The sequence below is a fragment of the Rhopalosiphum padi genome, chromosome 3, assembly GCF_020882245.1.
Source record: "Rhopalosiphum padi isolate XX-2018 chromosome 3, ASM2088224v1, whole genome shotgun sequence".
Classification (NCBI taxonomy): Eukaryota; Metazoa; Arthropoda; class Insecta; order Hemiptera; family Aphididae; genus Rhopalosiphum; species Rhopalosiphum padi.
In genome coordinates, this window is record NC_083599.1 from 72,427,169 (window position 1) to 72,497,925 (window position 70,757).

General features: G+C 27.7%; 2 protein-coding genes across 2 annotated transcripts; both read right to left on the reverse strand.

Moving 5' to 3' along the window:
* Positions 1-10,364: 10,364 nt before the first annotated feature.
* LOC132924597 (uncharacterized) lies at positions 10,365-21,118 on the reverse strand. Its single transcript, XM_060989000.1, has 8 exons — positions 20,907-21,118; positions 20,589-20,816; positions 13,662-13,831; positions 13,398-13,573; positions 12,197-12,397; positions 11,939-12,135; positions 11,718-11,854; positions 10,365-11,630 (listed from the first exon to the last, which is right to left on the reverse strand). Exons 1-8 carry the CDS (start codon positions 20,960-20,962, stop codon positions 10,876-10,878), a joined length of 1,920 nt encoding a protein of 639 aa, XP_060844983.1. The 5' UTR covers positions 20,963-21,118; the 3' UTR covers positions 10,365-10,875.
* An 18,322-nt stretch (positions 21,119-39,440) lies between these two features.
* On the reverse strand, positions 39,441-40,811 carry LOC132925611 (uncharacterized). Its single transcript, XM_060989990.1, has one exon. It carries the CDS (start codon positions 40,809-40,811, stop codon positions 39,441-39,443), a length of 1,371 nt encoding a protein of 456 aa, XP_060845973.1.
* Positions 40,812-70,757: the final 29,946 nt, after the last annotated feature.

Sequence of the window (70,757 nt, forward strand, 5' to 3'; positions counted from 1 at the left end):
CGATAATCACACCATGTTTTTTAGCGGGAATGTCCTACCCGAAAATCTTTATTCCGCCATATTATACACATAAATATTTTTATCATGTGCACATTATCACATTTATCATACATGTATATATATATATATATATATATTATTTTAATTACACAAAAACTATTTATGTGTTAAATTTTAATTTTTTTTAAAGCTTATCAAACGATAAGCCTACATCAGCTTAAAAAAATTTTGGAAATTATTAAATAACAGAATTAGTTAAAATAATAAATTGTTATTATTATATTAAGTATTGTTTATTCCTATTGATAATAAATGTAAATAAATAATTGCATTATAGATAATGCATCTTTTGCAATAAAAGTAAAAAAACTTGTGAAATAATAATATTTCAGAAATAATTTATAATGTTAAATATGTAACATGCCTACTATCAAATAGAAAAATTAAGATACCAATAAACATGTTTTATTTTATTTTATTTGTTTCTTAAATAACTTGAAATAATTATTGGTTCAACGATACATATTTTAGTTAAGAAATACAATATAGGTATAATAGTATAATATTTTTACCAATATGAGATTTTATAAGACTTGTTGGTTCTATGAGCTCTAATTGATTAGATATTCAAGAATATACTTTATAATGTAGCGTGTTTATGTGTACTCATAACTTCATATAGTAAATAATTTATTTTTGGATGGTCTTCCTCTTTTTGTTGATTTTTCATAAAGGTATTTAATTTCTACAAAATTTGCTTTGATGTAGATTGTAACTGTAAATATTCGGTAGAAAAAATATGTAACTGATTTTTAACTAAGTTGATTTACTTCTTTAAAGTTTTAATGTTTAAACTTAACTCATATTTACTTATTTTATTTAACTTAATAAGTAAAAAAAAAAGCTAGCCCAGCTATATATTAAATTATAACAGACAAGAAACTAAAAACCACTCGACAAAAATATGAATCAACAATTGATCTCAAAACAAAAAAAAAACTTGTAAAAATGCTAATGAAAATCTAATTTTAACCAACGAAATATTTTACTTTACAATGACCAAAAAAAACATTCTTCAATAAGCAACAAGAATCATGACCAATTAAACTTCGCAAAACTTTTTTTTGTTTGGCACACATAAATTAATATAAAGCTATATTCTTTTAAAAACAGTTGTAATGTTTATTATAATTTTTGAAGATTTCATAAATATGAATTTCTATTCAACAACAAACATTTGTGTGAATTCAATTTTTCATGAACTAAAATTGCACGTAGTTCTAAGAATACTTTTAATACAAAAAACAAGACGATATTATTATTGGTTTGGTGGCGTATGATATTCGAATAAAAGTCAAAGAAGAAATTTCTGTTAAATATATCAAATATAAGTAAATATACCTTATATAATGACATAATATTTTATATTAAGAACACGCATTGCATTTCCGCTTTCAACATATTTTAATTCATGAAATAATATATCTACATCCGAGAAGTTATCTTATATTACATACTTTGACGTAACATGAATATAAAAGTTTGTTATACACAGATTTCCGATTTGTTTAGGGTACGTTTTAACGAGATTTTACTTTTCCCGACAACTGAGTAAATAATATATAGAAAGTGTACCAACAGATAATTGAAAAAAAAATATGATAGCAATAAATAAGGCTTTACTTTGTACCTATCATACAAAAATACATCACTCGGCTATAAACCGTCTTATATTAGTATTATCTTACTGTGTATAGTTTAGTCCACTTGTCCATTGGATTTATAATATAATTTATCATATCACTGCAGAGTTATAATAATCCTAAAATAGTTTTATCGTCTGTATTAAATACCTATCTGCACTGTAAATTATAAATATATTCAAACTTCAATTTCAACAAATACAATAATACGTATTATTATTATACGAGTATTATTGTATTAATAATACAATAGTATAATAGTATTATATGATATTAATAATAATACATAACACATGTGATATACATTGAATTTGACAAATAGGTATATTTAATTTTATCATTTTTCTTGATGTTTAGTAGTTGGTAAAATGGTAAATAATTGTTATTTAATTGAGTTTATTTTTTTGAATTTTCTTGCCCATATCTGATTGGCAACCTAAATTGATTGAAAAAATTAATGCTGATTTAGGGTTCAAAATTAATCGAAGTGTAGTTTATTAATTAACTATATATTATTGTAAAGTTATGACTTGATAGATAAACATTTTTAAAAAACTGTAGCAGTTTCTATAAAACTGTGATTTAAAAAAAAAGATTTTATGACTGAAATTGTATAACATTATTGAAAGTCAACATAATTTTCAAAGAATTTTCATAGTAAGTCAATATTATATAGACAATAATAAAATATATTATTATATTATTATATTATTATTATTCAACTATTTATCCGTAAAAATTAATTTGAAAATAAAAATTATATCATTTTACTAGGTCATAACATTTAAGTTTATAACGAATAGTGACTATAGTGAGTAGTAGGCAATCCTATTTCATTTACTACGATCTGCAATCCCATGAAAATGAAAACGTGTGTTTTATTCATTGAATATTATTATTTATAACAAAACTTTATTAAAAATTAAAATAAAACAAGATGTATAATACATGTAGATACTACATTGATGTCCCAAACCAGGTTTTTGAGGTAAAATTGAAATTTAAAAAATTCAAGAGGACAAATAAATTTCAAAATATAATTAAAAATCTTCGTATAAAATAATAATGAATAAACACAAATATTAAATTATAAATTATTATAGGTAGTAATTTGTAGGTATCTATTTTATCTGGCGGCTTACATTATTATTTGTATATTTTATTAGAACATAAGAATAAATTTACCTACCAACGTTAAAAAGTGTACATTTTAAATTAATTATTATTAAGTTATTTCTTGTTATTTCTTGTTCTTGGACATTTTTGTGAGTAAAACTGAAAGTTAATTATCTGATATTATGATAAGAATTCTACTTAGAATATATTTTATAAATTCCATTAATTATTTACCTTCAGTATAAATTTTATTTAGGCACGTAGAAACGTTAAATTATTTTATGTCGACTAACTGCATTCGAGACTTTAAAAGAATATTTTTCATGATATTTCAGTCTTTGAAAATGTTTGTTTCTGACTAGTGATAATTATTATCGTTTTTTAAGACATTTTATTCAAATTATTTTACTTTCTTGTCGTGGAAATATTTTTTTTTAATTAATAATTTTAATTATTATTGCAGCTGATGAATACAACACAATAAAGACTGTATTATCTCTAAGAGGTTATTTGAACGCAACTATAAGCAGTGTAGTGGCGCGTGAAGAAGAGTTACTGAGACTTTCGGGAAATTAGTAAGTTTTCGCGGTGGTTGAGTTTGGCGTGTAGTCATTTGCAATGTCATGAAATTACTTTTTCCAAAGATTAAACTTAGATAGCTATTGTATTTGAAGAGCGTTGTGTTAAACTGTTAACAGAGTGTATAGTATTGTTCTTACTCCTGTAAGTGAGAACAGTTATTACGTATTATATCTTTGGATAGACCGGATGAAATATACCCACACAATAATTGAATACATATTACGAAAGTATTCAAATAATATCAGCATGTAAAAATATTTTTGTTTCAATACTTTTAAGTTCTTGCTTTAATTTGACAAATTGTCAAATTAATCTTATGGTTATTCACATTATGGAACATTAATTTTGAATCCATTGTATGTGACGTATTAAAAATATTTATTTTTGAATATGTTCTATTTTTTTTATATACAGGGACTTCCTAACTAAGAGTTTTGTATTATATTTGGCTATTAAATACATGAATTTGAAATAATAGATGATGGATCACCCGTTAAGTGTTATTAAAAAAGTAATATTTTTGTATTAGTTTTTAAACTTTTTAAAAATATTAAATAATACTGACAAATATTAAAAGATTAAATATTAAACACAGTACACTTGTTTTATGAATTACGAATACCAATATTTGACTAATGGCTATAATATTAAACATATTTATTTATTTATTATTATTTTAACAGACAAGGCAAATTTTAACATTAGTATATTACTCTAAGCTGAATATGTTATATTATGTAGTTAAATTAACATTGACACATATTTTTAAATACAATATTATTTTGGTATTAGCACGTAATTTGATATAAACAATACTTATACTTTTAAATTTTAATCAATAATTATTCTTTATTCATATTATCTATAGTTTTTTAAAAAAAATTAAGTGAATTAAAAATAAAAAAATATGATGTTTTAAACACCAATTCAAATGTTTAAAGGGTTAAACTTAAGCAATTTGCACACTTAAGTATTTCATATAAAATATTATGCTTTATATATATATATATATATATATATATAATATATAACATTAAGACTGAAAAGCGTAAATATTGTATGCTTTTAGAAGTGCTAAAGATAATTACAATTACGTTTTATGTCGAGCTGAAATAATTTATTGTGATTCTTTAATGTTTCTCGCATTAATGGGTTTGAAAACAGCTATGTAAAGGCAAGTTTGGGGATTGAATAAATTATATAATTGTGATATAATGATAATTTTTAAATTATAATACTTTACATACTCATTTCTTGTATATAAATTGAAATATCATAAAAAATCCATCACACAAAATCGGTTCTGTTGATAGTAAATTTTGTATGTTGCTGTTAGTCAATCGTGTATATTTTCAATGAAAAATATAAAGTAGTCAAAAGATAACCACAGCATTTTTAATTTAAAAAATCTGTGTTATCAATTAGTTAGGTTTTAGTGATATCGATGAAAAAAAAATTTTATAGTTTATAAATCAAAGTATTATGTGCTAAAATAACGATTAGATTTATTTATTAAAAATATAATGGACGTTTTTAGGAGGACCTTACCCTAATTCCCTCACCAAAAAAAAAAAATAAATAAATAAATAATTAAACCTATTTATGCAAAGTACAAATATATATGTACTTAATATTTTATATGAAAATGATTCTAAGTAAAGTCTTTTTAAGTATTTATGAAAATGAACAAGAAAACACTAAAGTTAAATTGTATGGATATAATAAAACTTAGTTTCTGACGATTCTGTAAAAGTTGAAATTGAATGTAAATATTGAATTACTATATTTCTTATTCCAAGTACTTTCTATAATCTCAACTCTATTTTAATTAGATTATCGTAAAAATAATATCAATAATATGAATTTCGTGGTAATTTAACATTCAAGTATAAATAAAACTGCTTAGAGATATAAGATTTTTAAATTTTATTTTTTATTGACTGTTTTGCCAATAGAAAGTAAATATTTTATAAATATTTTGATTTGATTTTTTAATTTGTATTAATAATAATTGACTCGTATTTAGAAATATATTTTTTTTCATAATTGGTAATTTTACTTTTACCCCCACCCCCCTCCTTCACAAAAATATATTCTGCAACAGTGACTATAATTTATCCTAAAATCGATTTAAAAAATACACGACAATTCGAAAAAAAATCGATGATGTGACTTTTCAAATTCCACGTACTTACAGGCTATATAATATTAGTTAATATAGTACTACCTGCAGTACAGTATTTTACGTATTGATCCTTGGCTCAGTGTACCTACCTAACGGTGACTGGTGTGGACGGTTTTTACAGTCAGGTGATTTTATAGCAATATGAACATAGTCATTCAATAACTTTGCACGAGGATTCCTAATAATACTGTAGTGTGTTAGTGTAATTTACACGGAGCTCCGAAGTCGTAAACATTTCCGGAAAGACGTTTTGGTTTAAATGAACGAGGAAAATAAATTCGGTCAGGTGAAATAACATAAATTTTGATTCAATCGAAGTACGATGTTATACTGTAATACTATCGCACTACATTGAAACTGTGGTGTTTTTTTATTACCTTTCTTATGGTGTTCTATAATGTTTGCAGTTCTACGCTGTGCCCATTTCTACAATATAAAATACTATCACAGAGCTGACTATGCTGGGTGCGTGTTACTTGCGTCAAAAAAAAAAAAAAAAAATATATAATTTCCAGTAAATACGACTGGTAAAAAACGTCCAAATAACTCGAATTAAGTAGCAAACAACTACAATATTATTAAGTTTTTAAAATGTATAAGTAGATTACTTACATGCTGTACCGTCCCAGGCAAAAATTATTTCCGCCATCAATTAATGTTCCGTCGAGAGACGAACCAAAATAATATGGATAAAACTGACGAAGGAGCAATTATAATAAGCAGTGGGAATTTTCGTGATGCAATATCTAAGATTAACTTTTCCAACTTGTTGCCTTTTCCCCTTAAATTGTTCGCGTATAATCTACGCGTGGCTGCCAAATAAAAATGCACTGTTCGACATTGATATATAGGTATTTATTATTTACGAGGAATTTATTAATTTATTCTACTATCTTCGAAAATCAAAAAAAAATGTGATCAACTTGGCTTTCGCGTATTACTTTAATCTCGCCTGCCTTGGTTTTCGGTATTTTGTTTTTATTCATCAATTATAAGAGACGAGGAACAAATATTTCTGCAATATTATATTATTATGCTCATACCTAAATCATTGATTAATATAATATTGCTCGATTAAAAAACTTCTCTAATATAACCAATCAGTGGTTATTTTGAAATAATTACACGAACGAATACGATCCACAGTTTGATTTTTGTGGCCTGATGTCTTTTAGATCGTTCGTTGTCTTTCAATACTGTTCTCATAGATCATTAAAGCCACTTAAAATACGATGACTTGGTCAAAGCGACATCTTCAAAAACTTGCTGCTACAAGTACAAAAGTTGCACTGGACATTTTTCATAGTTTAAAACAAAATTACATGCACACACGCTGCTCTACTATAGTGTCATTAATGAAATTCACTAAACAATTAAAAAAAAATTACGTAAAAATTCTAAGAAATAAAAATAATATTATAAATTGCAAACAAACGCTATAATACTCTCATTAAAAATTACTTTATTAAAAACAATTAATTGTGTTTCACTATATTTATCAATATAAATCTTATTTACGTAGTCCAAGCATTTATTGAGCACACCATGGACATACCTACACGCATGTCCTTGTGAACAGTTTTACAATAATTTCGTTTACATTTTTAAACCAGTATTTTGTTAAATTTTAATATCTAATTTCAATGCGTTATTTTATTATGGATAGAGCACAGGACTTGTAGACATTAAAAATCACCAAATATCAGTTTGAATACCAAAAAAATTGTATTTGTATGCGAGATAAAAAATATAGGTACATAAAGGCTATAGCCTTTATAAAATATGCATTTTAAAATTAAAAACAAGAATATTTTTATTAATTTTTTGTATTTTATTTAACAGAATTTATTATTTTTAATTTTTTTTATTCGTTCTACGTATTACAAATTTACAATTAAATATTAAATTACCGGAAATATGACATTACACATCACTATGTAACCTACACTATTTATTAATAAAATAAATACAAATTAATCATATTGTCTTTTCGGCAATCTTCAAGCACTTCTATGAAAAACTTGCATCCACGAAAAGTTAGAAACTATATTATAAGATAAAAATTAAAAATACATTTATGTTTTGGTTGTAATATTTAAAATAAAGACGTCAGTTAAAATATATCTCCGAAAGTATAAAAAAAAAACTCGAAATATACATTTATTTTTTATATGCAAAATAAAATTTCAAAACAAGCTTTGTGAATGCTTTAAATGTATTAGTTTTGTATTCTGCTATTAATTTTTATAACTGTGAAAAATAAATATGCAATTGCTACAAGTTCACTGCCCTAATTATGAAGAAAATTAAATTTAAAAATCAGCGCGTTTCGTTATTCTCACTAATGTCTTATGATATCGCTGTATATAATACAATTCATAATATAAAAATTAAATAAATTAATACAAATATAACTGATTCATAGTCAAGTTCAGTGTTATAGTGTCTGTTCACTTTGAGCAATTAATGTGGGTCTTACATACATTTGTGACACAGACTTCTATATACTACACTAGATAAGGAACTCCTATATTATTTACATTGTTATCAGTGAAACTCGCGTAGTATTGGCTGCCATTTTGTCAGCCGGCAAAATATTACATTTGTTGTACAAAATGTATTAGGAACAACATCGTTTTTAATGGTAAAATAAATATAATAATAAGTGTAAAATTATTTATTTAAAATATTTTTTTTTTAAGCAATATGTTTAAAAATAATAAAATACAATTCAACACAATTGATGTTTACCAAGTAAAATACCATATAAATATATAATACCAACCAAAAACCAGGCTTCGACTGATATCGGGCATTCGTTATCTATAGTAGTATGATAGTACTATTTATAATTATGTGATGGCTATATGTATATAATTGTATAAGATTAGGTTTAGGTAATGTATTAACAATTTAATAAAGAATTTAATATTTATCTGGAAATTTATAGATTGTCTGAAAAAAGAAGAGTTTGAATAAAATATTATCAGAACAATTACCTACTTGTCGCTGGATATGTCCCCCCAAAATAGTATAAGGATTTATCAAATAAACTATTGGAAGTATGTTCAAATGTTGATAATCATCTAATAAATTAAATTTTACTAGGTATTGCCCATAATTTTAATTTTTGTAAATAATAAGTTTTATTTTTACTAAATATAATTTTAATTTTACTTTACATTTTATAAATAATTAATATTTTAGTTGTAACATATAATGGACTCAAGTATATTCATTATTCAATTATAATAATTATTAAATATTGAATTTTATATGAAATTGTTAATACATTAACTAACCTTAAACAACTATATATAGTAGTGATGGGTCGAACCGAACTATCAAACATCTTTTACTGTTCGAAAACACCGATAAGTGACGAATTGACGTGCGACCAAATGTAGTATGCGTCAAAATGACGTGCGTCCAAATTACCTCGACCAAATGACGGTACACCGTACATAAGATATTTTTTCTCCAGATTTTTTAAAATTAAACATTTAAATAATAGTTTGATGTAGTAAATTATATACTATATTACTTGATGTATTATTTTTGTTTTATTGAAAATGAACAATCTATAAAGTTATTTTTAAAATATTGTATTTATGTATTTTTTTTTTTTAAATTTGATAAAATTATTTTAAAGATAAAGATAAAGATATATTTGATATAAACTTGATAATGATGTGGATTCATTCATTAATATAAAGTCTTTTTTAATACAATGCCAAATTTAAATTTGCATCTAAGTAATTATAACTATGATGACACCGTCAATTTAATTCGTTAACAGCGGTTAACAATTATGAATTAATACATATTAAATATTAAGAATACTCGAATCCTAAAAGGTATAAATCTCATTTTTTATGAACTAGCTGGTGTATTGTAATTTATAATATATTACAATTAATAAATAAATTATTTAATTATTTATGTTTAATAATTTAAGCTGATAAAAATATATAAGTAAGTACATTAATATTAGTATATTATGTATTTTTTTAAAAATTAAATTTGTTTTTTAATTATATTATTAGAATGTATAATTGTATAAAAATAATAAAATAGAAATAAATAAGAAACACAAATTGAAAATTATTAATATAGAATATGCATATTATAAGAAAATATTATGAGAAATTCAAATTAAAAAACTGAACTTTTAAATGAAAAATATTGAAATAATTTACAATATGGAATTATTATACATCATATAGTATAATAGTTGTATTATATTTTGTATTTTTCTGTCCCATCGATTGCTGGCTATAAACATACACTGTATCAATACAACAAAAACATTTTAAACTCAATATTACATTTTATTTGATTATTTTAATCACCAGATCAATACAAAATAATTTATTTACTAACTGATGATAATTGTTATTATGAAAATAAATACATATCTTGTACTTGTCGAGTGCCTAAAAATGTCCTCTGGTATCACAAAACAAGTACTTTTTCCAAATATTAATTAATATAGACAATCTTAATTATCTACTTTGGCCTTAATGGCTGAACACAAAAAGTAATACAGTAAGCAAATAATACACAAAAATAAATTTATATGAATCATTTATTATTAATATTAAAATATAAGCTTTATCTTACCCGTCATAAACTTTAATTACTTACTTAACATAAACATTTTTTTTTGTTTTTTTTTTTTTTTTTTTATAGCTTAATTTACAATAACTATTGAGACAATTTTATCAGTCAATTATTATAAGCAAAAAATTATAAAATCATTTTTTTTTTTTGTTCATTATTCATTATAGTATTTTATGGCTTTACATAAAATCTGCCATAATTATTGAGTTACTTTAATCAGTCAATTATTATAAGCGTAATTAGTGTTTTTAAACATATTGTTGTCTCAGACTTAAAGTGAAATATAAAAAGAAAAAAATGTATTTAAATCTAAAAAATAGTTAAGTATTCTAAAACAAAAAAAAAAACGTAAAAATTAATTGATAACTTTATCAATTACAATAATATTTAAAATGAAATAGTTAAGTCATTTTCCAATAAGCATTATAATATTAAAATACCCATTTACAAGGAATAGATACAATCTCCGACAAAAAAGGTCGACGCTGCGTTTTTGAGACAAAATTGTATAATAAATTGTAGGTACAATTATTACGACAACTGAAATTTAGATGTAAATATTATAAAATAATATTACTGAGAAAAAATTAAAAGTATCGACGAGTAGTAAATATTTTGCATGGAGATTGTACCTGAATAAAATTGACTTTGGCCAATGTATAATTTCTAAATGCTTGTTTCCAAAACGCGTACAAAAAGTTGTATTTCATCTCTGCAGTATGGACAGGTTTTTAAATCTTGATCACGACACTTTTGACATACCCAAGTATGCCCACAAGGTACAATTAAGTACTTGCGTTCGTGATCCTTTGAAAGACAGACCATACAAAACCCATGTGTTTCTGAAGACTGATCATCGGTTTCTGGTGAAGCTGGTGAGTGTACTTTATTGTCAACTGTGCTTTCGAATTCATTTTGTTGTTGTGGTGGTGGTGATGGTGACACTAATTCATTTTGTTGTTGTGGTGGTGGTGATGGTGACACTAATTCATTTTGTTCTTGTGGTGGTGGTGATGGTGACATTAATTCATTTTGTGGATATAGTGGTGGTGATGGTGCCACTAATTCTCGGTCAAATTCTGCTATATATTCACGGATAGCGGCACCGGACATTTCAGATATTCGTTCCACCGGCTCAACATCATCAATTCTTATAATGTACATACTTTGATTAAATGGCCAATTCAATAAAATTTTATCAGTCCAACATTTTAAATGTTCTTCATAACTGTTCAGAGATTCCGAGCACAAAAGTATAAAATCTTTGATCATAAGGTTGCCTTCCACCAGTCTATGAGTGTGGGTTCTAATCTTGAAATTGTTGTACATAAGCTCACTTCTAAGACTTTTAGTCGGGATACCTCCCTGAATAAGCCGATCTGCTTCTGCGAAGTATGTACTATTAAGATTATAAATGGTACCTGTTCGAAATTAATATGACAATAAATGTTGTTCTTACAGAGGTTATAATATTATATTATAAATAAATATTTTGTATGAATGCTTACTCAGAAACGTCCAAATAGTCGGCTTAGTTCGAAACACGCGATTCAACCTTTTATGGAACATCTCGAGATTGTTGATTGTTCTTGTTGGCTTTAAGTATAAAGATAAATTATTCGTACCGACTTCATGCAACCAATTCCTAAGGAAATATTTTTAAACGATTATTATCACAGTCCATAAAAATCAATTATTAATAATAATTTTAAATTGAATATATTATTACACAAGATAATAGTCAAATAGTCTGGGTATGTGAACTTGCATCCTGTACGCATACGCTTTTACTTCTTCAAACCCGGCAACTATTTTATTTGGCGGTAGTAGCGGCAGCGCCATTAACATTTTTAAACATTTGAATGCGATTCCACTGTCCATGATTAGACTCGAGTAGCCAAATCTGATCATTTGTTCATATACCATCTTTAAAAATTGTTTGTTGTTAACGTAAATATTACACATCAAGGCAATTTTTGATACATACCTGATTATGCTGAAACCAAGTAAAATCAATAGATGCAGTAGGGAAATAATACCCTAATGGAGTCATTATACGCGAATTAATATCCGAAAAAATGTTACGGGGACAGTAATCAAATAACACACATTCTTTAATGAATTTGATAGCCTTAAAGTACGACGAAGCACTGTCATCTTCCATCAAACAGTATATAACGGGAAAACTCTGAAATAAATATTAAACAATTTCGTTACAACACAATTATGTTCCGATAATATTAAATTTATGTACCTACTCGTATATACTATATATATATAAGTATGATCAAAACGTATCAGTAATTTAAAAATAGGCAACAGGATTCTATAGGTGGCTATACATTTTTTTTAATACCAACCTAATTTCTTTATTATTAATATTACTGTCACGGACTACATACATTATATTAGGTATATCCGTATTTAAGTACCTAATACAATTTGAAGCCCACACTGTCTGATTTTTCAGTATATTAATTGTATATTTACAATATTATATTTAAACAAGATAAATATGTTATCATAATATGTGAATACACAAAGTTAGGTTTAAGTCAAATACCGACATAACATAGAACGGTGTGAATAGGATTATAAAAAAAATTTAAATATTTAAAATTTAATATTTTGAAAATTTAATATATAATATGTAGTGACGAAAAGTTTAAGTCCCTACAAATAATATTATTTTTTGAATAACGACAAAATAACTATATTTTTAGGTTCTTAGATGTTTATAACAATAAATCACAAGGAAAGTTGTATTAAATTTCTAAACCTTATTTTTTTAAATTTAAAAGTGTATACATTTTTAGCTATTAAATAATTTACATTTTTGTGATTTTGACATATTTTAATAGAAAAAAAGTACACTAGTGTATTTCCTAAATTTTTAAAAATATACGAGAATTATTTATTTGAAATTTTTAGCCTTTTTGGTTGCGTCTAAAAATCATTAATGCTGTAAAAAATAGAAAAATTGTCTTCAATTAATTATTTTTAAATGAAAAAAAAAACTAATTTTTCGAAAGATTTTACATAAAAATGATCGTATTTTATTTGTAATCACTAATCCCTGATTATTTTGACATGAAATCGTAATTTACAAGCTACGTCGATAAAATAAATCACTCAGTAAGTACTCGTACGTACTATAGGTATCATTATAATAAACGTATTTAACTCACGCAGTTATCAACTTCGAAGTGCATAGTCATTAATTGTACTGCTTTCGGTTTCGATGGAATGAATCTAAATGTTACGTCGACGTACATATTAGTAGGATTTTGTCTCAAAACTAGATCGAGTAAATCACGACACGCAAAAATAGCAGTTATATTTTCATTTTGGTCTGACGCAAAACCTAATCGTACAAAACAACAATATAATGTCAATATGTCATTAAACATTAAAATACAAATGTTTTATGTATAACATTGTGTATTGGTTACCTCTGTACATGGTTCGGTTGTTGACACTAAACCGATCTAGTACACGCATAACGAATAAGTTATGAAGTTCTCTGAGCGAGTCCGGTGGGACTGGTAAACCAGTTTTCCTTATTCGAGACATTAGCGAACATGCCGAGGTCCATGGATAATTGGCAGCACCGATTGGATAGCTGAAAACAAATGTGAGTACGTACAAGAGTTTAATACCATAAAATTATTACTACGTGTACTTATAATTATGTATGTTTAATTAATAATATATATATGTATGTATATAAAAGCAAAAAGTTTGAAAGCTCTACTTTCATTGAAGCTTTATTACTGCTCCATAAGGTAATACTTTTCAAGATAATCGGTAAAACCAAAAAAAAAAAAGTGGGCCAACACTACTAGTTGATATGTCGAGTGTAACACGACATATTTTAGTCAACCTCTGTAATGGTTGTGTTGATTTTAAATTTAATTATATGATCGCATACATGCAAAAAGCGATTCTGAACGGAAAACAACTGTTGTCTGTCAGCTTATAATATTACTGAGTATATTAAAAATTTTATATTACTACTATAGTAATTTATTTTACTATTAGTAATATGGTAAGTTCGATTAATTATTTTCGAAAACATCACATTCGTTATATTGTTTATTATATAATAACTGCATATACATACATATATTATATAATAGGTATATACGATATCAGGGCTGGAAATCAAAGTTACATTTTTTGATTTTAATTTCAATTTTACTCATCAAAATATTAATTTTTTTCTGATTTTAATTTAAAATAATCCAAGATTGTTTTTATAATTTTATGTTTTTATATTGTTACACAAAATTTTTTCTAATCTGTAATTAGATTTTAAACATAGTTCTTAATTTTTTCAATTTAAAATATACCTTTTACACGTTTACGATTTAATTTCAATTTTACCTACTAGCCTTACACACAAAATCATCGTTTGCGACTTCCATATATATACCTACACATATATACGGCGCGTAGCTGTATAAAATGGTATTAAGAAAACCAAGTTGCTAACTGTTGAACAATATAACTGCAGTTATGACCTATTGGTTATAATTGTTGAATTTTAGATTAAAATTTATTTATTTATTTTGTTTTTATATAAAAATTATAGGATCATTATTATTTTGATATATAGGTATATTATTAATTGCTATAAATTAATTTAGTTTCATTGACGATTTTTAAAATCGTTTAAAAATATTTTAAATAGATTTCAATCCATGATATTTTATAATATAATACCATTAACAATATAATTTAGGAAAAAACACAAATGATGACTAACATATACCATTGAAGCTTAATATTAGTAGACGATATTGTGAATGCTCAGTCATTAATAAATAATTTGGAAAATGTTGTAAAAATCTAATATTTTGTTATAATATTTATATTTATATGACTAGAAAAATACTTTAATATATTATATTACTAGTAGACAATTTTGATCATTCGTTTAACAAAATATTTTAATTTATTTAGAAATGTAATAAGTCACTGCAGAGGGCACAGACAAATCGGTCGAATATTAAGTATAAATACTATAATATAGTATACAATAATATGTTATGTAATGTGTGCGTGCGTGTGTGTGTAAAAATATTTAAGCAATTAAGTCGTTTATTATCGCAATTTATATTATATTCCTATACTCTACATAGATTTATCCAAAAAACGGTTATCTTTTATTTAATATTTATCGATCATCAAATCCGAAAGTATAATATTATTATTGTTAGTGTTGATAAGATAAATTGATTTTACAACACAAGCTCGCTTATAATAATTCAACAAGCAAATTCAATAATTATTTTTTATCGATAGTGGATACAAAATAACCAAATTAATATAATTGCTTAGGATGATATTAGTATAATATTCATGACTATTGCCTCAAAATAATAAGTATTTTTTTTTATTCTATTTAATGTCGTATACTCGTATACGACAATCTAATTTGATTGGAAATATCATTATTATTGTTATTAAACTTTGAGTCAATACCAACTTAATTATACAGAGCGATGTGAATAAAATTGAGACATAAATAGAAATCAGCTTAAATTAATTAAATATTTTAATAATATCATTATATACCTAGTAAAATGTAATAATAGATATATGGTATATCTATATCTGTGTAAAAAATTCAAGTCACCAAAAACAATATTTTGCATACAACAAAATTAACCAAAATTATAGTTTTTCGTTTTAAATTGTGATTTAGACAACAATTTTATTTTTTTTAACTATAAAAAGTATATTGTCAAAGTGTTTTTATAGGTATTTAAAAATTAAAAATTAATTGACCTAAAATTTGATATTTAAACAAATAATAACGTACTTAGTGATTTTGTTTTAATTAATATATTCGTAGATACTTGAAATTTGTTCGTATATTATTACTTTTTACTATAAGAAATAACATTTTAAAAATATTTTATATTATATTAAGTATATTAATTTTAAATCATTGCTAATTTATTCGATACCCCTAATACTTATTAGAGACTATTAGTAATACCATATTACTAATAGTCTAATAGTAAAATAAATAACTATATAAACCCCGCAATGATTTACCCATTACGATACCTCCTAAAAGAAATGGAGACATCATAATTTTGTGTTTTATGGGCCTCACAGGGACAAGGACTACAAGTATTTCATATTTTAATTTAATTTAATATTTTTGTAAAAAAGTTTAAAAAAAAATGTTATTTGATTATTTTCATAAAAATTGAAGATAGCTATTTTATAGTTTTCTTTTTTAAAATTATTGACATTTCAAAGTGTTATTTTCACTAATCTCATGATATTTAATATTTTTTCTTGTTTCGAGAAAAATTGTGAATTATTGAATACCCATAGAAGTGCCAGTGTTATCGAACATATGGCTCGCTGCCTCACGCCCGTATAATAATAAAAAGATATAGATATAGATATATAGGAAATATCGCAATGAGTAAATCTTTGAGAGACACCATGTATAATAATAGGTTGTAGGACACTTTGACAGTCACCCAGAAAAAATGAAAACCGCGGACAGTTTGTATACTATTTTAGGTAAAAAAAAATGTTGAGTCATGAAATATTAGACATAATTTGTTATTACAAAACATAGGTAGTTAACAATGTTAACATTCTTAAATAATAATAATCAGGGCTCGGATTTGTATTGCAATAAAAAATTGTAAAATATGCATTTAAATTGTTATAAGATAAACACAAAAATATAGTTACAAAAAAAAAATTTATTTATTGAAAATCATCAGTGATTGGCTGTTTGTCTTAATATAATATATGTAATTGAGAAATAAAATTTATAATTCACATTCAATAGTGGAAATATTTTTAATTTTATATTTGAAAAATTGGAAAATTTATGTTTGACAAAAATACCAAGTTTTATACTTTAATCAGCAGTGCTAGAATTAAATACGAAATTTTAATATTAAATTATAAATATTAATTACGAAATATACTATGAAACATGCATTTTTTGCAATAATATTAACTTTATTCAATATATGCAATATTATGCATTTTATCCAAAATATGCAAAAACATACAAAATTAAAACACCACCATTTACATACAATAAAAAACGTCCGCGATCGAATTTTACCAATTTATTATCACCGAACAAAATGTCCGCGATATGCAACTCAAACAATAGATAGTACAAACTGTCCGTTTACCATAATAATAATGTAAGATTGACAAATCGACTCGATTCAGAATCGTTTTAGAATCGATTAATCATTAATAACATTAAAATTGACACATCCATTATAGTAACATTCTCAAAAATCCTAGTTAAATGATTTTTTAATGTTTTACATATTTCATTTTAATTATTGCCGTAAAAAGAACATTTTACGAAAAACCGTATACCACATTTTGGATTTGAATGATTTCAAATCCAAATTATCATCAACATAAAAAATAATTCAATAATTTAAAATATATTTTATCCAAAAAAATCGAATGTTTATCATTATTTCTTTTTAATATTCATGAAAATAAATAAATAAATAATTTTGTCAACATTCCAAATTACGTAACAATTCATTAACTTCATTTTTAGTTTATTATTTAGACATTTATTACAATTTTTTTACCTTTTACCACCACATAAAGTTTCAACTAGATAGAATGTTTTATGACATACCACGACTTTTATAAAAAGGTTTAAACAATTTTTACTCTTTCAAAAAGTCATCAACCAAAAAAAAAATCACATTATCACACACATTAATTAATCATTACGGTGTAATAAACAAAACATACAACATTAAAACAAACATAGGTATTTTAGGTCAAGTACATCCACTACTCAGCACAGAAAATGAATCGTTAAAGAGGACGCCATACCCGCATGTGTTGTCTCTGCCTTACTAACGTACATCATAACAAATTTTCGTTCAGTAGAATGCATTTTGTGACGTTAGCTTTAATATTAGAGTAAATTTACCTACAATAAAATTTAAAGGTAAGAATATTATCTAGACAATGACATATGATTTTATTTATATTATCATTTTACAGTGAGTTATGAACATTTTAAAGTTGTTATATTTTACATAGCTATAACTCACTTTAAAATGATAATATCATTAAAAGCATATGTCATTGTCTAGATAATATCCTTACCTTTAAATTTGATAATAGGTAAATTTACTCTAATATTAAAGCTAACGTCACAAAATGTATTCTGCTGAACGAAAATTTGTTATGATGTACGTTAGTAAGACAGAGACAAAACATGCGGGTATGGCGTCTTCTTAAGAGGACGTAGTACCCGCATATGTTGTCTCCGTCATACACACGTGCGACATACCAAATTTTCGTTCACCATTTTCAATATTGTGCTGTTAATTTTGATATTGGAATGAACTGACCTATTATAAAATTGAAAGGTAAGATAATTATCCAGGGCCTTATGTAGCCTTTTATTTATATAATTATTTCTAAGTAAGTTATGATCATTTTAAAATGTACAGATTCAAAAAGATCATAACTTACTTAAAAATAATAATACCAATAAAAGGCTACGTGGGGCCCTGGAAAATTATCTTACCTTTAAATTTTCTAATAAGTCAATTCACTCTAATATAAAAACTAACAGCACAATATTGAAAATGGTGAACAAAAATTTACTATGTCGCACGTGTGTATGACGAAGACAACACATGTATAGGTTTTCCGTTCTCTTAAATATATTATTATATTTAAAATACTGAACGGGTAAAACAAAAATTATGTTCCACTCGAGTATTTTGGAGTGTATTTACATAAATTTGAGCAAATAATCGCAAACATATAAAAAATGACAGCATAAATTTATCATTATTAGGGTTGTGAATAATTTATAACACAGTAAGTTCTCTTATGTAATGCATTTAAAATCTCAAAAAATTCAAGAAATTATTATAGGAAAGGTAAGAAAGATTCGTATTTTAATGTTCACAGTTTATAGAAACCTAATAAGATATTAATCTACTTATTCTATAAATTCACACCTAATATACCAAAATAGATAATGAACCTTTAATAGCGTAATCTAATCAAACCATGATAAATCAAACGCTGTACTTAAACATTTATACAGCTTGTATAAAATATTTAAAAAACGAGGATATTATTTGTAAAATATAAATAGGATGTGTATACAGCCGGTGTAAAATAAAACAAATATATGTATAAAGTTGTTAATTGATTAAATTTGATAAGAAAAATACACCTTAAAATAAACTAAGAAAAGAAAAATTACTTAAAAAGTCATAAACTAAAAAATTAAAAATTACAAAGCAAAAAAAATTTTGAAATTTAATTTGTTGTTAGGTACATTATTTGAATAAATACTGTATTAAATTTTATAATTATCTAAAAAAAATCACAGCCGTAATACGTATATATCATATTATTTTAATATGCTATGGTATATTGTATACTTAATATTAATCTTATCCATTATACCCCCCCCCATTACAGTGGGCAGTGGATAGTTTTAAATTACATGACGTGGGAAATATAGTCAGAAAAAATATTTTCCAATATGATTAAACAAAACAAATTATATCGTGTAGGAAAATAAATATTGAGCTACATGACATACAATTTGATGGCTTAGGATTAAATGATTCTAAATCCAACTTTTTTCAAAATCGAATTTGTTAATACGATGGAACCATTTTATTCTAAGCAAACGCAATACTATTTTAAAGAGAAAAAAACCTGTCGCTAAACAATTTTTGAAAGTCAATAGACACAAATTATTAATATTATTATTAATTATTATTAATTGATAAAAACATTATATTAAATAGAAAATATAATTTTTAATTTAACTCTATTTTAATAACTTAGCGTAATATTTAACTTAATATTTAATATATTATCATATTATAAATAAGCCACTTATGTCATTGTTTGGTTTTTTTTTGTTACCAAAATTCTAAATCTCAGAAAAACATGTATCATTCAGTCTCAATAACACAGTAAAATCAATAAAAGAAAAATAAATTCTATTCACTTGGATTTCCGATAATGTATCCCCGCTGTGCGCCGACCGTCGCCCGATTAAATACTATACATGTATTTGTACACATATGGCGGCCATATAGCTTAACCTATGACTTGCTCCAGTCTTATCTTATCGAATAATCGTCAACAAAATAAAACTTAATTCCGTGGCACATCCCACCGTTTTCTTAGTACTTTTTACAAAATAATTATCTGCTTGTGCAACAGATATAAAATATTACAAGTCTACCGAAAACCACGTACTTATAGGTGTACCAATATAATAATATACATTATATATTAAGTCATTTACACACACACATATATATATATACTATAATAAATCAATAATTTTATTTTTTCCTTACTTTACAGCCTCCGATCTATAAATGTCGATCAACCTCCCATGGCCGGCGTTCACCTTTGCTTTCAGTGCAGCTTTAAAAGCTAGCGTTTCGATCAGATTCGTGTTTGTATTGTCACCCGCCAAGCTCTGGTTAGATGTCGGATGAGTGTGCGGACGCGTCATAGTCACGCGGCCGCGGATGGTCTTTTTCGCCGTAGCAAAACACCCGACTACGTCGCATACATATAGCCTATGTGTTATATACAAAAAAAAAACAGAATAAAAAAAAAGGGGTTATTTGAAAAAAATTAATAGCCGAGTAGGTAGTATGAAAAATTACCTGAGTCCGTTCGGTCTGGTCTCTGTGTTCCTGTACACGTATCCCAGATGTTCCATGATGGAGTAGTTGTTGTTGAAAATAAAATAAAATAAAATAAATCCGAAATGTGAAAACGTTGAAAACGCTAAGAAAATATCAGAAAGAAAAATAAAAATGCGGATGGAACAGCGCGTCCGGAGCTCGAAACATGTGTAGTGACCGTATTCGCGTCAGAAGACTGAATGCAGACTGACCGCTGCGAGGACATGGCTATCGAGAACCTTCTTATCTCTCTCTAACTATACATTAGCCATCGCTATTCGGTCTATATATTGTGTTGGTATATTATGTGCCGTATGTGTTCGGTGTGTGTGTGTGTGTGTGTGTGTGTGTATAGATGCCCACACCACACACGAATTGAACAAAAAAAAGGGTAGTTCGATAAATAATAATAATAATAAGTAGGATACAAGGAACGCCATAGGGAGTCAATTCGGTGTGTTTTCACTTTTTCAATAACTATATAATATAATATAGTTTAATCTGTAACGGTCATGGAATCCAATGGCGGGTAGGACAGCACACAATAATAATAATATAATGTCGCCGGACCTTCGGACGTCGTTAACAAGTGTATATATATATATATATATATATATATATGTATATATATGTATATATATATATATATATATGTATGTATATATATATATATGTATATATATGTATATATATATATATATATATATATATATGTATAGCGACTGCAGAAGAAACATTTGTGCGTTTTTCAAACGGTTTCGTTTTAAAATCGCATTTCTAATGGTTTCGTTTATCTGTGCCATCCGGTAGAACGATATTAAAATTTATCAACAATATAATAATTGCTTCGCGATAATTACACATTAATATAATATAATTATCGTGTACTAACATTAAAGTATATTCCGACTGACTCTGTACAATGTGTAAACATATGATTAAAAAAATATATCGTATGTGTGTGTGCGATTGATTCTCGTATTTTGACAGTCATATTATATTATTGTGGTGCGACTATATTATTATTATAATAATGCCCATTACAGTCACCATCGCATTACACGCACGCGCTCGCTTATCTATCTACACAATATTATTGGCAAATATCAAAGTGACAAAACGATTCGTGTGTGTATAATAATGTATAGCCGTTCCGTTCGATCGCCAAAAGCCCAATACCGAATAATTACACATCGTTTGATAGAGTTTTTACGATGTTATAATATTATATTGTATCGTGTTGAATCGAACGTCTCCCCGAATACACAGTACACACCTATACGACAATGATATGATTTAGACGGAATCGTGTGTGTTATATGCGTTTAAACGTTTTATATTATATATTTTATATACGTTATATAGCCTATATAAAATAAGAACGCGTTAAAATATTACACCGAACGGACTGGGTCCACTGAAGCAAGTGCTACTGTGTGTGTGTGTGTGTGTGTGTGTGTGTGTGTGTGTGTGTGTGTGTGTGTGTTTGTGTGTGATCTCGCAGTGTGGTACCGTAGTATAATGGTCGTACCCGAACCGATGCGAGGAATAATCCGCCTTTTGTGAAATATTATTGTCGGGAAAAAAAAAATATATGTCTTACAAACAGACCTGCAGTTCGACGTTTTCTTATAACATTGTTGTGCGGTAAAGAGACGCTGTTTGGCTGTTTAACGCGCGCGCGTTATCGGTTATTACTATTATTGCTGTGTCAAAAGGTCGAGAACCGTCGTCGAGTATTCGGTGTACTCGGTATATTATGTTGTGCACAGAAAATCGTGTCTGTACATTATTATGGCATTAACAATAGTGTGCGTATATTTTTGATGATGAAATATATAAACTAGCTGTTTGATTCTTTGCAGGCCATCTTGTAAAATAATAAAATATAACGCACTGCGTCCCAACGAAATCATTCATTACCGATTTTAAAATAAACAATCGTGTCGAGTATGTTTTGTTTTGTTTGTGTGTATAGCCGTATAGGTGTATTTATTCTTTTATTTTGTTTGTTTGGATAACACATATACGAGCATTATCATTCTATAATTTTGTCATATATATATATATATATATGTAAATGTCAAATATAAACTTTAAATATTACTTTTCGATTAAATAACTAAATATTTAATTGCACATAATTATATCGTATATCTCGACTGTAAACAAATAAGCATTTGTTAGTTGTTAAACATTTATTCGGACTTTAAATTCTAAGCAGATCGACGAATGTAGCAAATTAGATTTAGTTTTGGTATTTTGGAAGGTCAACAGCAAAAATAATTAAATAAAACGCATATTTAATATTATGATATATTAAATATATATATATATATATTGTTGTAATCTATTGAATAGGTATGATGAGGTCTCTGAACTACACGGCTGTGTAGGCTATAGATTGCATCCGGCCTGGGTGGCCCGCAAACAAGTGTTATCCGGCCCTCCGAATGACGATGTATAATTTAAAAATATGTATCGATATTCGGTGATATCGCAAATTCGCATACACTCTTCGTCGTGTGTCATAATTTAATATAGATTTTAAAATTAAAAATAATATGGCTTAACAATTGGCCAAACTAAGAACTTTGATTATTTTTTTTTTTAAACAGGCTTTGAATAAATACATTTGGAGACCACTGGACGCTATTCGGTTGAATCCGAGTAATACCGACATTTTACGACCCACGAATCATAAAACTAATTGTATATATTTTATTTTACATAAAAACGCATATTTTGAAATCAATCTTAAACATTGACAAAAATCGTCGAAATCTCCAATGAAATCAGAAGTAATTCCTATCAAAATGTATAATTTTTTGAATGATATTCAAATTTAATATTGAAATAACAATAATTTTCCAATAATTCATATCAAAATAATATTCATTTTATTATTTTTATACGCACATCGATTTAATATTGAAAACACAAATTAACTAAAATGTATAAATTATAAATATTAAATAATTAACAGTTCTATAATAGTATTCATTGCTACCGACGTATACATGAATAACGAATATTTCATTAAAGTCATTCTCACCCCTATCGCCCCACTTCAAATACGCCCTGCGGTAGAGCAAAGTACATGTAGTAGTTTGCTTAATTAATATTGTTAGATGTCTACATATCTATATGATACATTAATCTTTAAAATCCATCTTGGAATATCATTATTTTTCAATTTTCAATACCTACAAAATGTTTAAAATGTCAATAATTGGTCGTTTTATACAGTTTTTTTTATTTAATATTTAAAATTAATTTCAAATTGATTGCAGACATCATCAATACAAGACAAAAATATTTTTATAATCTAATAAAATGAACTAATAACTATAATTTTCAATAATTAATAGTGTCAATCCAATGATACAATTTTAATAATTATAAATACTTATATTTTTTGTTTATCAAGTATTTATTATTTTATTTATTTATTTTTTTTTGGTTTAATAAGTGCCATTACTGCATGCATATTTATTAAAGTATTTCAATCGTTATTCATTATATCGGCAGATATGAGCAGTTCTAAGATTCTATTGTGCCTGAAACCAAATAAAATAAAATCACACTTTATTACTTATTAGCGTAATTCTACCAGATTGTGATTTAATTTACCAATTTATTATAAATATAATATAATTATTATACTATATTTTCACTACCATGATATTACGCCAAGTCGGTGTATTATAATGTTACTTACACAAAACTGTGTTGCTATATGATGTTGACCAATTCACTTATAAGTAAATAAATTGAAAAAAAAAATATTTGACGTTGGGTCAAAAACCATTAATAATTATAAGTAGTATTATATTATTTGGTTTGTCAACTTCGATACGAACGCGTAACACATGTATTTTGCGTTCATGTTTTTATTTAATGGATTCAGGATTAACAATAGAGACTACGATTATACATGTGCATAGCTTATGCGTATATATGTAACAACGATAAGGGTATGGGCGTCAGAATTTTGGGTTTGTGTTTTTGTTCATTTTTAGTCGATTTATCGTACTGTATGTCTGGTTCGTGTTATATTATGGAAAAATAACCATTATACAGTATGCCACTACGGCACTAAGCGTTTTCTAACAAAAATGCGAGAAAAATTATTACCACAAAAATCGCATTTTGAAAATTATATCTAATAAAATATGTTTTACTCGATCCAATACTTAACCGGTGACATTTTATCGTAACATCGTATAGGTAACCTAACTAAATTTACATAACATAATATATTAAGTTAAAAATGTTGAAAATATTTAATATATATTTATGCGTACGTATGTATATTACAATATTGATGTCAATAGCGCACAATAATCCTCGTTCTTCAATACACTATAATATATAGTATCACCCAATGTGGTGCGGTACGATATTTTTTGTTAATTTTTTACTTAATTTACTTTCAAACTAATTTAAGGTAGGTAAATGCACCTATACAGAATACCACCAGCTGCGGCCAGTACTCGGTGTATAAAAGCATTCTATATAAACTGTCCTTTAATTATAACATTATAATCTACACTGACTGAACGTTTTATAAAAATAACTTACTAATAAAAAAATAATACTATATGACAATATAATTATAAGTAATTGATCGAAGGAAAAAAACTATACCTAATCGACCTTTACTCGAAAATGGTATTTTGCAGAGAAAGGAATATACGCGCGTACGTATAATATTTTATGTCACCGACAGTTTAATCCAAGTTCTGCACCGGTGCACGATGGTAATTAATAAAAGTGTAAAATATATTTTTTTCAAAATCAATTCCGAGAAAACTGATGTTTTTTCAAGTAGAAACTGATATAATGCGCCTCGGATGCTGCTGCAGTCGAAGCTCGCGCAGACTTGACACTTTGTGAGTTTATATTCCCTTTATAGAGTAAAGGTAGGTTAGGTCTATTCGTGGGTGTCAACTGTGTCAAGTCAACTTTCACAGTATCTACGATTTCATACCACACAGCTGCACAATAAAATCGGTTTTTCGTCTATATAATTGCTTAATTATTAATATTGGCAATCAATAAATTCGAAATCCTCCCCCACAGTGCACACAAGCATGATTTATTTGCAATGATATTTTTTTTTTTCAATATAAATTGTTGGTACTAAGCATTTTTATAACTTAATTTTTGTTCGGCATGATTAAATACATAATTTATGTGAATATATAACAATAAATTAATATTCATATAGGCAGGCATTTATTGTTTACCGTTAACTTAAAACCTTACTATTGTCGATTTATCGATGACAAATTAATAATAATTATTACAACTTTTAACATTTGAAAACAAACAATCGCTGAACTGTAATAAAGAAAATCAAAATATTTTAAAAAAATACAAAAAATATTAAACAATTTTAAATTTAAATGTTATGATACGAGCAAGTTTGTTTCTTGGCGTTTATTTTATATTATACTATATTATAGTACTATAGTCCATTAGTCAAAATTCAATCAAAAAATGTTTTAATCATAAAATCAATGCTCTTTATAAGTATTGTATTTCGTATACTTTGGACTTTGGTATTGGTGTTTGTTCTTCTCCTTTATCTCGTATACACATTATAATATACAGGCAAAACTATAGTATTTCATATTTAATTGGAGTGTTAGATTATTGATTTTTATATTTTACATTACCCGACTTCATTTCGTAAACATTTTTTTTTTTTTTTTTTAATTTAATTATTATTTTAATCGACAGTTGGCGCTACTTGTTTTATAGATTTTCGTATTTTACCTACTTTAACATCATCATATAATATGAACATATTTTTTTAGTATTTGAATTTAATCAATACTATTTTAATAGTATATCAATTTTTCCCCTACTATGTTTATAAATGGAGTAATAAGTACGACAAAAAAATTTTTGCGTATTAATATATACATCACAAATGCTTATTGCCAAAAAATAACTTCAGATTGTATGTTCTAAAATAAAAGTTAAAATAATATAGATACATCTTAAGAAAACCTTGTTTAAAAAAAAAATATTTGTTTTATTTAAGAAAACGTTATAAAATAATTCAATGATATTGTAACATATTAAATCCAAATTGGCTCGATCCTATGATATTGCAGTTCACTGAATATCACTAATGTCTTATTGGCACTGGTGGAATTTTAATGGATATTAGAAACTGAAGTAGTCAAAGAATTACTAAAAAAAAAATTCCTTAAATAATTGATTTTTAAGCTAAGCTATTTTGGTGCCATATTCATATTATAATACCTATATTGTAATGTCGTAATGATGTCCAGGGTCATTTGTGAGGCGTACACATTATATATTATACGCACCGATAAAATATTAGTAAATGCTATTAACATCATATGCGAAATAAATAAAATAATAAGTTTATCATACTGATCGACGGGTGGGGGGAGGGGGCGTTGTTAAACTATATTTTTCTGTAGAAAAGTTTAATGAAAACAAATAATTCAATAAATATATAAAACTATATATAGGCTATAGCTAACTGTGCACTGCTTTTTACGTGACAAATTAAATGGCCGTATATTTGCCCTGCCCAGCTCCGTTAAACGTAAACTACACTGTGTAACAATATTTTATTTTCTGTAACCAATTGCAACTACACTATACATACGAAAAAATATCGCTTAAAGTGAGCCAACCTATATTTATGTGAGCGAGTAAATGAAATATCTCCCAAAACGGTAAGTATTGCACATAATATGTTAACATTAACATAAATTAATTAACATTTATATTAATTAATATTATATATATTTTTTTTAAGTAGGAAATTATTATTTGGTATATATGATAATGAAACATAAATAATTGCTTTGTATTGATTGTCGAATTCATTCTGGCTTCGGTTAAATTTGAACAATGGATGATGATGATGATGCGTACTTGGCGGAGTTATTTGTAGGTACTGCATGTCGGTGGCGCGTACTTATAAGGGCGGTTTCGATATACTCAACGACGTTTATTCATTTGAAAACAATATGATATATCTCATATAACGAGGAGTCGAGGACTCGCGTGTGCAGATATACAATAAACATATATATTATATATATATCGGATACAGTAATCGCAGCTTATTGGACTTACGATTAATTGACTCGTTTGCTCATTGGACCCCGAACGGTTGGTCCCAATTTAACGTATACTAAAACACAGCAAAAAGTTCGTCTATAAACTCATTAAACCGATTAATAAGGGTCGTTTGAAAATTAAATAAATAAATATAATATTATGTATATATTATGTTGAACGGTATCGGTGTTTTGCTGTTATCGTGGAGATAAATTAAATTACATTTTCACGATAAACCAAAGCAAACTACTAAAGTCATAACAACCAGGACGACATCTATGATGGAATTTAGTCGAAACACCGAAAATAAAATGTGGCTGACAATAGTGACGAAGAGGAATCTGCAGATGAAAAACCACCACCGATAAAACAAGTGCTAGAAGTGTTCCAGGTTCTAAACAGTGAGATTCAGCAAGGAACCGATTTTGATGACCAACACAAAGCTTACAAAGAAATGATAAAGAAGAGAAAATCTAATCGACTGTGTGGATTTTTATAAAAATTTAATTTGGTGGATATACTTAGTTTATTAAAATATTTTACTATTTTATACAAAATATTGTGGTAATTTAATATTCATAGTTAATAGCCTTAATATTGTGCTATATTATTGTTTAATTTATTATTATTATTATTATTATATTTGTAGATTCGTCGCGTATACCTGGCCGCCGTCCGCCCGACTGGATAACAACGATATGTTGATATGACCGTCGATAAAGCACGGGTCCGGGCGATCGGCGTGGTATCGCGCGAATCATATAATTAGTGTAGTCGCGGATACAGACCGAGATGTATGTGTCAACGACTTATTATATTTTATATTTCTGTTTACCCGTGAGAAATAAAGTTATTTGTTTAAAATAAAAATAATCTTTTTAATACGCTCCGGTACATGCGACCACGGCGTACCTAGTACAACCCACTTTCCCTTTTAGTCGTGTACCACAATATTTTCTATCGATTATCCATACAATATTTCACATTATTATACATTTTATCGTATATAAAAGCTGAAATCTCAATAAATGTTTTTTAAGTCTGGTCTCAAAATGAGGAGGTTATGTTAGGTAATAGGCATATACTCGTATTATGTAATTCTTATATTTTTTACTGCCCGAAAAATAAAAACTGTAAAAATATAATTTTTTTGGAAATAATAATGTAAAAGAAATATTATTGTCAAACGGATCTATAGGTTTTGTGATAATCAGTGTTGTACAGTGTTGTGCGATACAAAATATTTACAATAGTTGTCGCATACAATACACACCCGTGACAGTTATTTTATAATATTGCCGTTTACCTGTCTATACCTGTGTACGAGAACGAGCACTTCCTATTGTGAAACGGTGACGTCGGTGGTGGCGGCGACGGGGATTGTGACCGTGTCTAAACCCCGCACACGCACAAACCACGCGATAATAATAATATCATCGCACCGCATCGCATATACAGGGCATATTGGTGCACATACATATAATACAAATAATATTGTCGTTATTGAATAGCATTCCGAAAAGGCGCGGTCCGTCGTCGACGCGTAGTAGCCGTGTCGCGTCGTCGCCACTCGCCGCCGTCTTCGTCCTCTCACCGGTGCCGCCGCGGCGCCGCATCCCTCTCCGACCTCGTTATATTATATACCTCCATAACGCACCTGAGCTCGTTGCATAAATAATCTGGTCGTTTCACCTCCGGTAAACTTATTTCGGAAATAATTACACTAAACGCCCGTACACCTCACACACACACACACACACACAACATGTACCTACCACAATATTATAATATAAAATACATGTACACACAATATATATATATATATATAGGTACGCACTGCGTTGCCGACTATAAATATATATTTATGTGTGTGTGTGTGTGCCGCTGTTTCGGTAATAACGCCAACGCTATATTATAATAATAATATTATTATATTGTGTATATGTGTACCTACGACACGACGCGCTGTTTGCGCTGCCGAGGTAATTTGTTTTTATCGTCAAACGTAATTATTATGTATTACTATTATTATCGCCGAGTCGAGCCGCGGGTATACCCGTACAGCCACTGCACACTATAATAATATAATATAGGTATATACTTTATATGTGTTCAGAGTATCGTACACGATATTATATGCTTTACGCTCCGGCACTATATACAACGTGCCTATAAGCTTCGTCGGCCCGCGGTATACGCAGGAGATATATATTATATCATATCGTAACGCTCTACGCAACGCCCGTGTAGACGACGGATGAAAATGTCGGAGAAATTCAAATGCCGCGCCATGTAAAACCTCATATTAATAATATTATATTGTCTGGACGCCGCAGCAGCAGCTAAACCGCGACACATACTGTAGTAGTGGTCGAGATAATTATATTTTATTTATACTGAATTCTCGTGTTCGGCCGTTGTCCGCGAGTGAAACATTGTATATGTATTATAGCAACAACGTGTCTATTATTATAATGTATATAGTAGTATAAAGTGTATTACATTCCGCGAACGATGAATGCATTTCTCGTTGGTTGTAAAAAAATGCTTCGATATTCGTTTTCAAACGAGTGTGATTTGAGAATTTGATCATTAGTTGGTTTATTGAACAGTTTAAAAAACAATCATTTTAATTTTCGTAATAATGTTTTAAAACTAAGAAAAAGTTGGAAAAAACTGGAATATTTACGCAAAATTATACATTTGTAACTACATTATTGTTTTCGTTATTTTGCTGCGCCCAATATAAAAATTGCAAACATCGTCCGAATCGCTAATTATTTTTTATTTAAAAATTCGTAGAAATTGTGTAGATTACTATCAATGCAATTTATTAATTTGTTAAATTTATATAAACATTAAACGAATTTAAGCATTTTAAATATATATAGTCTGTTAATAAATAATTTTACGGTAGAACTTAGTTTTGCGAAAAACAATTCATAGTATAAGGTAAAATAATTCATTTTTTTTAACTTAAAAGCTGAATTTCAAGTTCTTAAATAATATCCTGTATGGTTAATAAAATAATAAATTCGTCTACCCTCTTTTCTTTAATCGATTTAAAAATGTCGCAGCACTCAGCAGTCAGCAGTGCCATGACTACGGGGATGTGAAAGGCGCACATGCACAGGGCGTCATGACCACCGGGGTGCCAAAAGCTTTTTTTTATAATCTAAGTAGATAATATTACTGAAAGTTAACCATTATTATTCATATTTTTTTCACGTTTAACATTCAATGGCGTGCTCACGGGGGGGATCAGGGTGCGTCATATCCCCCCTTTGGATTTTTTTGTAACAATATATTATTTACATGAAAAAAACTTAATATCGCCTTAACCACCGCTGTTGACCACTGATCGACAAATAAACGGTTCATTTTCAATTTTGATTATTCATTATTTTGAATGGCGATATGAGGTAACGTTTGGAACAGGCGATCTCATGTACTGTCTCAAGAATCTAATGATATAATTGGTTTTTATTTTTGTTTATTTTAGATTCTGAATGGAGTGAAGAATGTATTGATTTTATAGTGATGTTTTTTTGTTGTTGTGTCTGTCATCATGTTTTGGAGTAGAAATAATGCTTTGTATTTTGACTAAAGTCCAAAATTTCCAGTAGTTTTCAAAAGCGACAGGAAAAATCCTAAAAAAGTAACGAAAAAACGGGAATTTTTACGCATTATCAGTTTTCGACAAAATCGATTTTTTTATTTTGCTGTAACTCAAAAACGTAATCGTTATTCCAAACCAGCCCGACACCTACAATATGTTATTGAATTAAAATTTAATATAATTATAAATTACAAACAAGTGTGGATCTAGGAGGGCTAAAGAGCTTTAGCGCACCTCCTCTCCTGGAAATCGTATAAATTATATATTTATTTATAATATAATAAATAGTTTATACGTCTCTAAATCTATAAATTTAAAATATAAATAAATTGTTAATATTGTTATCAAATCTAATCAATATCTATTATGTATTAAAATTAAAATTGACTTACACAATAACGAGGTATACTTCACATCTACGACTGTACAGAAAAGCAGTTACTGGCTTTGCCCAGCTTTTTTCAATTCTGTTTGTTTTCAATTTCGAATATTATTTTGAATTTTCAAGGTATTAAATTGAATATCAATTTATTAGATGATTTTTATGGTTTTTTGTCGATTTCGTAAATAATTTGTCCGATAAATTTATAATCGATTAAAATAATAATTCAATGGTTCAAAAAATCAACAAAACAATAATTATTGAACAATACGAACAATTTAATTTCAGATATAAACATTAATTTAAATTCATAAACTATGCATTTTGGTCATACACAGTATTTTGAAAGATTTGATAATCTTGTGTTAAAATTATAGTTTAATCAAGTATGTCGGTAAAAATTTTTTATATTCACTTCGAGAAATAATAATGTTAGTCATTATTTTCAACAAATCTAATCTATTTTTGCGTGAAAATTATTTAAAAAAATATAATTAAAACAATATTTACATATTAATTTACGATAATTCCTACATAGGTATATTAAATATTATTTAAACGTAATAAAAAAAAATTAAAAATTAAAAATAAAATAGTACAGTGATTTGAAAAACTTTCAAACTCAAAATGACCAGAATGTAGTCTTAAGAGGACGCCATACCCGCATGTTTTGTCTCTGTCTTACTAACGTACATCATAACAAATTTTCGTTCAGCAGAATACATTTTGTGACGTTAGCTTTAATATTAGAGTAAATATACCTATTATCAAATTTAAAGATAAGAATATTATCTAGACAATGACATATGATTTTATTTATATTATCATTTTACAGTGAGTTATGAACATTTTAAAGTTGTTATATTTTACATAGCTGTAACTCACTTTAAAATAATAATATCTTTAAAAGCATATGTCATTGTCTAGATAATATTCTTTCCTTTAAATTTGATAATAGGTAAATTTACTCTAATATTAAAGCTAAAGTCACAAAATGTATTCTACTAAACGAAATTTTGAATTTTTTAAATATTTTATACAAGCTGTATAAATGTTTAAGTACAGCGTTTGATTTATCATGGTTTGATTAGATTACGTTATTAAAGGTTCATTATCTATTTTGGTATATTAGGTGTGAATTTATAGAATAAGTAGATTAATATCTTATTAGGTTTCTATAAACTGTGAACATTAAAATACGAATCTTTCTTACCTTTCCTATAATAATTTCTTGAATTTTTTGAGATTTTAAATGCATTACATAAGAGAACTTACTGTGTTATAAATTATTCACAACCCTAATAATGATAAATTTATGCTATCATTTTTTATATGTTTGCGATTATTTGCTCAAATTTATGTAAATACACTCCAAAATACTCGAGTGGAACATAATTTTTGTTTTACCCGTTCAGTATTTTAAATATAATAATATATTTAAGAGAACGTAAAACCTATACATGTGATGTCTTCGTTATACACACGTGCGACATAGTAAATTTTTGTTCACCATTTTCAATATTGTGCTGTTAGTTTTTATATTAGAGTGAATTGACTTATTAGAAAATTTAAAGGTAAGATAATTATCCAGGGCCCCACGTAGCCTTTTATTGGTATTATTATTTTTAAGTAAGTTATGATCTTTTTGAATCTGTACATTTTAAAATGATCATAACTTACTTAGAAATAATTATATAAATAAAAGGCTACATAAGGCCCTGGATAATTATCTTACCTTTCAATTTTATAATAGGTCAGTTCATTCCAATATCAAAATTAACAGCACAATATTGAAAATGGTGAACGAAAATTTGGTATGTCGCACGTGTGTAAGACGGAGACAACATATGCGGGTACTACGTCCTCTTAAGAAGACGCCATACCCGCATGTGTTGTCTCTGTCTTACTAACGTACATCATAACAAATTTTCGTTTAGTAGAATACATTTTGTGACGTTAGCTTTAATATTAGAGTAAATTTACTTATTATCAAATTTAAAGGTAAGGATATTATCTAGACAATGACATATGCTTTTAATGATATTATCATTTTAAAGTGAGTTATGATCATTTTAAAGTTGTTATATTTTACATAGCTGTAACTCACTTTAAAATAATAATATCTTTTAAAGCATATGTCATTGTCTAGATAATATTCTTTCCTTTAAATTTGATAATAGGTAAATTTACTCTAATATTAAAGCTAACGTCACAAAATGTATTCTACTAAACGAAAATTTGTTATGATGTACGTTAGTAAGACAGAGACAACACATGCGGGTATGGCGTCCTCTTTTTAACGTTTGTTACGAACGATACTGTCCTTAACAGAGTTTTACAAAAAAAAAATAAAAATCCTTCACAGTAAAATAAATACATACACCGCTCGAAGTCTAAATTCCAAAATGTCCGTTGTTTTTACAAATTCTACCGCGCGACGACACACACACACGAGTTAGTTTATTATTGATTATCGTGAAGACGTAAACGTTTATTTTACGGGAATTTTTTCGTTTCACCAAAACGTTACTCGACTGTACAGTTAGTAGTATATCCGAATCACTAGCACGGGGTCGTGTATGCCGCGGAGCACAGTAACAACAAATAACAATATCGTAATATACGTAGTTTTATATACCTAATAATATAATATACTATACGTATAATGCGCGCGGTATAGAATTGTCAAGACCTAAATGTGTTTCGATATTTCACAGGTATCGAACGCAATTTTTAGTTCATTTCGTCGTTTTTCAGTTCAAAACACACCGTACCGCTGATTGCGTAATAATAACACCAATAATATGTCATATTATAATGTCATGTGCAGAAAATAAATAAACTTTTTTCCGTTTCTGCCGCCGCCGCCGCCGCTGCAGCAATAATAACAATAACAATAATATAAACCGCCGCCGCCGTGCGCAGTGTACAATGACGTCGTTCGGTCCATACCGCGTATAATAACAATATTATTACTATACCTACAAAACACACCGCCGATATGTTATACTGCACACTAGAACATAATAATAAATGAAACGAAAAAACGTCGTCGACGTATAGAGTTTTTACGATTTTCTTTTCTTTTTTTTTTTTTTGTACCGAACGTACCGGACCTATACATAAGGTACACTGGTACGCGTAACGAGCGCGCGCGTGTACAAATGCGTTCGACTAGGTATTTATTTTCGGCCGTGTTTACGGTTTACCGGTCCCACTGCGTCGTATTACATCGCCGTTTGCACAGGTTCAATGTGCCGGACGAAATTAGTGATCGTTATAATATTACACGAGTATATATAGTGATTTATGGCGGTCGAAAGTCGGCCGGACACGCGGGCCGCGCTCTCGAGCAATTGTAAAGGGCTTTTTCCCGCAGCAAGACCCTCGTCCGGGGCCACCGACTTATCGACAGTTACAGATTACTATTATACGTTTGGCTCCGGCGATTTTTCAAGGAGCGGTCTCGTCCCACGCGTTCGGACGACCACCAGACACCTTCGCGATTCCGCTGTCCAAAGGCTGTGGCTTTCGGATTGAAGTAATATGTATATACATAGTATATATCGTATAATATATAAACCGTGGAAGTCTTTTCGCTGTACAGACTGTGTACAACCACGAGTGTAGCTCGCCATTCAGTGTAGGTTACTGTAATTGATGCGTTAAATTTAAATTCAACGTTAAATTATTGCAAAAACGATTTTGAGTGGAAGCGGTCTGTCAGCCTATATCGGGCAAGGATATTTTATAATATATAATACCTAACAAACCTAAAAAAAAAAATTACAAAATGTACTATAAATTGACTACAATTCATTAAAAAGATAATATAAATTCAATGAAATCTTAAAAAAATCTGTATAAAATGCACTGTAATGAGTGTAAGTGGTGTACATGATGAATATTTATAATTTGAAAAATAGGCAAATTGTCTGTTCAAAAAATTATCTCATAATAAAATGTGTATAAACGTTTTTTATCTGAATCAAATTAATTACCTAATAAAACTAATATCGTCAAAAAATAAACTGCAAAACAATTTTAAAATTAAATTCATTAGTATTCAATTCAGATTGAGTAAAAAAGCTGTGCACGTTTCACACTAAGTTTAAAACAATGCATTTTCTACAAATGCACAGCTCTATTGTTATGCTATAAGATTGGGACGGTGACATAAAAAAAATATTATGTACACTCGCTAACCAAAATACTTTATTTGCGCCTTTACATGTGTGTGTGTGTGGTGCGTATAAGTAGTGATCAGCGGTGGCATGGACCAGTTGCGCCTTAAACAATATTTGTATTTTAGGTCAGTATACCAATTGCGCCGTTTAAATTTTAGGTCAGTACACCGATTGCGCCGCTTAAATTATAGGTCAGTACACCAATTGCGCTACTTATATTTTAGGTTCCTTATTTTTACATGGACATAGTATGTAAGTTACTACACGGCGGAAAAAGTTACATATGTTTATACACAATTAAATATAGCTAACTAATATGCATTCAAATATACTTAATTTTAAGCAAAACGTATACGAAATTACGGGAAAATACGACAAGCTACAAGCTGATAATAATACCTATAAATCTATTTAAAATACATATTTTTATATACTAGGTGTAATGTAGAATACAATTATAAACCCTGAAAACAACTGAGCGCAATTGGTCTATCTATCCAAAAAAGACAGAGCGCAATTGGTATATTAAAAGTTCATTTTAAGCGCAATTGGTAAACTCCCATCAGCGGGTTGTGCCTAAAACCTCTTATCTTTTTTAAATCCCGATTACGGCCCGTACAAAGTATGGATAGGAAAAGGCTTAACACGTTTTCGACAAAAGTGTACCTACCTTAACCCTATTCCACCAATACCCGTGTCCACCATAACTATTATTTCTACACTTACTACGTTTATATTGAAAGCTGTAGGTAATACTGAAAATATATTTTTATAGCAATACCAACATCATAAATTACGAATCATTACCAAAGTCTTGATTACTACTTTTTTCAACTACAAAGTTTAAGGTTAAAAAATTATGACTGTTTATTGCAAAAATATGCATATTTCATGAAATTATTTAAAGAGGGGGGGAATGATTACTTATGGACTGCATAGGACGACTCATCTCACTGCTTTTCAATTTATATACATGTTATTTTAAATAATTTTACTGTATTATAGCTTTCAATAGCACAGACATTATTTTGGTTGAATGAGCATTAATGAAAATAGAAAGGTATACTTTTGGTGGAAATGGGGACCGACATAAGAAATACAGCTTTCAGTGGTTTTTTTTTTTAACTAAATACACTTATTTTGTTTTCGAGAATTTGCGTGTTCACACAATTCAACAATATTTGGTGTAAATATTCTAAGAATATGAAGTTTTCATTTAAAATGCAATTAATTATTAATTGATTTACATCAAAGTATACTTCAATCTTTAGATAATTTATAACATGTCGAACCAATCACCATTTCCAAGACATTTATTTATTATTAATTTTTTGCCCCGTAAAAAATAAATTTCTTAACTTTCAAAAAGTATACTATTGTGTGTTGATTGTATTAATAATTTTCTAAAAATTATTTATGTAAAAATATTAATTAACATTATATTTTTATGAAATTATATCTTGATTATACCTACCTTTTTTTATGTATACATTTGTATCTTATATAAAAGCCAATGTGTGTTTAAAAGTAATCCAAGAGGTATGGAAATTATACATTAAAAGTCATATAAGATTGTATAATGTATAGGTAATATGAAACACTAAAGAAGAAAACCGATGGTAACGTTAAATTATACGACTACATAATACTATGAATACATACTGATTACACACAAAGTAATACCAGTAGTAGACTCAATAAAATATTATAATAAAGTCACATACATTTTAACAACAATTTAATCGTGTATCCATTACTCGTATATTAAAATAATGTACATATTTACAAGTAAAAAAGTTCATTTTTAAATCACATAATCGTTTCCGTTAAGAATCGCTTTTTATTATCATAATATACAATGATTTATCATTGAGTTCAATTTTAACAGTAAATCTATTACAGATGACACCTACAACTGTACAACATATCATTTACCTACTAGTTTTAAATTATGTTGTTGTAATGTTATTATTTAAATATTACGTATATTTTTCATTGAACTCTTACCACAATAACGTTACATCTTGACAATAATTGTATTGGATATATTTTCTCATAAACACATTTAATATTACTTAATCATAAATTATATCTTTTTGGAAGGGAAAAAATATATATAATTATTTTAATATAATAATGGTTTTTCGTACAAAATGTATCATCCTGATTTTCTTCATTATAATTTTTAGAGACAGCTTAAATATTTAAATAATTAAATCGTTCGGTCATTAATCACAAAATATAAGTGTCTTGATTATCTTAAAATATATATTTAATTAATTATGGATATTCGCGGTGGTAATTTTTATAAAATGCCATGGTGTGTAAATAATATCCAGTGTTCAAAGTGGCAAAAAGTAAGGGGTGGCTAAAAATTCGATTAATATCAAAGATGGCTTGTCGTGTATATTTTTGGGGAGGGAAGCACATAATAATAATTTGCGTACTCGGTTACCTTATTAACACTTAGCGCACATCACGTATAACACCATGTTTATAGTTATTATGAGGGAATGACCATGCCACTAGATTATAATATATTTTTAATTTTTTTTTCTTATTTACTTCAAATTTATATTTTTTACGTTGATAGGTACTTAAGTTTTCCTTTTTTTAAATTATTATCCCACACAGTTACGTTATGGGTACAAACTAAAAATTCTTAACACCTAGAATTGGAGAAATAACATTTTTTAATAAGTTTCTATCAATCTTATTTCTGAAAATTCTCTTTTACAGATACCTGTACAAATACTTTTAATAAACTATTCCAAAATCATTTGTAATCATAGCCAATAGATTTTTTTTACATTTTAGTGATTATAGTTTACTGTAAATATAAAATTATTTAAATTCTATTATCTGTATTGACAATACAATCAAAATATATTATTAATGAAAAACACCATATATTTTAGTACCTTACATTTAATTTTAATAAATCAAGTTATTGTGATGCCATAATATGCCGATTCAGTAGGTAACAATTATTTAAATCACGATAACTATAGTACGCGAGGCGAAAAGTGAGCCGCGATCGTCGCGCGCCAAGCGGCTGTTTTTCGTCAGGGTTACTCCGCCTATTCCTACTGTTTTCCCGCCTATAAAGTAATTTCAAACGACGTAATGTAGATGTTTTTAATAAATTATAATAAAAAAAAACATAATAAAATACAAATAACACAAGTAATACATATAATACATTTTTTTTAATTAATCATATCGTCTTCATCATCGTCTTCGTCAGTAGAACTGTCGTCGGGATTAATTGTCATTATAATAGGCTCCAAAATTTCATCTCTTAATCCTTCTTTTACCAAATCGTCTTCTTGAATTTTATCGCAGTGATCGCCACATTTTGCCCAATCTTCTGTTGTGACTGCATCTAAAGCACTATTTACTAACACTTCTATATCTGCCATTTTGAAGGTGTTATTTTTTTCCGCGACTTTACCCTTAACTTGCGCCCAGATTAATTCGATTGGGTTATATTGGCAGTGGTAAGGAGGAAGTCTTACCACTTCATGGCCCATTTGTAGTGCAATTTCGTCCAATTTATATTTTTTTTCTTTTGGCATCGTCAATTTGACTTTTTCCCGTAGTTCGCTTAATGTCTCTACTGGAGAAAAGTCTACAGATTTGTCTTGTAACCATTTTTGTACATCTGCCTTTCGAGTATTTGCCTTAGGATATTCTTCTGTTAAGGTAGAATGGTATGTGGCATTGTCCATTACAATTATACAAGGTTCTTCTAAATTGCCCAACATATCTATAAACCATTTTTGAAAAACGGTGGCGTTCATTTGAGAATGATAGTCAGCCTGCGATCCCGACTTGCAACGAAAAACCAGTTTTGAATTTTTGACAAAACCAAATGAAGGTGACCCAGCATGACACACAATAAGCCGACCGCCCTTACCAATAGGTACTTTTAATCCTTCGGTGTTGTCGGAGTTTTGCCATATGTGTCCTCGCGTATGATTTTGGTTTACCCATGTTTCGTCTAAGTAAACAATTGGCCTTGTATCGTTATTACGTCTAAACTCGTTCATTTTTCTCAAAAACTTAACCCGAGAACAAACAATATCATTTCTTTCCATTAGAAATTTACGCCCATCATTACATTTTTTGTATTTGAAATTCAAACTACGCAAAATATGTCGCACGGACCATTGTGAACCCGAATAATTAATTTTTTCATGCAACGCTCCCAATATTTTTGCACTAGTTGGATACTGACCATTATCATAAAAACTATGAACTGTTCTTCTGACAACTTCATTGTCAAAATCGTCCAAGTTGGTCATAGGTTTGGCACGTTTATAAGTTTTCCTTGGAGACTTAAATGAAGAAGGTTCGGCAGCTAGTTGATTTTCACCCACAGATAATTTTTTCCCTTCAGCACAAACTCGTTTAACACAAGCAAGACTTACGCCACACGCTTCAGCAGTCATTTCACGAGTTTGACGAAAAAAATTACTAATTTCTGGCTTACCTTTGTCACCAGCCAATGTTTTGAAATAATTATAAACATGAAAAATAACTTTCTTCGTTTGAGAATGTGTGTCTTGATATGCCATTTTAAAACTATTTTTGTATACGAGTAATTATTAAAGAAATAATTAAAATATTACAAACATTCAAACTTTAAAAGCGCGCACTTTAAAAACCAACCACGTAAGAACGCGGGAAATATGATTACAAACGTAGATAATAAGCGAATAAAAACACGTGTAAACTCGTATCTCGAATGTCGAATGACTAACCAAACGTTAACAAAATATTGTGGTATGCAACAGCAGCTACTGGCGCCTACTGCTAAAGGAAAATAAATTGGTCTCCAAAATACAATGAATTATACAATAAATTACCACCTGCCGTTTTTAAAATGCGCGGCAGCTGTTTCCATTGCACACAAACGTAGAACCCCTGAAACCAGAAAAAATGACCGCTTGGCGCGCGACGATCGCGGCTCACTTTTCGCCTCGCGTACTATAAGCCCCACCTCACTAAAATCCTTCACTAGCTTACTGCTTACTACTTACAAGGGAAAATACTTCGGTTTACAATTTTAAATTATACATTAATTATTAATTATGTGCTACCTTATTTATTATTTCGAAGTTAGTAATGTTTTAATAAAAATATATTACCTATATTTAATTTAGGACCTAAAAGTTCTAACTATGTGAAAATAATATAATATTAACAAATAGATAATAACTAAAAGGTTTAATTTGTTGAACTTTTTGGTTTTTAATTAACATTTTTCACATTATTGTTTGGTATTACGTTATATTTTGAATAAAATAAATAACAAATTGCAAAAATTAACATAGATAACTTAAATGTTTTTTAGATTTGACAACCATAAAAAAATCAATTTTAAGTCAGTATATTGGTGTAATGTAAAAATAGAGCGTATACCTAATATATTTACCCTTTTTAATCATATTATATAAATATATAATTCATGATTTATATATATTATTTATTTATTTATTATATTACGTGCACACTCTTATAGTTAATAACAGGTTTGGACAGGTAAAAATATACTTTCAACTTGTTAGTAGATAACTACAACCAATTTTAATAATAATAAAAAAAATGTTTATCATACTGAATTATTTCTCAAAAATCAAGATAAAAATTATAAGATTTGTTACTAAAATATGCAGAATGTACATAGCATGTTTTTTTTTCAACAAAAGATGTCTATATTTTTTAAACTATTTTTTGGGGGGATTAAACAAGTGATGGGATGGATAATTAAAACTAAATAAGTGGACATGATTTCACCCCCTCGCTGGATCTCCCTCAACTTCGATCAATGATAATTTAATAAATAAAACGAGTTGTTTAATATTGCTAGTATTTAGTTATGTATAGTTATATGTTTAGTTTATGTATGTATTAGTTAACGGTTATTATATTCCATATACTTTATTATTCTATAATGTGATCATATAATACCTATAAAAAGCAGATTTAGATTGTATCTATACTCGTACAATTTTGATCATTGAAATGTCGTTGCAAAAAACCCAAATAAAATGCATTTTTTTTTTGGATTGTCATTATAGTTTATTGCTTGGTATACAAATATATTATTAATACGTGCATTGTAAATAGTGTACTATTGTGTACGAAATGTACATTATATAGTATTGTCATTTGAGGATTTAAACGATGTAGGTTTAGTCGACAATTCTAGACTCTAGTTGAACAAATAAATCAAACCGAACAATATACACGCGCGTAAATTAATGTCGAATCGTATAATATAATGTTCGTTTAAATATTTGAAAGGACCATGCGACATGACAGACTACAGTACTACATTACCATATTATTATACAATAGTGTTGTACAGAGTTATAATTATAATTATTTTCATTATTAACCCTATTCGGTTTGAATACCTATTTTCCTAAGTACAACACGACAGTGATAAACTATACGAATATTTGTTGATGAGCAATCGACTCCTGGCCAATTATTGCTATATTAGTGGAAAAACTTATAGGGTGGAGGCAAGAGACTTTTTTACCCCCGAAAAATCAAGGACTTTCTATTTTCTACTTTAATTGTTTTGAAGTAATAAATAAATCAATAATTTGTGTATTAGTTTTAGACTCCCCTACTGTAAAATATATTTTTATAATACAAAATAAAATTTAGTTTGTATAATGTTTGTATAAGACAGCTTGAAAATATGCACTTCCAAATATATTGATCTAGTTGCGCTTAGGACTATACGCAAACCTCTTGCTTGCCGAATATAATAGTTATAAACAAGACGATATTATTTTGAATCATTTAAATTTTTAATATGATGAACTTGAACGAAGTCTCTTCTTACTTTTAATAACATATTTTTTAAACATTATTATTTTTATTTTATTTTTTTATAAACACTTTTTAGTGCTTGTTATTTCGTATAGCATATATATCTTATCCTGGAGCGGAAGTATATCATGGGTATATATAATATAACATACAGGTGGTTTTTTTAAACAAGTAAAATGTATTAGATTTGGTTAATATTAAAAATTTACTCTAAATAGTTAAGTAATTAATGTTTTTTATAAAAAACATCACCAAAAACCGAAATTTTTCATCAATTTTAGAAAAAAAATCAAGACTAATGTGGTGTTATTACTGTTGTTTATACATTTAAAATTAAACTTTATAATACTAAACGCTTAGCCGCCTAAGTATGACGAGTATATATATCTATTATAATGTTTAGTACTATTGTTTTTCGTCAAGTTTTTCTATTTTTTTTTAATAAATTAAAATAATTATTCGTATTGAATGGTGGTTATTAAATTCTCATAGAAACAAAATGTTGGCATTCGACGTCTTGCCCCGTGAAAGGTTCTCCGATCCGGTGAGTATCCTTTAGGTATTTTTAAATATTTAATACTAAATATCAATTATAAACAGTCACACAGTGATATATTATTAGTGGTGTTTAGTGTAATTATTATAGTAATAACAAATAACTATAATAATAGTAATAATATATAGTAATAATAAGTCTACTGTAAGCTGATTAATATTAACTACTATTATAATCATCGAGCACGTACAACATTATAGTAGTAGGAAAATGTAATTAGAAACGTTCGGCTTGCAGTATCATTTTGCGTGTAACACAGACCCAAGATTGAAACACATAATAATATACATAATAGAGATAAGATAAATCAAGATAACGATTAGTGACCTTCAAAAGATTGTATAAGATGTACGGACTTGATACGTATTTCTCTTACATTCTGGACAACAATATTGTTTTGTTTTACATTGACATGTTAATATTATAATAATATGAGACTTACGTATAATTACGTCGCGTATAAATCCCCCCGCAGTACTTCGCCTTTACGAAAATCCGGTCTTTTTTAACCACCTGTGGTACGGTGTACGATGTTGTAACAGCCAGAGAACTGCGGGTAGATAGTTGCAGACTTATATTATATTCTTAAGACGCTGTCGGTGTAACCTACCATCGTGACCCTACATAATATACATAGTCCATAAATTTGTGTTAAGCGATTAATAATATTATTTTAGGTGGAAAAAAAAGAACGTTGTATATACTACGATAAGCCCAAATTGTCGAGAAACAGTAGTAAAATTAACATTTTAAACACGAATCTTTTTTTTTTGTCGTTTATTTATTTACCCAAGACGTTTTCATACTTTATGGATACTTCACCGCTGAGACAAATATCGCATTTGCCGCACGACTGTTCGCAAAATTAAAACAAACTAATATTTATGCGTTTTATAAGTTTTTCGTTATTTTTTATGCTCGCATTATTTAAAAGCATTACGGACGGAGGGAGATAGAGAGAACGACACACACACACACACACACATACACATAAGGACCAACTCTTCAATAACGCTAAAGCCGGAAAATGGAAAAGGAGGGGATAGTAGACGCGATTACGAAACTTTTATTTTGCAAACGTTATTATAAGCATTAATATTAAACAGCGGCGATGAGACGGAGTGCGTTCGAGAACGGAGACTCGCAACCGGAAAACGAAGCAGGTGCAATTTTCTAAAGTGAACCGTAAATCAAGGTATGCTTAGCCGCACATTTCGGAGATAAAAAAAAAAAGGAAGAGAGAGAAAAGGGGGCGGAGATAAAATGTGATACTTTAAAAGTTAACGAATGAATAAATGATGACCGCGCCATAGACGTGCGTGCAATACTATATTATTATCGTACAGGTATACACTATATAGGTGTAGGCGCGCGTTTACCTGTGTATTGTGCGTAAAATATTCCGACTATAGACGTTGACGAATAGTCTGTCCTATATATAAATATATATTACACGATATGAGTATTTGATTATTATAATAATATATACGCACGTAAATGGCGGTCGGGACAAGAGTCACAAATTTAAAATAAGCAATACAATATTATGTTATCGTAAAAAAAAAAATTGAGAAAAAAAGGCGTAGATGACAATATAATACTTTTTTTTAAAAAAAATGATTACTCCGCGATGTCAATATACTCCAGTAAAATGATCTGAAATAAACGTAGAATGATTTTATTATTGTAGATAATCGCGTACATTCGGGTACTGCGCTTCTTCTCCTGTACTGTCTTTATACACGCCGAAGTACCACCAAAATACCACATATGTACCGTACATGCTGTACCGCCGACCGACGGATCAGTGCGTATGGGTAATCTCGAGGCGGCCTCAAGAGGATTTGAGACTCTCAAAGTTCGCGGAGGACCTTTGTATGCGCAATAATAAGGTTTCGCGCGCGCGATTCGTGCGGTGGTGTGTGATGCGCATTAAACGATCATTAGCGCGGTTGTACGGTGGGTGGGGGGGAACACGCTTTGTTCCCACACGCGTACATGCGCCGACATTTCGATTTGTTTTTGTATTTCACGTATAATCATCAAACGCATAGGTAGTATTATTTCATTATACCGACCGTCGTGATGATACGATTTTAATATATTTATAACAGATTTTGCGAACCGAAAAAAAAATTATCCCTTTAATTTTGCCAAAAAGTGCGTAATTCATTGTTAAACATATAAAAAATAATATAGTATACATATAAATATTTTGAGAAGTAAAAATAATTTGATAAGTGTACGTCTAAATAGTCACTTATAATCTCTTAACCGATGGCCATAATAATTATTCTTAACGCTTCATGACTGACAACTGACTTGTTGCAAAACAATTGTATCCTATAGTCGATTTTATATTATTATTATTTTAATACCATTTTATTGTGAAATTGATTCTCTATAATTTGTGTATATTCATTTTTTCGGATGAAAATCAGATAGATCTGTTCGAATAATTAGTATATTATAAACGGGTTGTTTTTCGTGTTAAATTTTCTGTCTATTTTCATTCAAACATACTATATTAACAGTAATAATAATAATAGTAATAGTTATTAATTGCGTGTTTTAAATTTTGAACATACGATTTATTTACTCGTCTATTCTTCTTTATAACCTATATATTATACCAATAATTTTTTTAAGACATTTAAATATATTATATTATACTTATTCAAATTTGATTTTAAAAAAATTTAAAACTGTTAATGTATTCTCATAAAATATACAAAATTGGATAATTAAATAAAAAATAAAACGAAAAAAAAGTTCGTGAGTGAGGTTATGAGCGGTGAACTAAATAAGACATAATTTGAAAAAAATGGGTATAAATTTCGTTTTCAAAAATATACATAAAAATACTTTTTTTTTAATACTAGTATTTAATTCATACATTGAATAGATACAATTTATTTAATTAGGTTTATGTGTCTATATGTTGTAACCCTATATATCCACAAAACTATTGCATACAATTGTTAGTGATGCCTCAAATTAAAAAAACATATTATATACAAGTGTAAAAATAATTATATGGCAACAAAAAATATTGATTTTCAATAATAAACAATAGTACCTAGGTACCTATCATAATCATAGAAAACAGTAACTATTTATTAATATATTATTATATGTAATAGATTCGTATAACATCGTAAAAGTGAGATATTTTAACTATTTATAAGTTAGAATTACAAATAAGATATCTAAAAAATGTATATGATAAGAAAAAAGCTATTTTATCTTTTGGAAAGTAAAAAATCCATTTCTTAAGTAACTAATCACACAAATGGATTTTTAATGTTCAATTTCCATTAAGACGTTTATTATACTTTAAATTCGCTTCGTTGTTAATTCATATTATATAAATACAAAAAAAAAAAAAAGTAAGATTTACTAAAATTTTAGCGTCTTCTATTATATAATTATATCGGACTTCACACTTATACAGGGTGCTTCAACACTATTTATTTCCTTTAATTGTGAATTTATTTAAATTATTTTTCGGACATTGATATACGTATACATATATACAATTAACATTTTTAAATACTTAAATTTATCATTCGAGTAAACTGTTATAAGTAGATGATTTTTTAATATAATATGTTAATTTACATGAAATAAAATTCAAACAAGACTATTTTCTGAGTTATTAAACTTTATGTATTAATATGAAATATATTATATTTTATGATAATAAGCTTAAAATATATAGCGGGGAGGGGGGGGGGTTTAATATTTTAAAAATAATATTTATTATTAAGTACTTTATTAGTTACTTATAATTTGTTGACATTTCATAGTTTGTTAAAATTTTCTGAGTAGAGTAAGTTCTAATCACTAAACTAAATTTTATATTTATTTTAAACTTGATGTAAAAATATTCTTATAACTTAAAAGGATTGTTATCCTTAAGCACATAAGATTAAATAACTCTGGAACTACTCAATTGATTATCGGTTTAGAAGTACCAGCATTTAAAATAAAAATAATAATTATCAATTTTTCAATAATATTGTAACAAATATCCAAATATTCTAAAATATATTATATAGTATATTAAATAATTCACTTAATTTAAATTTTAATAAATACATTATAAAATTAAGAAACGCGGGAAAAAGGAAATAAATAAAAATCATTCATGTTGAAACACCTTTTTATGTTACAACCAAAAGTTTTGATGTAATTACTATTGTTCACTTTAAATAAAATCATGTTGTACATATTTAATTTTATTAGAAAACGCACGTGTAACATTAAAATGTATAATTATAATTTATAGATCATATAGTTATTAGTTGAGCTGATCCGTGAATACAAAACGTAAAGATTATTTGATTTGCGCAAGTTATAAATGACTTTTCGAGTTTTCGACGACTATACAAGATAATATGTTGACATAAACGGTGTTTAACTAACCATGTTAAGTGCATTACTGAACAAATTTAAATTAAAAAACAAAAAATCATAATATATAAGGGTTTGAAGTACCTACAGCAATACTTAAATAAATAACATAACTATTTGAACGCTAAATGTAAGTATAATTTAATTTAACATTCACTAATGTTAACATTTTATTTCTAGACGAATGCATTAATATTTTAATATAATATTATACTTAAGTAGAGGTGTAAAAATCTTAGTTTATATAGTTCAGCTTACAAAGTCGTATTCATGACTACTAAAAATATTATGATCATTTTCATGAACAATTAATATACCTACCTCTAGATTTTTTTAGAGCTAAACTATAATAGTATAATAATTAATACGTATGCTGCCTTTAATATAATTTACTTTTTTCTTAAGTTTTTATACATTGATAAATTAATTTAAAAACGACATCATATGTTTTATATTTTATACAAACATAAATATATAGATACATTATATACATAAATAAAATATTCAGTAATTAAAATTTCTATTTATAATATTGTATTTTTTTTTTTTAGGTATTATGTAATCGCTTTTACTTAAATAACTCTTATACAAGATAAGTAGATGTTAGAATATTAATTGTGTTTACTAGATAAAAAATGGAAATTCCGACATTTTCTTTTAACAATAAATTATATAATAACAATATAAATGTTTTCGTATAAGCGTTGAAAAAAACGTTTGGATAATATTTTTTTGACTTGATCGTTTTAATCTTAACGAAAATATATAAAACTCTCTGTTCTCTCTCGTATACGAAGTTACTGGAACCAAATAATGCCTATGTATTTATACAAGTTTGCATCCGAAGTAAAAGTTTGCGACCACCTATGTGTCGCAATATGTTTTGAGTTCTACACGTTACTGAGGAAAGTATTGATTTTACAATAAGATTGAAAACTTTTTTGCTACAGTAAAAATATGTCTTTCCTAAAGTTTCAAATAATTTAGTCTCTCAGTTCTAACTTGAGACCGTTGGCATAACTATAAAACATATTATTTGTTTTTTGCCGTCCCATAGTTTTCTAAAAGAAAAAAATACGGGCTATTTGTAATATTAAAGCAAAAACAAAAATGACTACAAAATATTATTTTCTCAATAATTTTGTTTTAATTCAAAACGAATAGGAATACTATACATATAACATTATATATATTTTATATTTATATCAAAATATTGTAAGATATTTAATATATTAGTTACAATAGTACATTCGACAACTGACAATTTATTTATTATTTTTTAAGTAACTATTAAAATATTTGAATCTTATTATATACCTAATACATACTAAACTTATACAGTTGCATTCATTTTTTTTTTTTGTGATAGAAATATGTTCCTATACTGATTAATAAATTTACATCGAACGTTCTCGGTATAATTTTTATAATTTGGAGTTTGAATAAATGGTCGAATTAAGAAATTTCACAAATTCAAACGATTAATGAGTAATGACTATAAAGTGATAACGTTTATTTTTCGATTTATTCTAATTAAATTGTTAATAATAGATACTTATATATAAAATCTCAATATTTAATCGTCTCGAGTAATCTGTTACAGACCTAAGCAATTTTTGAACGTGGAGCACTGCTGCGTTTGATTAAATTTATTATTATTATTTTATAAATAAACGCAAGCACGAAACTTTTAGAATTGCGAGACACCGAACTGGATGACGTTGAATTAATATATAAATAGAAATAAAAACTGTAAACATCCTAGTCTGTTGATTTCCAACATGAGAATTGTATTTTATTGTTCGCTCAAAACAGCTTTCCTGACTGATAAAAAAAATACTTGTATTTTATTTTTTTAAATAAAAAATATATTTTTGAAATGAATATTTAACTATCCGTGTATAATATGGTTGGGTGAATCAAACAATGTATGCAAAAAACTCTTATTAATGTTGAATTTGTTGTGAGCAACTGAAGTACATACTCTATAATATAAAATTCAATTTATCGAAATAGTATATTAAAAAATAATGTACATATAAAATATACAATATCATAATTTAATAAAATATAAGCAATAAGCAACAGTATAGTATATGTATAATTATTTGTATATTCTTTTTGCCAGCAAAAAATCGTAGTCAATGGAATATAATAAAAAAAATAGTAAATGTACACAATACATTTCAAATTGTAAACCTAACAAAAAAACCGCTTAAACACTTCAGAAACAACCGTTCTTAATAAAATACGAAATAGATAGAATATTACTTAAATGCATAATAAAATATGATACTAAATATTTTATATACTGCGGAACAGTTAATACAATTGCTTCTGTGTATATTTTAACGTAGAAACGATTCGATATCGTTATCATTCATTTTTATTTTTCACTAATGTGTCACCGACCGGAATGTTTAGAAAAATTAAACGACTACCAAACATTTTAATAGTTCTATGTATGTATTCAAAAATATTATGTTCTAAAATTCATATAAATTAACTGGGGTATATATAATAACCGTGCACTTTCAGGAAAACAGCTATTTTGAAGATTTATGATAACATAATAATATGTGCTATCCATAATTCAATTGACGGTAATTTTCAAAATAATTAACATAAACAGAATGAACGCTAAATTTTTATATTTCTAGGTCCCCGCGAATATGTGCCCACTGGTCTATTTCCACTGTTTCTAGTTCACTCTACTGCGTGTAAGTCGTATAAAGCGATATAGCCTGACGTATTCTATTTTCCACAATAAGTCATAGTATCTTACATAGCTATGGTGTCCAAATTAAAAGCGAAATTCAATAAAATTGTTACAAACCGCGTATTACAAATTAAGACCATCTGTAATCAAATCATTTTTACGTCAAATGTTCCGGTTTCAAGTGGTTAATACCGTCTTGAAAACGTTGCTTAATTAATTGACTGTAATCGTGGACAGTTTTTTCGGTAAAATGATTCCGCACCGAGTAATAAACTTCCTTATTATTAATAAAGATTAAGCTCGAAACAAACGTATACATAGCTTATCGGCCACGGCAGCACAGGTTGTCAGAGGAGGAAATAATTTCCATTTCGTTAAAATATTCAACGAAATCGCCGAATCCTGCCATCGGGCAATTTGAGGACTGTCGCATTTTGTATTTATTAATATACTGACAGTTGTATGTATTTACTCGAATATTTAAATTCTCGTTGCTTTATTATGGAAATAAAAATAAATTAGGTAGGAATTATAATATAGTAGAACTATTATGAGTTTATTATATTTTATATTGCAGTATCGTACGGTATAAACAAATATATGTATATAATATGTATAAATAATGCTTATTAAGCATATTGTATAAACTTGAATGACATATTATAACAATGCGATTGTTTTTCGAATAAATAAAAATGTGCAGTAATTATTTCATTTAATCTTATTCAATACTTATTCGAATTTGCACATATTTGTTGGAAAATGAATATTAAATTTATTTCATTTTTTTTTTTTAATAATAAATTGACTTTGTAATTGTTTTACCAGGCATTATTGTTGTTTAAGTTATATTATAATAGAAATTACTTATTTGGTATTGACCACTTACTCACACAAAGTTGATACTTACGAGGATATTTTCGTTTTTAACCGTTGATCGGTAAAACATCTTATATTTCTTCAATTAATTCCACATAACGTTCATCTATTGAGAAACAATTATTTTTTACCCCAATTTTCTATTACGACTTTCAATTAATATTTTATTATTTATTTGTATTTAATTTTAATAAAATGACAATATTAACATTTTTCCATAATTCTTACTTTTATGTGTTGTATAAATTATACGTTATACTGTCACTATGCAGCACACTGAAAATATTTCCATAATACTGTATACTTTGTATCAATAAAAATATTTGAATATTTTTATTAAATTACTGTACAACACTGCTAAATATGAATATCAAAAATTGAATTAATCTAATTTATTATAGGTACCCAAACACTACGATATTCTAATTTACATGTTTTATTTTTATTTTGAATTATTCATTGATTGTTAGTTATAATTTTGTATAATATACGCTTGAATGGAATACGATTAACTTTTTTATATAAAGCAATATTATAGATATAATTATGTATAAAATATGTCATTTATTTATTATAGTTTCAAATTTAACTTAGTTACATAATGACTGCAACTCATAAATTAAAATCAGTTGATTTAAGTAAATATAACTTTTATTTGTATATAGATTATAGGTAATAATATGCATAATATATCAATTAAGTGTAATCACTTATAACTATGATATAATTTGTAACTTATATCCTAGCATCAAGTTATTATAATATTATGTAATATAAATTGCTTAATCTATAGTAAGTATAATATAATATTTTTAACTCGGCTTAAATCCCCCGGAATTGGTGAAATGCATGCTTAGTCGTGAATCGTTATATTATAAATTATTATACATACAGACTAGTGACTGAATTAGGTGAACAGTGTCGGTCACATTGTACCTATATATCTATATTAGTAAATTATATAACTAAACGAATTGACTACACGCGGGAGTTATACAGACATAATAAAGTAGCATCACAGATTTGGAGTTATATTCAAAGCAGAATACCGCCGCCCGATAAAATGTACGTCTAATTGAGTTTGATTAAACAGCAAAAAAAAAAATAAAAATAGTCTATTTTATACTTGACTTTCCTATTGTGATCCTGTGTACGTTGTTTATTATTAACGAAATAAAATATTATGTACAATGCATTTATACATTGTATATTAAATAGGTTAAGAAGTACTTACATCAGCTTAAACTCTTAAAGCACACGTGTCCAGCAATCTTAACCATAGATTTTCGATTATTAAAATAAGGAATCAACGTCGTAGATTCGAGTTTTCGTAGTGCGAAATTAAAGTTATGATATTAACTGGTATTTCAACCTCAACTTTTTGGGAATTTAAAAAAGTTTATTATAATATATAAAATTTAAATAATGATACATATTTCATATCTAAGTTATTTTCGAAGATTAAAATTTAATTTTATAATACAGTGGAACCTCGATAACTCGAATCGGTTGGGGGCAAAAATAAAATTCGAGTTATCGAAAATTCGACTTATAGAGGTTCGAGTTATCGTGGTTCGTCTGTATTTCAGCATTTTATTATCAGTTTATAGTTTATAGAATTGCAATCGTTTAGATTTCTGTTTAATATTGATAAACATATATATCAATATTGTTTTTAAATTTCATTAAAACAAATTTCGCTCCCAATTCGATTTTGGTTTCTATACATAGAAAAGTTCAAATAAAGATCTATCAGGTGAATAGCCAGGTTCCAATTCCATTATTCATGTCTTTTATAAAATTACAGTTTTCTCATATCGGTTATTTTCGGGTTTCGTTGTAGACTACAGTTGCTAATAGTAAAAATAGTGATCCGTGTATTAAATGCATGATAATATCGTGGCCAACTTTCTAGTTTCGACTGTTTCGAGATCAAATCGCCATAAACGATATATTTCGTCGACAATTTAAAAGCGCTCGGTGTAACAAAAATATTATTATATATACGTCCCTTTACTCCGTCATCGTGTTCAGAATATTTTATAAGCAACATCGCGTATATATTTGTATATATAAAAAAAGCCGAACGCATTGCCATCAAAATTTTAGTGTGGCACTGAAGCGTATTTTAAAAATGTACGTACGCAAATCTATTATGTACAATATTTCACTTTATGACTAATATAATATTTCATATTACTTGCTATATACAATAATATATATAGTATTGTATACACGAGTACGTTCCGTGTATCAATTATTCAAGTATAGTCCGTATATAGTTTATTAACATCCTATTTGTGTATGTAACATGTGTGTTTGTGTGCGATAGGGAAGGGTGCGTCAATCATTCTTGTAAATTGTGAAAAATATAATTGAAATAAATCTCAAATAATTGTTTTTGAATTGAAAATACTATTCTAAATACTTTAAAATAAGACCTAGGATATGCATGGATTCTGATTTTGATATGGTCTCTATTCGTTTCTAACATTATATCATATATGTTATTATTATCAAAATATATTTTTGACAAATTTTGGCATTGAAGAATTCTAGTAAGTACATAAATTAGGGTTTAAAAGTAGTTTATTAGGGTTAAATGTTTTTAATGTATTCATAATAATTTATTAATTTTATTTAAAATTTAAATATTTTTTTATATGTTACTAATTTTGTGTTATTATCGAAGCCTTATATTATATTCAGTTATTATTCTATAGATTTATTATAATCTACAATTGAAGTCAAAACCATGCAATTTTTGTCAAAATCTTTTTTTAGGTTTTTAAGTATTTAACAAAATCTAATTTTAGTTTGATTTAATTGCAGAAAATTGATTCATTATAAACACAAAAATTGGTAAATGACCTATTCTAAAAACAAATTAAACTATAAGCTGTGACGCCAAGACATATGTTTACCTATGACAATTCGTAGATGAATTTAGTAGGTAGGGCATGACTTTTGTCATTGAGTGTACACAATTAGAAAATTTTAATACCTTGTACCTACCTACAAAGCTATAATATAATCCTAATAATTTTTGATACAAAAAAATGTAGTCATAAAATATGATGCATCGAAAATACGGTTAGGTAGGTATACGTATACGACTTTGATAATCGAAAAAAATAAAACAATATTCATAAATTCATCGTCGATATTATTATTTTTGTATTTATTAACTAGATATTTATAGACCATATGCGGTCGCGATAAGATACCCCGTTTTGAACTTGTTTGTACAGTACAATAGTACATCGAGTACCGAATTTTGCCGTAACCTAACGATGCTTTTTTACGGTAAAACATGCTTTCTTACTTCCAATAATCCGGCTTACTGAATGATTTTACAGTAAAATCACCTATTATAAAACTTGTAGAGGAGAAATTTATCTAGAGTCGTTCGGAGCCAGTTTCTGATGTGCTATTTTGATCGAATAATATTTCATGATGAATTTTGTTTTTGTTTTTTTTTTTACTTTTTATTGTTTTAATTATTTGATTAATTAATAAAAAATCAAACTCTTATAGACTATAAGTAAACTTAAGATACTCTATAAAACTATTGTAGATAAGTATATTAGTAATACTATAGTTGGTAAACAGTAGTATATTATTATAATGGCATTATGGCTTCAAATGTATATTGTACCTATAATATTAATTTAAGATCTTAATATATTATCAAATAAAAAAGATACTATTCATAATATTATGATAATATTGCAAAAAACCTTGTATTATAAATATAAAATACTGGAATGTGTATTAATATTGGTATGAATATTATTCTGTTCATTTGTCATGGTACATGTATATTATGTCTTTAACTTAGTGAATGCGGAAACATTTAATGACAACTAACAATAAACATCGAATCACGTATCTGATGATGTAAAGTATATCATAATATTATACATTATGCATGATATGCGACACTTAATGAAAGTCAGCAAGGTGCAGACTACGTAACATTTGAATTAGTGACATAAATAATGCACCAATAGTATATAATATGACTATATAAAGAATTAGAATCATTAGAATTAGAGAACAGTATTAATGCCAGTGAGCAAAGTTAACTAATTATAATGTCTATGGGTGACAATTATTATAATAGGTATACGATCGAACAAATAAGCTTGTCGGTGGCGGGTGATTTTTTTTTTATTATTTATTATACATATTATATTAGTCTAGTATTATAAATTACAATATATACTTTTTTTTTTAAAGGATAGTAGTATACATTTTTATTCGCAAAACTTGATCACTTTTTAATATGCTATTTGCTTTGTAAAAAAAAAAAAGAGTCATATGTACTTAAATTCATTTTGCACTCTCCTCCAGCAGGGCGTGTCAAATATGATAGATATAGCTAAGATCCGTCAGTCAATTTTCGAAAATTTTACGAAATCTCTCTCTAGAATACTTCTCACAACGAGTGGTCAAATTTTTATTTAAAATTATAATAAGGACTATTTTCACTGGCCGTTATTTATTTATTAGTTGCTGAAACGTAAGCGCGTATGGCACACGTTCTAAACAACTGTATATTTATTATAAAACTCGTGTATAATAAAAGCTTTAAGTCGTCTGTATTGAATGGTGTGCAGGTCTCTAGTATATAGTATATTATGGTAATTATCAACTACCTATGCGAGTCTCGTATTTCGAAACAATTATCGAGAAGATGGATATATTTAAAAAATCAAAAAAACTGGACACTTGTTACTTTGTAAGACAATTACAACATTTGTAATAATATGGTTTGGAAAATTCAATTTTGGTATACTAATGATTATTTTATGACATTTAAGTTGTTATAGGTGAGAACTACTTGGAACCGTGGTAATGTAACCTACTAACCTATTGTACGGCAACGTCGAACGTCAGTCAACTATACGCTAATAGATAATAGCCAGTCAACAGATCAGATGTCTTGAAAAAAAAATGATGTCTAAGTAGTGCGATATTGTTTCGGATCATTTTTCCATAGATCTCTATTTTATTCTAATATAATAATTATCTAGTCTATGATTAGTATAGTAATATTATTTTACCATCGGCAAATACGGTATTTAACCCTTGCACACTTAATACTTATAAGAACTATTTATTCATATTAATAAATAATTAATTTAATTAATTTTTTATTTTTATTATTTATTATTAATTTTATTTTTGCACGTGCGCCATCCAATAACATTTTGGGCTTACTATAATCGGATAAGTCCATAACATCTTTATAATATTTGTTATATTATCTGTTATATGGCATTATAACAGCAATAACTGTGAGACAAATCTTTTATCTTCCGATCACGTTTTTACTCAACTTTTAGTTAAAAACACCACACAAATAACAGGAATTTATTTTTTTATTTTTACACAACAGATAAACATTGTCAGAAAAAATATATTTATAATGGTGTTGCGATTAATGTTAAATATCACTATTATTTAAAGCAATATAGCAAATTAAATAACGCGCAACATACAGTCTTAACTAAATAAAAAATATTATACTTTTGAAAATGTTAATCCATGTGGTTTTTAGTACTTATTCGGAAATATAATAATCTACTACCACCCGCAGTATGGATTAATCGGATTTGTATATAATGTTGTTACCAGCTAAGTCCCTTTTCACGCAATTATTTAAAGATGGGTTAAATGTTTATACTTTTAGTGACATGTTTAAAAATCTTAAAAGCTCCAATTCTCAAATGTCCACCATAAATAACTCAATAATTGGACCACTTTAAAAATGTCAACACTAATAAAAAAATACTTAACCAATTCAGAGTTGATGAAAAAATTAATTAAAATAGCATATGGTTTTGTTATTGTTGTAGCGGAAAACTTACAAGTAATACGCGAGTAATAATACATTTACTTTATCTCGAAAAAAATACTTCGGCGACCTTCTACCATTGATAATAATTGATCTTATGTAATCAAACGCTATGTGTGGTCCATTGATAGTTTAATATTATTAGTTGGGATTAATTTCCGAGTCGAAATTAACGACAAACAGTCGATGTTGGTACAACAGTCAATAGATCGTGCAATCATGACGTGGCTATATAATATTTCAGAAATGCATTTGGGTACATAGAGCGATCTAAATTAAATACAAAAATATATTATATCCGAACATTTTTTACTATTATAAATATTGTTACTTCCTGAAAAGTGCAGCTGCGGGCATTTGGTATTTTTTTTTTATAATAATATATCTCGTCCCGTACATTATATTTTATTTTAAAAGTGAAACTATTATTACAGTATCTATAGGTAAATAAAAAAATAAAAAAAATAGCGATTTTTCTCGAGCAGTAGAGTAAAAACAAAACGCTTAACGACACGGCAGCTATATTATCGGTGCACGAAATCGACAGCGTTCGTCGCGAGTAAAATTCTTGTTCTTCTGCAGTCGAACGCAAAACGATATATCCAAATATATAATTTATTATCGACTTAATAATGACAGCCAGTCGGTAAACAACGCTATTCGACGGTGGGTTTAACATTTTTGTCAAAATCTCTTACATCAATATGGTTACGAAATAGCGTCGGGGTACGTGCTGTATAACGGGAACGCGGTAAGACTACGCTAAATGGATTTCGACGAATTGTTTATCCAACGCGCGTAAAACATTCCGCCCGACCGATTCCCTGTAGATGATGGTCCCAGTCCCAACTAGTCCATTATTCAAACACACATTACTTCGCCTTTTTTTAGCCGTATCGCCTAAGTAATTTATGAAGAAAAAAAATTACTCCTCTGTACCCGCCCCATTAAATGTATTTCACCTACTATTATTCTTCATTGAATAATAATAATAACTGTAGAACATTTGTGCTATGTGGTTTTCCATCATTCGAATAAATAGTTAATAAACATTTTATTCGGTATTAACGTTACGTATACCTACGGACTAGTAGCTATATCGATAAAATTAAGAATCAACTGGTCCGTCAAACTTTTTTTTTGTATATTTTTATACTGAAATATTTATTTGAATTCAACTAAAATAAAATCGATGAATACAGTAATATATATTTTTAGTTTTTGTCAAATAAAAGTATACAAAATCGATTTTATTTTGATGGTAAAAATACGAATAAAATATTAAAGTACCTATGGAATTAGCATGGTTATTTTTGCATTACGTGGTTAATAATTAATTTTTTCTTGTCAATAATAAGATTTGTTTGTCGGAGAGAAACATTTTTTTATATTTCTAAGAATTGAATATTTTAATTTTAATTTATATTTCACAAGAGATTTAGTAAACACATTACGTTCAAAACATTGTAGTAAATCTTTAATATTTAATACATATTATTTAAATATTCTTTTATATTTTTTAATAATTTAAATCTACTTACAATAAACTTATTAAAGCTTTTTCGTGGAAAAGATCACATTACAATATATAAATTAATTCAGCCTGTCCACGTCAATTGGTAAATTATATTTATAATTTTATAACTTAACGAAAGCTCACTAAATATACTTAATGTGCGTTTTTAACAATTTTAATAAGTATTAAAATATATACAAACGGCACTTTACATAGGCAATTTCATTACACCTCTGTCGAGAGTGGGTCCAATTTCAAGTAGGTATATTATTTTATTACATGGTGTATAAGTATAAATTACAATAACTAACCTAGAACACTGACATTAGTCCATTTTCTCAACATTTTCTTTTTGTGTGTAGAATGACGATAGTATTAATTTAATTTTTAATGTTTGTATGCGTTTCTGTTATTACCATTTAGACTTTAGAGCAATAAAAACCTTTTTTTAACTTTGAGGAAGATGTAATAATAATTTGGATTTAGCTTATACTTGTGGTAGGAGGGAAAAGGTCAAAAGTAGAAAATTCTCTGTAATTATTAAAATATATGACGAAAACAAAAACAAGAATTTTTACGCAAACCATTTTCAACAAAATATATTTTTTGTTTTTTTTTTCAGATGATGTAGGAGTTAGTTAATACAATATTTGTGCTGCTAAATTTGTTTTACTTAATTTTTAAAACACCCGGGAATTATTAAACATTTAATTTTTTATATATTATTTTAAGTTTAAATTAAGAACAGACCTGATTATTAAATTCTTCAAAATATACACAAATATACATAATATCATTACGTCATATAAATTTCTTTAAAACAAACAAATTTCTAGTCTCTATAAATAATACCTACTAGTTAATAAAATTAATTTATCGATTAATCCTGTTGATTAGTTTCACAATAATAATATAGAATTTAATTTAAGTAAATCTAATACAGTGTACTCCCGATTATCCTCGTTGCGGATTATCCGTTGTCTTTCGCAGAATCATCTACATGCTTATATGACATAATATTATGTATACAAAAAAAAAAAATAAACACCTTTACATTATGCATCATTATCGGTTTAATTGGGTTGTGATAGCCGATTACTCGAAAACGACGTAAAATACAATACGCTTGTTTAATACGTACTAAGGGGCCTCGCTACGGTTATTATTTAAGGGACATCATTTAGGCAATTCATAATCTTGTCTTAGCCGCCCGAGATCTATGTGTTAGTTGTAAATGATTATTAGTGTGAGTGAAATGCGATGCGGGTACCGGCTGGAGTACGCGCATGCACATGTCAATAACTCGATAACAATAAAAATTCACTATACGAATTTTACGACAACTTACTTATTGATTTGACAAAATTAAAGTTAGTTAACGTTGTCTGATCTTGATACTGAAAAAATATTTAAGATTTTAAATTCATCAGAAAAATGTCTGTAGATCGTACGAAACATTCTGGTTTTAATTTTAATTTTAAATTTAATATTATGCTTTAAAAAAATTCACAATTTCAAGTTTTTATAACCACTTCATTAGAATATAAGATTTAATTTTTACAAAGTATTCCGTACGATCTATAGACAATTTTCTGCCGAGTTCAGAATTTTTTTCAGAATCAAAATCGGACATCTTAAACTAACTTTAATTTTGTCAAAACTTTACGTATTTTGAGCTCAAATTCACGGCAGTAGCGAGGCCCCTTAATACTTTTTGGTAATTGTTATGATACGTTTAATGAAAAAAAAAAAGTCCGTCCAGTATCATTGGGGATACGTTGTTCTATATTATAACCTAATAATCAAAATATCGCAATTTCGGTTGTTATGTTCCTTTAATACTAGACCCTCGAATGTAGACATTGTACGTCATCATTATCGGTTTAATTGGGTTGTGATAGTCGATAACATGATAACGCGGATTGTACATTAATTAATTGCATTTGATCACTAATAACGCGTGTACCTATTTAGTTTTCTGTGTACTGTACAAACACACTCCGCTCCGGATGGAACTCCGCGTTAGTGTTTAAAGGGTTTTGCGTCATTTTTATTATAAAATTTAAAATATTTTCACTTATTTATATTGTTGACAAATTAGTTAGAATATTACTTTAAATGTGCATTTTATACACTAAAAAAATGTTATATATTAAAAAATTTAAAACGTTTTGAATATTGTTTATTTTACATTAGCGCAGTCCGTTAAGTCCGTATTATATATATGTGTATACTTTCCCTAGTCGTAATTTTTGCTATCCATAAATATTAATAATTTTTAATTAAAATTCTTCTAAATAAATATAGATTAAATTCCACAAATTTATCACAATATTATCTTAATTTTCTAACTTTTAATTATTTATTTGAACGTCATACAATATTATTTATGTCAGTATAACATTTATCCTAAAGATTTTCAACTGTCAAACTGTTTTAATACAAAATCAAAAACAATAATAACCTTATTGTTATATATAATCACAAACATTTTGGAAAATTTAAGTCATACTTTTAAAGGTATCTTTTTAATGTATATAATATTATATATATATGTGTATTATGTAATATTAATTTGTTTTATTGTGTTAACATTAATGGGCTGATATAAGAATTAGTAATTAATGTAAGTAATGTAGCATTAATGTAGTGTAATTAATAATTAGTATTTTATACCTAATGATTTACACACAATTATCTTCTTTTAAAACATGTCAACACTTGAAAAAATATAATATTATGAAATGTACATAATTTTTTTTTATTTCCATTTAAAAATAGTAATATAGGTAGTTGTATTTACACATGGTTTCAATTTTAATTTGTCTAATTAATTGATTTTAATAATTTAATAACCGACTCAGTTAAATATTCATATTTTTAATTCAACTTTGTATGGTATACCTATGGATATCAAAACAAAAGGATAACAATTGTGTATATTTAGTACATATTCATGTTAGATCTATTTTTTTATTTAAAAAATAGAAATTTTATTTTTCTATTGTAATACAGTTAACAAATATTTTAAATAATGAATGGAGCGATTAATGGATCGGTTATTGATGTGCGTGTGTGTTTTTTTATGTGATTACTTTTTGAGGGCAATGAAAATGCTTCAATTATCAACATTATGTGATGATTTCTAGAAAAAAATTTAATCTAATGCGTAATTTGGGTTGTCTAAAGTAAAAAATTCCAATTACTTTTTAAAGTAAAATGAAAAAAACTGAATGAAATACGTGAAAATTTACATAAAACCAATTTTCAACAAAATTTTACTATAATTAAAAAAAAACGAATAACCGTAGAAATTTTTACCATACGTTCATGTTAACATTTTATAAGCATAGTATAATTTTCTAAATATGTTTACCCATTTTGAAGTATTTATAAAAAGAATTTTCTAAGTCAAAGTTCTTGAAAATGAATTACAAGGTTTCACATAAATAAAGTCGTTCTTATATCTGTATGATGATATTAAAAATATAATAGACACAACTTTTTTTTAAACACATTGACATTAAAATTTAAACAGGTAATTTAAAAACCATTCGTTCAAATTGCATTATAAATATAATAAATGTTCAAAAAAGTAATTTTCTTATCAATTTACAAGAAAAATTTCGATTCTCATCTAAAAAAAATAATTTGGTATCACTACTTTTTAATCGGTATCAAAATATATGTTTTTAATAGTATGATCCTTAGATGTACTTAAAAATCTCGAAATTCAGAATTTTAAATTTATCATTTAAGACATTACGAAGTCGAGCGTACTTTGTGAATTATCGCGTTTTTATAAAAATAATTTCTTTGTGATTTAACCACTATAATAATATAAGTTATAAGTAAATACATTTTTAATATTATTATTATCTACTTAATTTTTGGCGATAGGTAATGAGATCATTCATTTTAATCCAAAAAATTTCCTCCCAGACGTCAAATTCGTTAATTCGACACTTCCTGTAAGTTTTACAATTAACACTATTATATCGTGTCCACGATAAAAACCAGCGGCTATCTGAGGCGAAGCGTCCATCTGTTCCACTGCGCCGATGTATTTCGCCACTCCGCGCTCGCTGAGCTTAAGTGACCCGACGGGTGGTCATACAAATAAATTGTATAATATTATTATGATACGTTTCGCTTGGGACTTATGCTCCGGGCTATCCAGCGGTGTTGCTGCATTACATTTTCGAAACGAATATAATATACGTCACAATCTTGTTGCAGTGGTTCTCAACCTTTTATGGTCTTATAAAAAGGACTGTATCGAGTCGAAACTCAATTTTTCGTGATCATTAAAAGCCATAATAACACGTTATTGATAAAAGTTATCGCCTACAGGCATAATTCGTATCAAAGTATCACGCGAACTAGTTGCGATGCGTTAATGTCAATACGCTTTCATTGATTTAGGTCCTATATTATGATTATACTTGTGTATTTATTGCTTTGGGTTGTGACATACATTGTACGTCGACTCCATAGAACCATCATATGTCTTATAGAAAACTTAGTATCGCGGCAAATCATCGACCGAATGTTATATAATAGTTGCTTTTAGACTTAACATAATAATAATAATATTATCACACAACAACGTTCTCTCGGCTTGCGAAGATCGTATGAAAACTTGTAAGCTTCGCTATTAGATATTCGTATCATATAATAATATACACAATATATATCATATACATAATTGAATTAGAATGTTTGAAAGTGCCGAAACTATGTTCCGGAAGGGGAATTGATCAGATAAGAGCTTCTCCCGGCTATCCATAAAGTTCTCAAAGTCTTGATTGTGATGTCAATTTCTTCCAGCACTCATCGTGCCATTCGTTTTATATCGAGTTCATTAAACAACCGAATTGAATAGTGTCGGCGACACTAATGACGGTACAATAAGCGTCATCAATTATTTAACGTTATATTGTTAGGTAGGTAAATATTGTACATCAAATTTGTAGTAGTCGTCCTGCATTATGATTTATGATACGATCATATCAAATTACGTAATTTAATATTTAATAATTACCATAATTATCACGGATAATCTCTGATTTCGAATTAAGTCGATTATAGGTGTATTTTTTGGCCGGGGGGGGGGGAAGGTGGCCGTTTTTCTCTGATATTTTCTATTGGGGATAAAGCTATTATTTCGCGACCTCCTGATTTGAGCTAAACGATTATTAGTATATTACTACAATTATTATTTTTTTAAATTGCACTTGAATATTGTTTTTCTGTTAAGTATGTTCTATGTATTTACAGTGAATATGAACACTCATAACACTAAATAATATATTTAACGCAAAAACTTTTTAAGTAAATGTGGAAATAAAAATTAAATTGATCCAATTCAAAACCAGAATTAAATTTATTTTTCGTGTTTGCTCCTCCCACCCGAAAAAAAACCACAAATAACTTCCAGTTACTTCTTTGAAGTTGATATCTGATGATTGAATATTATTATTATTATTATTATTATTGTATATTATCCATTGTTGAACACATTCTTAAAATTGGTAAATATTGTAAAAATATCACTAACCCATATCATTTACTTGTCAACAGTATAGCATATTATTTAGGTAGGGACTAGTCTATAGGTATCAATTTATATAATAAATTACATAATATAATATGGTATAAAATAGGTGATGATGATAATAATATGACGTGTTCATTCAAAATGATAAAGCGAATATATCATGTTAACATTTTACCAGACGATAGTAATAAAATAAATATCCTGAGTAATTTATAACAAAACATCAATATAATGTGAACTCGAATGTATAGAAAATAATGGTTTCTACTGTTTCTAGGTAGATATATAAAACAAGTTGTCAACACATATTATATATGTTTCCGCATTTTTCATGGATTGAGTCATTGTAGTTTAATGGTCGTCGAACAGTAGTTTGGTTTTTTTTTTTATTAGATGTGAACTTTATGACTTTATATTTTATGCTTTGTCACAGAGTCTTCCTTATACGTTCTACTCAGGGGACGTAATTTTCGACTACCAGACAATAATTTTCCTTTCTTAAATAATAATAATAATACGTTTTTATTACCTGACGTGTCAATAATAATTACAATATTGAAATTTTAAATGTCTTTCGACTATTATAAATGTCGCGTTTACACTTTAAAGATTGATTTTACAACAAACACGGACTACTTAAGGGATGTTTACTAAGATAGATTTATAAACAATCTATATACAGGGTGATTATTTTATCATTGAACACTCATTATTTCAAAAAGTGTTGACTTTCAAAACTTTTAGTTTCATGCTTTTCTAATACTATATAACATTTTTATTTTTTCATCCTTATAATATTTAATAGTGAAATTACTATGACCTTTTGATTTTCAAATGGCAACCTATATTATAAAGTGACTAGTGAGTTCATGATACGATTTATTAAAATTGTTATTGAATGAAGTACTTTATTTTACCATTAGTATTACCATTAGATTTAATTTTTTTCGAAGACATTTCATTTATTATAGTATAATATGTAAGTATTTAAATTTAATTATTATATATACATTTATTTTATACCATATTATTATATTATTGTTATTCACTTTTAAATCAATACCGCACCTTACTGTAAAACAGTGAAAATACATTAATGGAATAAATTATAGTATTTATTACAATTAGTCTACATATTTTTTAAATGCCACTGTTTAAAGTAAAATCTCTAATACACGTACAAATTTTAAGTTACTGCGAAAAATGTAATCACTATATTTTTTAAAGCATGAATCTGAAAATGTATTATAATTGGTATAATATTTAATCCTAACTTAAAATATTTAATAACCGTGTTATTATTATTTTTTTTTGGCATGTCTCAGTCATAATTTAAAAAATACAATTTCATAAAAATGTATTAATAACATAAATAAAAACATACTCGTATGAGTATATTTTTTCCTTTTTGTAGAACATCAAAAGATATCTACCTAACATATTTTACTTTCAATCAATTTGTTATTTAATAAAAGGAAAATTTTCCTTTTTTTATAAATTATTAAAAGTATTTAAACGTGAACTTTGGGACGCTTTGATATCATTATACTATGCTGAACACACAGCAAACAGATAACATCCAACACGAGATTCGATTGATATTTTAAAGTTGATACATGAAAGTGAACAAAAATGAATAATAAAGTAAATTATATTTTAATTTTTATAATAGAATTTTATGCACGGACTTTATACTATATCGCTAGCAGCTTTATGGAAAATTTATATCATACGGCGATCAAAAATCCCATTATTCGTTGGAAACATTCTTTATTGACAATTCGATCAGGTTAACATTATTATATATAATATCATTATATTTTTTTAAAGCAAATTAGTTTATAGGATGAAATCGACTCGTTAAAAGCGCCATATTACTCATCATAAAAAAAAAAAAAAAAAACTAACAATATTTTGACGAAACCACGCTCGATGACGAGCACGGCGACACGAATGACATGCAAACGAAGAATAATTTAAATTATAAGATATCGCGTTGATCGACGGTGTTACGTTCGGACGTCAGATTCGCATCGTATGGCTATATATATACGTTAAACGCGGAAATGTGCGATTTTGATACAGCAGTCCTATCGTTTGATTTCGATCAGTTGACGAAACTCGAATAATTTGAAAAAAAAAGTCCATTACAGAACACGAGTAAATTTATAAAATTTCCCAGAGACGTGGCTTTAGACAGAGTATACGGACTAACGGCTCGGCGTGTGCGAATCATCGTAATCAACACCACCAGAACCATATCGCGCCGGTCATTCGTTATTCTGTACACTTTCGTGTTTTCTTATATTCAGCGGACATTACCGTTGACGGTTTCTGGAACCCCCGAGATTTGAGTTCGAAAACGTTCGACTATACGGCAGACAAAGTTAAAACCATTAACGCGGTTACAACGGATATGCGCGCGACATCGAATCTGACATTCTGACCACCCGAAATAATTTCGAAAAATGAGTTCGCGCGCATATTGCCTATCTTCTTCGCTGCAACCGAATACAGTACGTCGCGGTATAAAAGTTCTTACACGTCGTTTTTCTGTCTGCGCACTACATAACGGTTTGTCGTTTGGGTGTTAATCACCGATCGGTACTCGTTCTTTCGTTTGCGTAAACCCGCATCTGACCGAACGCCGCAGTCATATGATGACGATTAAAATCGTTGTATGCAAACATTTAATAGATAAAGTATTAATCCGAAAATTCGACTGTTTTGAATCGCGTCGATTCATCCGATCGGACGAATATAAATAATAATATTGAAATATCTAATAGATATTACTCACAGGTCATCGTTTGGCAGTCGTTTTAATATCTCTTCCTCCAATGGGTACATTATTTGTCTTGACGGTCTCGTACAGCGCAATCCTACTAAATACGCATACTGAAAAAACCCATTATTATTATTAGGTACATCGTAACGGTTAAAGTAAATAAATCGGTTTAGAGAGGCGAAAACTGTCTAAATTACCGACGCTGCAGTCGTTTACGTTGTAGATTCAAAGTCAGAAGACAAATCCGATTCTTGATTTGTGTGGTAGTCTGCCGACTGATGTGTGTAAATAAAATAAAAACTAAAGGTTCGATAACAATTTCACGAATTATTTTGTGTTTTTACCGCGAGCGAACACGATCGGGTGTTCGCGGAATATCGTCTCAGCATCGAGGTGAAATTCAATACTTCGGTAGGGCACAAATATTTCAAAATGATCATTTATATACGTATATACTATATTGTTTAAATAAAATGTAATATACGTCGACGGATTCCGTTCTATAACGATATTATACGTATAAGCGCTTGCTAACCATGTCCGTCGATATTAAGTCCGTTCCGTGGCGCCAGATCCGATCGGTCGGTCGATCCCAATAATATGGCGTTAAATCGATCTGTTTTAAAGTGTTTATATTATTATAACCAGTAAATGCACGTCATACCTACAGTGAATAATGGAGTAATGTCTAAAATAAAGCGAAATAGAAATCAACACTAATTATTGTAGTGATTGGCGATGTAGCCGCCAAAAGGATTTATAGATTTTCGATCGATGGTAAATCGTCGCATTTGTTATACAATATTCGAAGAAGTGCTCTATTTACTATAATATATCGTCATTCGTCGATATTAAATAAGATTAAAATATTAATATAATATAATATAATATTATTTATATTATGAAAAATAATCAAAGATTTATAAAATGTTTGATCGTTTTTAATTAAATATCTATATAATTATCTGGAATCACTCGATTTGAATGTGTTATGAATCCCATCAAAATATCGTTGCTGCACGTCTGTATTTTTCAGTATATTTTCGAAAGCTAAAATAAGAATTTTTCCGCGTTTAACTCAATCTCTTAATACTTTGTTACGACCTACATATTATGGTTTTACCGTATAAACTAAAATTGATACATCTTAAATTCCACCCAGCTTGAAGCTTTAAACGTATTATATGGTACAGAAATACAGTACCTAAGAGCTTTTGTACAAATAATATAAGTCTATATGTAATATGTTTATATGTTATCGTAAAAATCGATTACTTTAGGTAAAGATATTTTTGCTATAACAATTTACCAATCATAAAAGCTGAAAACTATCATTTTATTTGGACTTTAGTAAGCCTACATACGCATCGATATTTATATTCTACGTCATTAAGTAAACGTATACACGAATACATGTGCAGTGTCATGTATTCTGAACTACGAGGCTTTTATTAAACATTTTATGTATAACCTTGGATATTGTACAATTTAATATTTATTGAAAAATTAAATTAATAAAATATGAACAGAGGAAAAATGTACAACCAAAAAATACAAGTGACAATAGTAAACCCCGTGAAAATAAATAACTAGGTAATTTAAATACATATTAGTGTAGCCAGTGTAGGTACCTATTTATTTTTATTTTTTATTTTTATTTATAGTTACGATTTGAATATACAAACGCATTGTGCGTAAATAAACAAAATTTGTATAATTATTTGATTTAATATTATATAACTTTGTACTTAATTTTTAGTTAAAAAAAAAAAATCACATTAGTTGTTTGTTATGGATCAATCTGCTCTTACTATCGTGATTTTTATATCCTATACTTTGTAAAAAATATTTTTAGTAAAAAGAATAAATAAAATTATGGTTTTTAGATTGTACTGAGCACGATTAATGATCAATAATCAGCTTTTCATTGGTAACCACTGACCTGAACATAATTATTTGTAGGTACAACTAACGAGGGAGAGATAGAAAGACCGACACGTTCGCCATCAAATATATAATGTTATTCCACCACTTGTAGCAACGAGCAACAATGCTGCGAGTATATTAATTGTTTTCCCTACAATTTCAATTGCAATTCATCCGATGCTGATTTGTTTCCAATCTTACTCAGTAAGTTTATACTCAGTATTCTGAGCTATAATGAAGAACATTAATATACAATATTATATACGTGTATTCTTGTAAAAGATACTTTTTAAATGCATTCAAGTACAGATACTTATAAAGTATTTTTTTTTAAATATTCTGTAAAAAGGCATTTATATGTAGGTACAAGTACAAATATCAATATAAATATATATATATATTTATAGATACTTTCAAATACGTGTCGAAAACATAACGTAGGTATATTGTTTATACGTTTTTTTCGAATCGCCAATAGAGTCCGAATACTTTTAAAAAGTACGTATTTTCCCAAGTACCTAAACATATTAAAAGACTGGATATTATACGTTGCAGGCGACAAGTCGTTCGTGGTCGAACTGGTGCCGTTTTCCGAATTCCAATACCCAGATGATGGGGCTCACGAATGTGTGATGACGCCGTGCTGGAGTGATGTATAATTCCCAACTGTGCGATCGTCAAACGTTTCGATAATTAATGCACTTATATGCACTATCTCGTGCAGTTTTAGTCATCAATTATCATACCGCATATGTATATAGATGCCAGTTGGTCGTGACCAAGTGCTGCACGAGGGGCTGATGATTAATCGAATCAGTCGCGGTGTATGTATCTCCCGTCGAAACGTCACCGGCAGACAGACATGGGTCCCGGATGGAAATTGCAATTTAAAACCTTTTAACGAAACAACCGTGTGACATACGTGAATTTAGGGGTGGGCGCCGTGTGCTAACACGCATCTCGTCCACTCCATCTAATCACGGATTTCAGTTGTAATTTATAATTTTATTTTTTGCCAACTACTTTTCTACTTGCTCTTGCTAATCATTTGTACGAAGCGTTCGAAATATTATATACTACGAAATGTTACAAAAAATATACAATATAATATGTTCAACGTGTGGCCCCCGTCTGTGATCGTATGCACATCTGATTATGCTGTTGTCCCGCTGTTTAGGTAGTGCGTGTCCGAATAAACTAGCCGAATTGTCGCGAATTAAAGTCGTTAACCCATTTGACGATTCTAACAGCAGTATAGTACAAGACATCTGCACGATTTAAGTACAATACAGGCATAGATAATGATTAAAATTACACGTTGAGAATTTTGAATTCGTCATATTAACATTTGCAGGAGTATCTGACCTTCTGTAAGTTAAACATGTATAATAATAATTGTATATTTACTTCAAACCAGTCCTATCAATTCGTCCAGTTGTGACGTACGAAAT

Excerpts from the sequence above, each read along its gene's own strand:
- LOC132924597 (XM_060989000.1), bottom strand. The coding sequence starts at position 20,962 with ATGGAACATCTGGGATACGTGTACAGGAACACAGAGACCAGACCGAAC. Across the intron at positions 20,817-20,906 it reads ACCAGACCGAACGGACTCAG|GCTATATGTATGCGACGTAG; the intron begins GTAATTTTTCAT and ends TATAACACATAG. Across the intron at positions 11,631-11,717 it reads GACTATTTGGACGTTTCTGA|GTACCATTTATAATCTTAAT; the intron begins GTAAGCATTCAT and ends AATTTCGAACAG.
- LOC132925611 (XM_060989990.1), bottom strand. The coding sequence starts at position 40,811 with ATGGCATATCAAGACACACATTCTCAAACGAAGAAAGTTATTTTTCAT.